This window comes from Ruditapes philippinarum, unplaced genomic scaffold, assembly GCF_026571515.1.
Source record: "Ruditapes philippinarum isolate M1 unplaced genomic scaffold, ASM2657151v2 ctg1235_1_1_1_1, whole genome shotgun sequence".
Lineage (NCBI taxonomy): Eukaryota > Metazoa > Mollusca > Bivalvia > Venerida > Veneridae > Ruditapes > Ruditapes philippinarum.
Window position 1 is genome coordinate 119,377 of NW_026855406.1, and position 72,089 is coordinate 191,465.

The 72,089-nt window shown below is 32.5% G+C and overlaps 1 protein-coding gene across 1 annotated transcript; it reads left to right on the forward strand.

Annotated features, from left to right (window-relative positions):
* Window positions 1-4,577: 4,577 nt before the first annotated feature.
* On the forward strand, window positions 4,578-35,613 carry LOC132743178 (T-complex protein 1 subunit alpha-like). The gene is made up of 12 exons (XM_060731706.1): window positions 4,578-4,735; window positions 5,390-5,475; window positions 6,995-7,123; window positions 9,160-9,257; window positions 9,894-10,004; window positions 20,723-20,904; window positions 22,368-22,494; window positions 24,618-24,793; window positions 25,564-25,687; window positions 33,094-33,286; window positions 33,850-34,013; window positions 34,753-35,613. Exons 1-12 carry the CDS (start codon window positions 4,663-4,665, stop codon window positions 34,955-34,957), a joined length of 1,668 nt encoding a protein of 555 aa, XP_060587689.1. The 5' UTR covers window positions 4,578-4,662; the 3' UTR covers window positions 34,958-35,613.
* Window positions 35,614-72,089: the final 36,476 nt, after the last annotated feature.

A 72,089-nucleotide genomic window follows, 5' to 3' on the forward strand; every position in this document is an offset into this window, starting at 1 on the left:
AAATCAAATTGGTATAATGTGGATAAAAATTTCTAAGTATCTTTTTAATTTTGATGAAGATATTTTGTTATGTAATACTTATGTTCTACCTAGTTGCTCTCCTTTGCTAAGTTCTTTTGATATTGATATGTTTGATCAATTAGAGTCTGATATTGAGACATATAATTCACTTGGTAAAATATTTTTGCTAGGCGATCTAAATGCAAGAACCTCAACATTATCTGATGTTTTGGAAACTGATAATTATTTACTTAATCAAATTGATCGGACAGACTTAGACATAAATTTAGTAGACCGTGAAAATGTTGACCACGTGATAGATGCATATGGACGTCGTCTGCTTGATATGTGTAAAACAACTAGTCTTCGCATTTGTAACGGTCGCTTACATAACGATATTCACGGGGACTTTACATTCCATTCGCACAATGGATCAAGTACAGTCGATTATTTGTTACTCAAGAGTGAAAATTTTCATATTGTTAATAACTTTCAAGTCAATGTTATGACAGAGTTTTCCGATCACTGTAGTATTTCATTTCAAATCTTTTTATGAAACCAAAATGAGTCGATAGAAAACACATATATAGTGGGACGCGTCTAAAATTGAAGATTTTAAATTGAGACTGAATCAAGATGAGAATGTCATTAGACAATTAGAATCAAGTGTAGAGAACTTAGAAAATAATGTTAATATTGTTTTATCAAATTTTATTACATTAATTCATACTTCTGCAAAAGATGTTTTTAGTAAAAAGAGAATAGTAAAAAACAATTCATTTCAAAAGAAGCAAGATTGGTTTAATAACGTCTGCTATAGTGCACGTAAGGCTTTTAATAACGCGAGGAATAACTATCTTAAACGTAAAACGAATGAAAACAAAATGTCTTTTCTATCAGCCAAAATTAATTATTGTAAGGTCAAAAAGACGGAAAAGAGAAAGTTTCAAAGTTTGCAAAAACATAAAATTTCGGAGATGGCAAGAAATAATCCAAAGAAATTTTGGTCGAATGTTAAACGACAATATAAAAAACCCAATAGTAAAGCACAAAGTTTATCTGTAGACGACCTTTATAGTCATTTTAAAGAACTATTTGGCTCAAATCAAAATAACTTGCTAAATGAAAACGTAAATACAAATAATTTCGACCAGTTTCTAGACAAAGAGATAACTTATGATGAACTAAAAAATGCTACGTTTTCTCAAAATAATAACAAAAGTGCAGGCCTTGATGAAATTATTGCTGAAATATATAAACATTCGTTTGAAGTAACATCTCCATTCACACTTAAATTATTTAATCGTTTATTTTGTACTGGAGAATATCCAACAACATGGGGAGAGGGTATCATTTCACCAATATTCAAGGGAGGTAATATTGAGGACCCAAAAAATTATAGGGGAGTAACTCTCATTAATGTGATGGCTAAAATATACTCGCAAGTTTTGATGAATAGACTTACAAGTTGGACACAGGAAAAAACTTTAATATTAAACAACCAATTTGGGTTCCAAAAAGGAAAATCCACTACTGATTGTATATTTTTATTTCACTCTATTATTGCAAAAACCTTAAATTCTAAGCAAAAACTTTATAGTGTCTTTATAGACTTCGAAAAATGTTTTGATCGTATAGATAGAAATTTCTTATGGAAAAAATTATTAAGTTATCAAGTTAGTTCAAAATTTGTTACAGCTCTAGAGTCAATGTATAATATCGTTAAACAATGTGTTAGATATAATGGTAAAATGTCGGAATTTTTCAACTCGTTTATAGGATTGAAACAGGGAGACCCGAGCTCAAGCCTGATGTTTCTACTGTTCGTTAATGATATATTACAAAATATTGATACTAATTTAGAAGGAATATTTACAATAAATGAACTTAAGTTTTTCCTCTTGATGTTCGCTGATGACGCGGCATTATTTGCGCACTCACCCGAAACACTGCAGTCTATGCTAAATGACCTTAACCGGTACTGTCGTACGTGGGGACTAACAATCAATACGAACAAAACGAAAGTTATGGTATTTGAGCGTGGTCGACATACTCAGTGTAATATATTTCTTAATAATACACAGCAAGAATTAGTCCCATCATTTAAGTATTTAGGAACGCATCTCTTCAAAAATGGATCGTGGTATAGAACACAAATTAGAATTACATTCATCATTTGCGCTCCATAACCAATTTATAGTTTTTAATCAAATTGAATTACCTTTGAAAGAAAAATTTCGTCTGTTCGACAGTTTAGTAGGTTCTATATTAAATTATAATGCATCAGTCTGGGGGTATCATGATGGCAACCACATTGAACAAATACATTGTAAATTCCTTCGAAAATTGTTATGTGTAAAACGATCGACAAATCTATACGGCTTGTATGGTGAACTTGGGCGATATCCCATGAAAACAGCACAGAAATTGATAATTATCAAATATTGGATACAAGTTTTGAAATCAAACAACCCATTAATTATAAATACATACGAAATGTTGAAAAACGACACAAACAATGGTAACTCATACAACGGTCTTAATTGGGCACCTCATATTAAAATTTTGCTTGAAAAAATAGGATTAGGAAATTTGTGGCTTTCTCAGAATTCCAATGATATCAGTTATGTTATTATTAAGCAGCGAATATTAGATATCTTTAAGCAATCGTGGTATACTACAATTAACAATTCTAATAGGTTATCGCACTATTGTTTATTCAAACACGAATTTGAAACAGAGAAGTACCTGCAGTTAAACATGGACACTAAATATAAAACTACAATTACAAAGTTTAGATTATATACAAATAATTTAGCCATTGAAACTGGACGATATAACAATACTGACCGACAACAACGATACTGTACTCAATGTAATATGAATATGATTGAAGATCCTTATCATTTTTTACTTGTTTGTCCTAAATACAGACAGTTACGAATCAAAACTTTCACCCCGTATTTTTACAGATGGCAATCTATTCAAAAGTTCACTACTTTAATGTCAACAGATTCTATAAGATCAATTTACAAATTAGGTCGATTTTTATATTTGGCTTTCAGAGAAAGACAATGATACCATTAAGAAACTAGACTTAAAAATGTTTGTTAAATCTAAATTGTTAAACTTTTGTTCTTCTGGTAAAGTTTGTATGCACCACTATACATGTTTATATTTGTATGGCTATAAATATTGTTTGTATTTAATGCCAATAAAATATTCTGTTCTATTCATAAACACACCAATTAAAAATAATTCATTTAAAAATTCAAACAGCTTTGATGCTAGTGATAATTGTTATTAATGTGCTATGGTTGTTGATTGATTACAATACATGTCTTTAATCATTTCAGTTATTGTCTCAAATTACCATGCATTCAATTCGGCGATTTTAACAACTTTACCGGTAAGTGTCTTTATTGACAAAACTTATCAGGGTGAAATATTTGCCATAGAAAAAAACAACACATTTTTATTTCTAAATTCAATTTTTTTAAAGAGTATATTCATTAGTAATATACATTTGTATACAATGTATTTGAACATAGGCTAGTATAATGATGATTGGCTGATAATTGATCATGAAAAATGTATGATACAATATAAGTATGATTCATATTAATTTCTAATTTGTATAATATCATTTAAATAAATATACATCTATATTATAATTTTGACTTTTTAATACTTTTATTAAATTTTTATGCTTGTATCACTCGTGAGAAAAAACTATTAGCAACGGCACTGTTGAAAAAGAGTTCAAGCTTATATACCTACCAGGGGTGTTGGGACAAGAAGCAGAGTAACAGTGATAGGAAATGGCAATAATTCGTATGAAAAACCCTCATGTGCCTCATACAGTTACATGTTTACTGTTTCATATGTTTATGGTACATTGAAGATAAATGTAAAAATTGTTATACTCAGACAATATCATATGTTTTGTTCTTTTTTCTTTGTATTCCATGGTATGTCATTAGGTATACCCATCCACACAATTGGTTTTATACATTTTCCTATCATTGTGTTTTGAACCAAAATATACCCAAATACTGTACAGTACAGTACCATTAAAGCTATATCAAATTTTCTAAAAAAATAATACGATGGACACTTGTTTGAAATTTCAACAAAATTATACCCTAAAAATATGTATGAAATTTCAACAAAAATATACCCTAAAAATTTAAATGCAGACAACAAATATTATCATATCTTTATTTTAATTTGCAAGTATATTCAGTAATGAACCTAGATAAGCAAATGTCACATGTTTATTTTCTTACAACATCTGAACTGCCAATTTTAATAGAATAAATGAAAGTTATAGCTGACTAAGTCATATTATTTTATTAATATTAACTCTTTTTCACATTATAATCTGTGTTTTATATAAACAAAAATTGGATGTATTTGAGTATTTCGTGCCGCCGTTATTTCACTGAATGGTTATGATGTCACTTTAATGTTTCAGTCTTTTTTTAAGCATGTTATGGGTTCGATATATCTGAATATTACTTGTACGAGTTTCTACTCGATTTTGGAATTAATCAAGAATTTCACTATATTCGAAAATCGAGCAGGTTAGTTAAGAATAAAGAATATTGTTCCATCGAGGTATTTCAGAATTTAATCGATTACCTCATTTCATGTACAAACATGGCGGACACGAGCTCTCTACTCACCGTTGGTGGTGACAGAACAACAGGCCAGTCTGTTCGAACACAAAATGGTATGTTTAAATTTTAGATCCTAACCGTTCAATATTTTTCTATTTTATCTTTTAAAGCTTTATTTCCTTCAATTTCCGTTGGTTTTTGTTCAATTATCAGATGCGGCTCTAAACACATGGTCGAGAAGCTTCCACTGCTGTTACTGGGTGGGTGGGGAGTGGTAAACAAATACTTTTAGTACCAGGGGTGCAAAGATAGGCTTGAACCCGTGTTATGATATATTACGATATAGGCGACGTATATTGCAGTATATTTTCGATACACTGATAATGAGAAACTGTAGTCCATTTTTTGTTAGGTTTTAATAAAAAAGCCCAAATTTTACTATGAAAAAATCAAATGCATAGAGGCTATATCCTGGATTAGACCCCGGGTTCTAAACCAGGAGTATATATAAGGTTCATTCCGTTTTCTTTAGTGTATTATATGCAAGTTTTACTCCTGAAAAATACATAGGGGTCTAAACCAGGAGATTGCCGCTTATTCCATCATGAAAAAAGACAACAGCTCTGATCTTTAATTTCATTTGCTTGTCGTGTTCAGCTACAGGTATAACTTCTTAAAGCACCCTTTTCTTATTGAAATTTGTATGATATAATTATATTCTTTGTATGATATATATAAGAATTAGATTTATGTATTTTTGGTTTCAGTCATGGCAGCATCCTCCATTGCCAACATTGTTAAAAGTAGTCTTGGACCAGTTGGGCTTGACAAGATGCTGGTGGATGATGTTGGGGTAAATATAAAAAGACTTATTTGATGGCCACTAAAATGATATTTATAAGGCCATCCACTTAAATCTGTTTTGCAGATGCTATTTTTTAATGTAATGTCAAGAAAGGCATTTTTAGCTCGACTATTCGATAAGAATAAGTAGAGCTATTGCAGTCACCCGAGCGTCGGCGTCGGCGTAACCACTTATGTTAAAGTTTTTGTAATAGTTCAAATATTTTCAAAGTCCATTGACATATGGCTTTGAAACTTTGCACACTTGTTCACCATCATGAGCCCAACCTGTAGACAGGAGGAGATAACTCTATCAAGCATTTTGACAGAATTATGCCCCTTTTTCGACTTAGAATTTACGTTAAAGTTTTTGTAATAGTTCAAATATTTTCAAAGTTCCATTTGACATATGGCTTTGAAACTTTGCACACTTGTTCACCATCATGACCCCAACCTGTAGACAGGAGGAGGTAACTCTATCAAGCATTTTGACAGAATTATGCCCCTTTTTCGACTTAGAATTTACGTTAAAGTTTTTTGTAATAGTTCAAAATATTTTCAAAGTCCATTGACATATGGCTTTGAAACTTTGCCACACTTGTTCACCATCATGAGCCCAACCTGTAGACAGGAGGAGGTAACTCTATCAAGCATTTTGACAGAATTATGCCCCTTTTTTCGACTTAGAATTTACGTTAAAGTTTTTGTAATAGTTCAAATATTTTCAAAGTCCATTGACATATGGCTTTGAAACTTTGCACACTTGTTCACCATCATGACCCCAACCTGTAGACAGGAGGAGGTAACTCTATCAAGCATTTTGACAGAATTATGCCCCTTTTTCGACTTAGAATTTACGTTAAAGTTTTTGTAATAGTTCAAATATTTTCAAAGTCCATTGACATATGGCTTTGAAACTTTGCACACTTGTTCACCATCATGACCCCAACCTGTAAACAGGAGGAGGTAACTGTATCAAGCATTTTTTTTACTATCAAGCACTAAGAATAGTCGAGCGTTGCTGTCCTACCGACAGCTCTTGTTTCTATGCTGATAAGAATAAGAATAATGCTGGTATCCAGGGCCCAAACACCATTTTTGGGGAAGGGACCTCAGCCTTTTCTTGGGAAAAATATGCGTGATTTTGGCATACTTTGGCAAAAGAGGTCTCAAATCAAATTTAACACAAACTTTTAACAAGTTCTTCAAAATAGAAAAGCAAAAAGCATTGAGAATTACTAATAATGCAGTAAAAGACCTTAATTCAACACCATCATTTAATTTTGTTCTAAATTTTATGGGAAATTTCAAAAGACTGGAAAATTTTGAGGATCAAACTGGGGAAAAAAGAGGCTAGTTTAGTTGGGGAAGCAGCCTATATTCGGCCTCTACAAAGAAGGGTTTTTTGGCCCTGGTATCATATATCATCACTAAGTTTTGATTAAGTGCAACAGTATGACTTAAAACCGACACCATTGAAAATGAAGAAAATGAGTATTAGAAATGAAATTACGGTTACCAATTTGCAGGATGTGACTATAACAAATGATGGTGCAACAATATTGAAGTTGCTTGAAGTAGAACATCCAGCAGCCAAAGTGTTGGTAGAGCTTGCTGATTTACAGGACCAAGAGGTTGGAGATGGTACAACATCAGTTGTAAGTTCTTGCATTATATATGGCTTACCATTAATTTAAAGTTTCAAGCTAGTCCAAGTTAGTATTGTAGGGCAGTGTTTCTGCCAGAGCGCGTTTTTGCGTTTTTGGCGCACTATTTTCAGCCATGACGCAATGAAATTTAGTTAGTGCGTATTTTGTGACGCAAGAATTTCACCGTCGCTGATTTCAACACAAGTCAGATATACAGACTATAAACCGTCAATTCAGTATAAAAATGTACGGAATGTTTACCGTGGGTTCCACTATAATTTTAATGAGAAATGAAATTTACCGGGTCCGTGGTCCGGCATTTAGCCAATTTCAACTAGTTAATAAACGCTTGCATTTATACGTTACTGCATATATTGAAAGCGCCCAGACAAAATTATTTATTTTGTTGTCGTCATATTCTGCGAACGAATAACTGTCTGCTGGAAAATGCAGTCTGCGTATATGTTAGTGTTCATCTGTGCTGTTCTACAGAAATTAGAAACTTCGAAGGGAGCGATAGCGACAGGAGAATGTTTTCTAATTTCTGTAAAACAGCTAAGGATGAACACTAACATATTTAGTGTCAAGCTTTATTTGGCCCTTGATTACGTCACTAGGCGGTACTATGAAGCACTATGAAAAAATAGAAGGCGACTATGAACGAATTTCAATATAGTATCGACTTTCTTTCTTCTATGAAAATTAACACACATAATTTTTAAGAAATACAGCGTTATTATTGGATGACAAATAATCCAAAATAGCAGAGATTGACCAATTTCTTCACGAAAAATATACAAAATATTGTAAATAAAACTTATAAAGTGTTACCTGTTTTTTTTTTTTTACATTTTTGTTAAATTTATTGGCATGACCCTTATGAATTTGAAATGACCCCTAAAATATCATACAGGGGGTCATAAAAAACCCTCAGAAAATCAGAGCTGGCAGAAACACTGGTAGGGTAAGTCAAAGTTTGGCTTGCTTTTGTGACACTCGTGAATGCTGCAGTACAAAGCCTGGTAAAAAAGACTTGTCCAAGAATGCTTCGAGTTTGACATTAACTTTTTCAACCGCTAGACATTTAGCCCCAGTAGTTCAGAAATTTTACTCAACCTGACTTGTTTTTAACTTACAGACTGAACAGCATGGCAAGAGCTCGTTACACAGTTTGCCAACAACCAATAAGATACTTGCCACCCTTGATTTATTCATAAATTAATAAAATTAGATTTTCAGTTTAGCAGACTTGTCTGCAAATCAATTGATTATACATGTAAACTGTTTAAGGCCTGATTGTGCAAAGTGAAGATGAAAGTAATTTTCTGATGAATTTTCTTACTAGATCAATCAGACCAGTTACATAATTATGGATTTAAAAAACCAAGACCATCCAGTGATTTTTGGTCATATGTTAATGTCTAAATCTGTTGCTGTTGAAAATTTAAATATTATCATTATACAAAATTCACTACTCTCTCACAGATAGAGTTCAGTGTTCACACAGATACAGATAGAGTTCACACAGATATAGACCTTTTTCCAGACTTTCCGAAAGTTAAAAAAAGTGTCAGACATTTGGTCTGACAAACCATGAAAATCTGTCAGACGGAATGAAATTAATCAAAATCAAAGGAAAACTTGTATTTGTATACTATTTCTAAGACACGGTTTTAATTTTTACGCTGTAAAAATTCTCAGTCTGTACAGTGCATTTTCACCTCCTCCCTGTCGTAAACGATTCACGGTCCTGCTTCCATTTTTCATTAAATTTTGTCTCTTGCCCAGTATTTTCATCCTTTTATTGATGTTCTGCGCGCTCCTCCGGCATAGATTTTTTTTCCCCAGGTTTGGCACCTTTAGCGACACCATTTTGTATACATGCAACTTTGATAAAAGCTGGACAGTCAGACCGAACCGGAATAAAAAATCGTCAGACCTAATCAAAATTTATCAGACATGTTCGTCGGACCGATGTATTTCGGGAAGTCTGTTTTTCCCATTATGTGGGAAAACAAACTTATGATATTTTTTGTTTGTTTAAGGTAATTATTGCTGCTGAACTTCTGAAGAATGCAGATGAACTTGTGAAGCAAAAAATACACCCTACATCTATAATAAGTGGCTACAGACTTGCTTGCAAGTAAGAAATTTACACATTTATAATGTACATATTTATGTTGTTTAAATGTTGATTGTGATTGTATTTTATGTTGTTTTGTATATACTGAGGCCCGCATGGAAGATCGGGAACTGAATGTGTTAGTCTCATTAAAATAAAGTTGTTACTTACTTACTAACCTGAAGCCTGCTAGCAGCAACGAATTCTGTCAAAAGCAACTAGTGCAGACCAAGATCAGCCAACACATTTGTACTGTCCCATCATGGTCGGCACTGTTTGCTACTCAGTAATTGTATTGAAATTATTCCTTAACACGATGGATTTGTGCAGATTTAAAGTTAAACAAGTATATTTCAGCTATTGAGTGTGATAAGGGTTTAATGGTTGTTAAAAAAAATAACTTTTAGCTTTCATTTCAAAATTGATTATCTATCTGTTTTCTCTTAAAATGATAAAAATTAAAAAAAAAATGATGAAAAATTTAAATGTACAAATTAAACAAACAAAATAATATTTAAAGAACAAGTCGGAAGGTAATTTCATTGTAAATGATGGGAACTTGTATTGTATTAAAGTTTGAATATTGCTGATGTTTAAATTTGAATATTACACAATTTAATCACTGTTGTTTTACCTGGTTATGTTCTTTTTTTCCAGGGAAGCATGTAAATATATTCAGGAGCATTTGACATGTAATGTTGATGACCTTGGGAAGGAGAGTATTATTAACGCAGCCAAGACGAGTATGTCAAGTAAAATCATAGGACCGTATCCTTTCGAATAGTGCATATAAATATTTCTAATTTTTTAAAAAAAATATTAATTGATAAATGACTACTTTTAAAGCCTCTTGACAAGGGATTAAACGATGATCGAGTATAATCAAGAATTGAACGTTTATAGAACCGATTAGCGATGATCGAATACAAAGTTCAATAATCAATCATCGGTTATTTATCTTCTTGCTGTTACTAAAGTGACTCACTGTATTATAACAACACTTTAAATCAAAGCCAGCTTTGGTTTACCCAATAATTTTCATTAAAATGAAAGAGAAAGCATACTGGTGTCCATGAGGTTAATAGTTGACAGTGAGGCATTCTAGTTTACAGACATACTATGCTTCAAATTTAAATTAGAAAATTGCTACACAGTCTATTTGTAAATATGAAATAAACATGTTTTGACTTCATACAAAAAGAAGATATGTATAAAATTATTCTACACACTAAACTAAAGATGGTTACAATATAAATATATAGTGTCATTTAAAAAAACCTGGCAGTTTTGTTAAGAAATGACCAACTTCTCTTGTTCCATACATAGCTTATTCATTCCTTTTTTGGAATTGAGACATAATAATTTCGTAAGATATAATGAATTTATTTGATCAAAATATTTTACTCAAGGATGAACATAAGCAATGAGTAAACTAGTTTATTTCAGTTGATTAAGTGGTAGTTACACAAAATATAGAATATTAATGGAATTCTTATAAATATTAAAGCATGATATGTGCATTGTACATATTTACTTTGTTATCATAAATGTTTCGATTATATAATCGATGATTGATCGAAAAAGGTTGTTCGATTATTTTCGATGATAGATTATGATTTTTGTCCGATTAAGAAACCCTACTCTTGACCATGGACAAATAGTTATTTTGCCGCCTTTAAAAATATCTTTGTTTTCCAGCCAAGTTTGGGTAGGGTAGGTAGTTGGGTAAAATATTTATTAATTTATTAAATAAATTATGTATATCTAAGGTTTATATTTTGTGTGTTCGCGTGTGTGTAGCTGCAATTTTTGTGGGTTGGTAAAGATGGAAAATACAAAGATATATTGGCAGCGTGTTGCTGGACTTTCTTATTTCATGTTGTTTAGATCCCACCATAATTTTCCTACACAAGTGCCGTAAAATAATTGCACATTTGAGGGAGGGGGAGGTGGGGTTGTCTTGAGTTTCGATTTATCCGTCATAGTAGGAGTATTGCATGACTTTCAGAAAATTAGGGAGATAAAAAAATTATCACTGAGTCTTAATGATGATTGTAGCAGAATGAGACCATGTATTTTATGATTAAGTTTATATTGACACATTGCAACTTTAAAAACAACTATCATTTGTATCATGAAATTTCCAACATTCAATAGCCTTGTCTTTGTGAGCGTGCAATTTTCTCCACTATCAAAGTATATACACTTTTCGGGAATATAAGTATGGAAAAAAATTGCAAGATATCAATACTAATTTTATGATCTTATTGACCAAGATTGTCATGAAGCATGTTCGTCCGAAACAACGTATAACTATAAGAAAAATATCATATTTAAATGCTATTGCAACACAGGATAAAGATATCTAGGTATGTAGTTTATATTGATTATCTAAAATAAGCTTGAATAACATGTGATACTAACAATAGCCGCTCATTGTCAACTTGCCTAAAGGTGCTTTACTTAATCTTTTGGTATAAAAATATCACTGGGGGGAAATCGATAATTTAATCAATCCATCAATGTTGAAAAGATGTTTTCATGTATGTATAAAAACAAACAGTCCTTGGAATATATTAAATCAGTTGACTAAAGACAAGGCTATATTCCTTGTGATTTTGAGCGCCTTACAATCCGTAGGTTAAAGAGGATCTCTAAAAATAAAGGTGGGTAGAGATTGACTTTGCAGACGTTGTCAGGAGAGCGAGTTCCTTCTGTATAAGAGTTACAGTGCTCTCGTCTTAAGTGATGGGCTAATGCATTATTGGAGAAATTCTGCCACGTATGAATAGTATCATTAAAGAACCCTGGACCTTAGCATATCTTGTCCGAAGGCTCTTATTTGTATCACCAAGTATTAAATAATCGGTTTCTGATCAAAATTATACCCTAAAGATCAACATTTAAGGCTCATGGAAACGTTCCAAAACTTTGGTCTGTTTCAGATTTGTCCTGTTTAGCAACACTTGCCTCTATATCTAGTCCTGTCAAGTCTTCAAATCTATCCAATTCAGAGGATGTTGTCTTTTTTTACTAATTACAGGAGTGATTTTGTCATTCATGGCATCTGTTAGATTCGTTACCCCTAATTGATTTTTGGGGACAACAGGGTCAAAGGTCAAGGATCACATTGGACCTTGTTACCACGACTAAAAACGGTTTCCGATCAAAGGAACATATAAATGAGCCTAGCGATGAGTTGTCAATCTTGGTAATTAGTGGTGAATGAGTCTAAGGATCAATTAGATAGACCCTTCTATATTGATTTTGGGGTGTAGTGAAGGATCAAGGCAAATATTGTACTTTATTATTACAGGTTTCTATTGGACGCACATTACCTGCGAGCCTCTTAGAGACTGCAAATAATAAGGTAACCAATAAGGACCCTTAATTATCTGCTAATATCCTTGTGTACACGGGAACTGCAAATGTTATAAATTTACTGTGTCGCTTTAGAAGTGTTTGTCAGTTTTGGTATCTCTTATCCCGCTTTCTTTTAAAGGATATGATTGAAGTTATGATAGAGACACGGGGTTCTAATGATTGAATACAACCAAGGAGTTAGCTTTCGTTCAGAATATTACATACAGTTAACTCACGGAATACGAGACTAACTGGGCACCACTAACAATTAGTCGACCTTTAAAAAGACGTCCACAGAGTTTCTATGCATGCTATGAAATAAATCTACACATACATTGTGGCTGCTTCAAATAAAATATTAAACACAGTAGTTTTAAATGAAGAGTGGTAATAGTACTCTTACCCGTGCCTCTGTGGCAAAACAGCAGAAGACCCGGGTATATTTAAATAGAGCTAAACTATATGCGATTCTCAGACCATAAAATAGTGATCCAATTTATGGACTTCGAAAAAATGGATGTTATGAACTTCCCAAAAAATAAGTACATTGGTCCGTCACAAAGGTCTAAAAGTCACTACACGTGAACGACAATTAAAACAATTTGACGAGGCAATGTTTATTAAAGATCTGACTTGTATCTGCCAAGTTTTACAATTCATTCTAGGCCAAATGAAAGAAAGGAAAAAAAAGTAACAATAAATGGAGATTATTTCATTCGCGAAACTGTAAATTTCATAGAGACTGAACAAAGCAAGTATAATAATATTTAAAAAATGGTTATATTAATGTTTTTATTTTGTTTAACAGTCAATAAAAAATGCATACTTGATATAAGGTTTGAAGCAATGTATACTAAATGTAAAGAGAATAAACCTAGACAATATATATGAGGAGTACTATACTTACTTGAAGTTATATAAAATAGAAATATACGGACCCTCATATTTTTCTCTGGGATCAACACACAGATACATATTTTATGAGCACGAGTCCATGGGTACACTAACTATAAATATAAATAAATTCTCTAAGTAGAAACCCTGTTCTTAAGGTAAAAACGGTTTCAGATCTAATACAAATACTAAGATACTCCTTAGGTTGCTAGGAAATTAGCAAACTTGGTATGGCTGATGTGGTCATGAGTCAGTCTAAGATGTACCTCCTATTGATTTTGCGGGGTCATATAGGTCAAGGTCACATTGGAGACTTGTATGTGTTATAAAACGGTTGTCTCGGTCAATATATCTGAAAGACTCTATATGGTCCCTGAGGGAACTTCAAACTTGGTAATGGTGATTTTTCTGGTCATTGACCAGGCAGGAGTGACGTATTTTATTTTGGGGTCAAGGGGTCAATAGGTCAAGGTTCACATTGACATTGTTAGGTAAGATTAACTGTTGCTGAATGAGAGTTAACTTAAACAATGCTAGTACCAGTAGAGAATACTATACAACTATGTATGATTGAATAATGTTCTGATTTCACAGCAGAGTTACCTCTCTACTTGATCGTTTTTAGAGCATCGTTCAATGTGCGAGTCAAAGCGTTAATGTCCTGACCAGTAATATCTTGTATTGAGAGCACCTTCTTCATAAATTGTTTATGAATCACTTGGTCAGATTTTATTCAGTGGACTATAATCAACATCGCTCTAATTCTAACAAGTACAATTCGGCGCTGCTGAATCCTAGTGGGCGAAATTGCGCAAGATAATTATCACAAACATAATCTTGGTTAATATTCTAATAAATTGGATTCTGAACCAAAAACTGAAATATAATGTTCTCATTAAAAGAAATGATTACCATCTTTAGTAGAGTTCTAGGAACAGTTGTGATTGAGTCTGTGGTCAACGAAGGTCAATCATCAGAGAATTCGGCCATAGAGAATATTTTACATGAGTATCTTATATATGGCCATGATAAAACAATACACATTTGGTAGTCTCATTGCCAAAACACACATCATAAATTTTGTTATGGTCACTCACTCCTGCCCCATGTAATGGCCGCGGTATAATAGAGTGAATCACACCTTCAGTTGGCAGAAGGGTTGATGATGATGCGACCTGTAATCCAACCTATCGTAATTCCGTCAGTATCTGAATTTCACTCTCATCTATCAGTTTCACGATACAATTATATCTAAGTAAAACGTTTAGCACATGATTCAGACTATTCAAATTATAACAATATACATGAATATACATGAGAAACACAACAGGTTCAAACGTTTCGGGAATTTCGAGCATTGGGTTCTAGATGATTTTTGAGGAGAGTTTTATCCCTTTTACACTTTGAATAAATATAATATGAAATTATTCAAGCTTCCGTTTCATCTAATCCCCAACGAGTACAGATCACACAACACAAATCAAATTCTGACATATGATAAACTGGAGAAAAATATCAGGTCAAGCTTTGAATTTGGTCATGTGATGATTTGGCAGAGAAAGTTTAAGACCACGACCTTAGCTGTGCGAAGTAATATGAAATTTTCAGTTCCGTCATTATCTCCCCAAGGTACAACACATCAAATCAAAATTTGACAAATGGAATGCAGTGAAAGTAGAGAGAAAATACAGGTCAAGTTTGAATTTGGTCATGTTCGATGATTTTTGGCAAGAGTGGGATGCCCCTTTTACTTTGAAAATAATATGAAATTTTCAGTTTTCCTGTTCATTATCTCCCCTAACGGTACAACACATTCAACTCAAATTTGACATATGGATATGTCATGAGAAAATACAGGTCAAAGTTTGAATTTGGTCATGGTTCGAAAAAATGATTTCGTGGGCAGAGTTATTTGCTCCTTTTTACTATTTGTAAAATAATATGAAAAAATTTTCAGTTGTCTGTTTATTATCTCTCCCTAACGGTACAACACATTTAACTAGAGAGTTCCACACATATGGATATGTTTTTGAATGCCCAGGCAAGTTCAAAATTGAGTGCATAGGTTCAATCGAATCTAATTTGGACAGAGTATATGACCATCCTTTCACTTTCTGAGAAAAATAATACAAAGTTTAACAAGTTTCTGTTCTGTACTCATAATCCATACAATTCAGTGATAACATATTACCACAACCATATTGACATATTGGATGATGGAGTCAAAAGAATCGGGGCATGAGATCCAAGTTGGAATTGGTCATGGTTAGATGATTTCTTTGGCAGAAGCTGGTAATGTACACCTTATTACACACTTGAAAATAATAAATATAGTATTATAATATAGTAAAAAAAAACATCTTAAGGCATAAGCAGTATTTAAGTTTGAGAGAGGTATAATGGTTCAATATTTAGACAAAACTTTCTTTCATTTGAATATGGAAAAAAATTGAAACTTTCAGTATAAGCACTCATACTTTTTTTGTGGAAATGTAATGTAGCCATTATTTTTGGCTACAAATATGAAATATGCTATTTTCAAAAGGTTAAGACTGAATAATTTCAGTGCCTTGAACATTGTATGAAAATGGTTGATGTAAACGTTGAAAAGTTTTTAAGGCTTTGAACTTTAAAATTGAAAAACAATAATTTGTGCAAACAAAATTGGAACTAAATATTATAAACATCTGAAATTTTGGCTGCATGCGGGGGCATCCGTGGCATGATGACACATTTCTAGTTTTATTTTTTTAGGTTATTTACAAACTTTAAAGTGTTACATGTTTGTCTACATTTAAACTTATATAATTATAACATATTTACAAGACAATACAATTGAAGTTAAAAAATTTAACTGGGGTTGCTATCATTATACTGCAGAATAATCATTTTAATTGTGCAAAATCATAGACCTTAAAATTAGAGTTGGTACCGCCAGAAAGAAAATACCACGGTATACCACGTTTTTTCCCTAAAAACCACGGTATATAAACGCGGTAATAAACCACGGATTTTCAAATTGTACGCTATAGCGTTAATTTTTATCTCTAAAATATAAGTGTATCAAGGTAGGCTTGGTATAGAATTTCAAATATTAAATTCAAGCAGATCTATAAAATACAGATTAATCAAAGCATCATTTAACTTTTTTTCAATCAGGTAACTTAAATTTCGCATGTTGACAATTATAAATTAATTGGGTCATGGATCAGTTCTTGTTGGGTTTTTTTTTATAACATATTGGTCTCTTTCAACATTTAACAACTGTTATATAAATTGCATAGTTAAAATGGAAAAATAAAATGTTTTTATAATAAATAAAATAATAGGTCAAATGCACGTTAGCCAATGTTTCTGTTAATTTTATCAGCTGCTATTGTAAATTTGTTTATTTGCAAGGGCTAAGTATTTAATTAATCTTGTTCAGAAACCAAAACAAACATGTACCCCAAAAGCAAATTAAAATTATCACATAGAAAACAGCTGACCATGTTACTGCTTAATTAATATTCATTAGTTGAATGAACATTACTTTTAATCCAGTTTCTACGCCGTTCTATAATTAGTTAATTGCCATGCGCATGCAGTAAGTGCGTGACGTAAGGAAAACCCTAGCCTGATTGGTCGCTATTTATATTAAATACTATTAAAATAGTAACACCCTAATTTTATGCAAGGAATGCCCTCATGAATTATCAATCTTTTACGATTAGTTTTTTGTATCAAATAAGCGATATTTGGACAAGAAAATGTAAGTCGACAATTCTTGCTTCTTCAACTGAGATCATGCAAGTCGACAATTCTACGGTTACATGCGGTAATCGATAAAGCATTTCAATTTTCGCTAAGAACTATGGGAAGAATGATAACAGTCGGCGAAAGTTGTTGCAAAAAGGTTAACTCAAAGAAACATTTGACATATACAACAGAAAAAGTTTTTAATTTAGTACATTTTACGGATCTGTAATTGCTTTAAATTAGAGCTAAAATGACCGTTTTTCCAGGTCTGTACCGCGGTACGTACGCAGATGTCTCTGGACCGTGGTTTACCGGTATCATTTAAACCGCAGCATCTCTACTAAAAATGGGTGGGCTAAGAATACTTGTCAATTTCCAGTTCATTTATAGCAGTCCTATAATTGTATTTCTTCAATATCTTTGGAATTTTACCATTATTAGTGCCCCAGTTGATCTACATTAATTAATAAAAGAATAGTTCTTTGTATAAATTGAATATATATACAAATAATTCATTCAGTTATTTGTAATAAGAACAATGTGTGTGTTTGAAAAGGGACATGATTCTTGTCAGCATGAATGATTGTCAGTGAAAGAGTTGTATCCCATTGTTATTATAGCACTGAAATATAACTCTTAGTTAACAAAAAAAAAAAGATACCCCCATTCAACTTGCTTTTTGGTGTTTTATTTCACCTTTTAGTATATACACTGGGGAAAAGTAACACATTAAACCTCAAAGTTGAATTGGTTTAATTTATCAATTCATAGATGTTTAAAAGACAATATAAGTAAAGTTTGAGTGTTTTTTATTATAAGATAAAGCATAAAACTATGAAAGATAAATGTTTTATTTCATTATATGTAAGTCTATGTTAGTAAAGTGCATATTAATTTGTTATTTCAGGAAAGCTGAGAAAATAAATCTTTAAAAAGATAATTTATTTTCCCCCAAATTTAAGGAGTGTGCCCCTCCCTGTTTAAATGAGAGAACAAAAAGTCTGTTAATGGCTCAACTAGTAAAAAAAATTGGCTGTATGAAAAAGAAATGATTGTTCAATGTGATAAGTTTTGGGATTGTACTGTAAAAAAATCATGTTTTGTGAAAAAAAGAAAATGTAGCTAAACTGATGTTTATGTGAAAGAGGATCACAATATAATGAAAATGTTTGTTTATATGGTTAGAACTGGTGGCATTTACTGAGGTATCTGTTCTTAAATGTCTCCCAAGTTATTGAGGAAGTAATAATGTCTTGTCAAATACTTCATCTAAATAAAGTATGTTATTGTAATACGAAAGAGTGTAGACAGACAGAGCGTGCCACTGATTCTGTTGATTAATGTTTAAAGAAACATTCCTCACATTCCCTCTGATATAGCTGTTAAAAAAAAACTTTTCACGTATGCCCTTGGAGACCAGAGATAGGAAGTCTATGATATATAGGATTGTCACGACAGTGATATAACCATGATAAATTTACAGAGTGTTTGGTTATGGATGTTAAACATTGTTGTTCTATGTTTGTTTGTTTGTTTGATAGATTGTATATGGCACCTTCTTATGCTGCTGTTTCCAAGAGCAGCACTAAAAGTCTATTGGGAAAACATTATAGCTTGGCACCTTTTAAAGGTCCATTATGCCTCAGATATGTTATCTTTTGTTCTTCTCATAAACTTTATTATATTGGTGTTTTGTTTCAGTTTCGAAAAAAAAGAGCCATTTGCCATATACATGTTGATGAATTTCTTTGCTCCTCTTTGCTTTTGTTGGCAGTTATTGGGAACTAGTATTTTATATAGAAGTCAAAATACTACTATGTTTACATTTTGCTACCATTACAACACATTTCTGCACATTTAACACTATTTTCTTCAGCTGTTAAACATATAACATGCTCTAAAGCCATTATTAAAATGTTATTAAACACATGTTTGACTTTTCTAAAGATTTTAATTTATATGGATTTCCAAGGCATAATGTGCCTTTAATTAAAAGTTTATTGATGGCTCAGCACATCATTATTCATTTAGTGACCTAGAAACATAGAAAATGGTGGAAAACAGATCTGCTGTCAACGAAATGACTGCACATTGCATTGTGCAATCTGTATTTTCACATCATTATTTCTTTAATTTCTATTGGTTTTTGCTAATTTTCATTTGCTGACATTAATAGTTTGGAAGCACCCACTTTATTACAGATATTATTACTAAAGAACTTCTGATGATCCAAAGCATGATTTATGGCAGTGTTTTTTTGTTGTTTTTCCAAATTTCTGGAGTATTTATAAAATCTTTGATGATCAAAAGGAACAAACTTTGACTTGCAAGTTGTATGCATAATTTCCTTTATTACCAAATGGGCAATTTCTTTATTTCTTTTTTTATGTAGTCACTTAAAAAGTAGGGAGCATACTGTACAGTAATTCTTTTTCGATTTTCAAAACAGCCTGTGGCTTTCTGAAGGGGAAAATACAGTACCGTAAATTAGAAAGGGGAAACCTGAAGTCAAATTTCAACAACTGAAAAGGGAATTTACCCACACATTTTTATAAAATTTTCAATTTTAATTCAGTTTAGCATGCATTGTAGAAGAGGCTATCAGGGACTTCTAGCTGACATAAATCAGATGCTGTTAAGTCATGGTTCTGGTGAAGAACTGCACAGGGCATTTCAGGGGAAAATATTAGCATTTTTAGGAGAAATATATTTATTTTGGGCTAGGGTAAACGGCCTTTATTCGGCTGTAAAATACAGGAAAAAAATCACTGCTGTAATGATGTGGTGTGTCTATAAGAAAGTCCTGTTAATATTGTCTGATCAAGATCTTTATCAGGGTATTTTCTCCCTGGTACCAAGGACTGAAATATGGCTCCATCCCCAATCCAATATAACCTATTTTTTCCCATTTTCAAAACAGCAGTCAAAAATTTGAACTGTTTGGACTTCTTAACAAAATTTAATTGTTTTGACTTGTTTCATATAAGGAATGACAGGTTTTATGATTATGCATATATGTTAAAACACTTTATAAGTCATGTATAAGGGAGAAAAATTCTAAAATTTCCCAAAAATGTTGGATTATTTTCCCCAGTTACGGGGCTCATTTCCCAAATGTCCTTATATAACTTTGTAAAGGCATTGTGTGTGGCCATTAGATTACTTGATAGGGGTATTTTTCCCACTTTGTTTGGTACCTGCGCTATTTCCAAAACAAGTGAGGAATATTGCTGATGCATAAATATGTTGTGAAAGACAAATGAAGTGGGGATATGTCTCTTTTGCTTCACAATTACCAAAATGCAAACAATAGGCTCCATTTTGTTAAGTGGTTACTGACATTTTAATATGATGACAGTAAAATGATTTTATAAACTCGACATTTGAAATATTTTTATAGGCCTTCAATTGCAGAAATTCACAGAAAATGCACACACTTCAGAGTTGATTTTCTGCCTTGGAAGAGTTTTATTCCTTAACTTATCTATCAGTCAGTCTGATTTCTTTTCAAACATGGTGGTAGATGCAGCACATGCAATTAGGATGTCAGATGGTAAAGGGGGTTACAGATATCCAGTGAAAGCGGTGAATATACTCAAGGCTCATGGACAGAGTTCTAGTGAGAGTGTTCTCGTTCAAGGATATGCACTCAATTGTACAGTAGCCTCACAAGGTGAGTGTTTTAACCCATTTACCTATTGAATTTGTGTAATGTGTTTGCGGTGCTGTGAATTTAGAGAAGTCCTATAAAAGCTAAAAGGATTTTAATATCAAAATAAAAAAATTGAGATACTGTAAAACACTTATTTTTCGCGAGAACCTTATTTCGCGAATTTGAGGCAAAATGTCCAAAATAATTATTTCGCGTCAACATGAATTCGGGTCTTCCCGAAAAATTTGAAACCGGTAACCGACTGTCAAAAATATGTCAATAACGTTTGATAATTATTTGATATGTGTCAACTGTGTTTGTCATGTATTACTGATTAGCCATTCAAAGGCAAGCAGACGAAAATCAATTAAACGGTACTGCAATTTGCCTAACCTGTAGTAAACGATTATGTTAACCCTCCGGCTTAAACTGTAGTACAATACAATAGGATACAATAAATAGAAATGTTACAAACAACTCGCAGGTGCTAAAGTATTTGTACCAAATACCAAAACAGTTATTCTGAAAATGTATTGAATACACTTGAATAGCTACATGATGTTACTATAGAACTGATTTCGATACTTTCCCACAGATATCTTTCCATGTGTACGCATTTTCGGATAGTGTTCATTTTCGGACAAGTGTATAGACAAAGTGAAATATTCGCGAGAAATATGAATTCGCGTCTTACAAAACTCGAGAATATTAGCGAAAATAAATTTCTCGCGAATAATAAGTGTTTTACAGTACCAATAGGTTTAGAGTCTGATCAGACTGGATGAAGGGCTAATGTGCAGGATAGCCTGGCTCTATATCAAAGACTAAAGTTAATTACTTAAAATTCCAGCAGGTTGTGGGTTATGATTCTATATAGAAGCTCAAACCTACCAAAATACAGAATTGCTTCTAGAGTAAGACTTTAAGCAGACAGAAGGGGCAATAGAACGAAATTTTTAAGGGCACACAATGTTGATTTTAAAACTTGCCTTGTTTATATCAGTTTAATACATAAGTGCTTGGTGGCATAAAACTACTCAAAGTAGATGGGAATCTTTCAGAAATTTTATCCTTTGAAAGTTGTTTAACATTACTACTAGGTAAGATTTCATAGATATATTATTACTTAAAAGTTGTTTTACTTCCGCTAAGTTTAAATTTTCTATCAGTTGTCTTGGTCAGGCATATTGGTCTTTGCCATGGTTACATTGATTGCTGTCAGACTTCACGGTAGTGCAGGCTTACCTGCTGCTATACGGATGGCAAAGGCTAAACATTTACATTCCAGGGTTAGGATTTATGCAAGGGGCTCTTGGTGCCCTTCTTCCCTCCACCAGGTCCAGAAAGTCGTTAACATCTCATCAGTGCCTCAGAAACTCGACATTAAATATGTAATAAGTCATAGAGCAAGTCAACATTGAAAGGAAATTTTGATTTTTACTGTTATTTCAGTGAGAATAAAATGTTTGTCTTAATATTTTCAGCTTCACCGAAAAGGATAAATGGGGCAAAAATAGCGTGTTTAGACTTCAGTTTACAGAAGTCCAAGATGAAGATGGGCGTACAGGTGTTGATAGAAGATCCCAGTCAATTAGAATTAGTTAGACAAAGGTGAGTGAACACAGTAATACAACAGTCAATAATGATAATAAACATGGCGCAACAACCAGAATGTAGTGGGAGAAAATGAGCAGGTTTTTAATCTTGTGACTGGCCTTACACTGCATGGTAATGCTGTGTTGTTTTTTTTTTAGCGCTTAGAAAAAAGGTGGAGATATATCCAATTCAGTGGAAGGGCATTCAGGATTTGTCAGGTGTGTGAACAGTATTTGTGTCTTTCTTGGTTGTAGAAAGTTTATAATGAATGATGGAACCTGGTGCTTGATCATTTTGATCTCGTCTGTTTGAAAAAAAAAATCGAGCTATTGTGATCTCTGCGGCATTGTTGTTGTGTAGTGTAGCACATTATAGTTATCCACATTATACTTTGAATATTTGTGTTTTTCATGACAAGGTGCAGTTGGTAGACAAGGGGTATAATTCTGGAAGCTATTTTTAATGAGTTATGCCTCTTTTTAACTAAGAAATGTTAACAGATCAATGTTAACACCGCATACAGTGCTCTTGTTTATAGTATACTCGGTTCCTATGATATCAAGGGTTCTATGATATCAAGGTATTTAAATTTTCTGAAACTACTAGTAAAAGCAACACATGATGATGCTGATATTTGTAAAACTTGCACACTAGATTCATTTTCATCTGCCAATAAATTTAATTTGGTGAATAATGAATATATTTGTGGCAAAAATAACTATTTTATAAAACCTTCATATTTTACTACCATTTTCCTTAATGGTTTTTACACAGTCAATTAAAATATGTTTTAAATACATATACTGACATATAGTCTGTTCATATAGTTTTAATTTTATAGCAAGTTAACTGTTGGAAGTTTTTCACAACTTTACTTGAAAGTTTTGACCCATCTATCCTTCCATACTTGCTTTTTGTGTCGCCTCTACGGAGTAGTGGCGACATATAGGGATCACTTCTCCATCGTCTGTCTGTCCGTCTGTCCGTCACAAAACTTGTCCGGACTACTCCTCATAAACTACTGGTGCAATTTCATCCAAACTTTACAGGAATGATCAGTACCAAGTCTAGTTGTGCATATTGTCAGGATTTTCCGGTTCAATGATTTTTGTCAGAGTTATGGCCCTTTAATAATTTTTAATTTTAAAGTTTGTCCGGACTACTTCTCTTATACCACTAATGCAATTTCAATGAAACTTTACAGGATTGATCTGTAGCTCAAGTCCTTGCGCATATTGCACGGGTTTTCCGGTTGAATGATTTTTGGCCGAGTTATGGCCCTTTGATAAAAAGGTTTCTTTTTCTGTGTGTTGCCAGATACACAAAAGCTTGTCCGGACTACTCCTCATAAACTACTGGTGCAATTTCATCCAAACTTTACACAAATGATCAGTACCAAGTCTAGTTGTGCATATTGTCAGCATTTTCCGGTTCAATGATTTTTGTTTGAGTTATGGCCCTTTAAAAAGCTTGTCCGGACTACTCCTCATAAACTACTGGTGCAATTTTATCCAAACTTTACAGGAATGATCAGTACAAAGTTGTTAGTCTAGTTGTGCACTGTCCGTCTGTCTGTCCGTCTGTCACAAAATTTGTCCCAACATGAAATTGGCCATCATGAGGCGACACATGTGATTACTGATCGCTCTTGTTTGGGTATTACCTTGATACCCTAGTAACCTCCTCTGAAATTACCCAAAATGGCAGACATTGAAAATATTTTAAAAAATGTCATTTTTATTGGTTCTTTTGAAATAATTTTTTGACAAACAGTTCTGGAAAAGGTTCAATTATAAGATGGAAGTAAAATCTCATTCATTTATGTTATTTATATTTAAATATTTTTCTATAAACGATAAGTACCTTGATATCATAGAACCCCGGGCTACTAAGGGTTTTTATTGTAAACAGATTTTGGATCCATATCATTGGTAAAAATCAGTGTTAGTTTCAGCCTGTAAATTTAAATGTCTCCCGTCCCGCTCAACCTAATTGGTTGTTTTTTGTTGGCATGTCTGTTGCCTCAGATAAAAATGAAAATCCTGAGTAATTAACAAGTGGACCATGCCAAGTGCTAAATTGTTGAGATGCTAATAGTTGACTGGTATATTTTTATACTTGACTGGTATATTTTACAGGGAATCTGATATTACCAAGGAAAGAATAGAGAAGATTTTATCATCAGGGGCAAACGTTATCCTAACAACTGGTGGTATAGATGATTTATGTCTAAAATATTTTGTCGAGGCAGGGGCTATGGCGGTAAGGAGGTGTAAAAAAGTGGATCTGAAGAGAATTGCCAAGGCAACTGGAGGTAAATTTAAACGAAACATGTTATTTTAGATCTCTGTAAACACTTATTAATACTGGATTCAATATTAATAGACTAAATGTATGCTTAGCTTTATAAGGAGAGCATCAGATTAGTATTCCAGGGGTCACAAGTTCAATTCTCAGAAGAGATGAAATATCTCCCTGAAAATAGACCTCTGGAACATCTGTTTACTGGAGGTTTGTCCATCATGGCTGATTCGGAAATTATATTGTTATGAGAATTTGGTTGATTATGAAGAAATTGGTTTCTGGTTAGTTGAGGAAAGCCAAGTTACGACTTTTTATAAAAAAAGAAAAGAGTTGTAAAATTATCATAAACAAAAGCAAACAAAAATAAACTGGTACAGATCCAGGCTACTTTGCTGACCCATACAGTATAGATTTGGATTTTAAACCCTCTGCAGGTATAAACAAAATCAAAACAGTATCAATCCATTATGATAATATAAAAACACCGTTGCTTACCCTATAATGCAGTGGTGTTACTACAGTGAAAATATTTGGTCTTTTGTGAATGAGTATTTGTAGTGAACACTCTTTTATAAAAGCATTAAAATAAAAAAAAATAAAAAAGTGACAACAAAATGACTTGACATTCTTCAAAGCCATTAGAATAGGGTTGTTATTACAACCTAGGAAACAACACCGAAGAAAAGTTGATCAATGAAAATATGATACAAAATATTTAAATAAAAAACATAAGAGTGATATACTTTCCCAAAATATGGAAATGTTTTCTCTTATTTTCAGCTGTTCTGATAACAACCTTAGCCAACCTTGAGGGTGAGGAGACTTTTGAACAGTCATTTTTAGGTCACGCAGATGAGGTCGTTCAGGAAAGAATCTGCGATGACGAACTCATTCTTGTGAAAGGGTATGTAGCTTGCCTTTGCCCTTTTACCAGTATTGATTGTGAATGTTGCTGGTAACATTGTTAAAGTGTGAAAGGTTATTCACATCGCTGAAAAGTTGTCATGATAATTTCAAAATTCAGAAAGAATCTGTTTTTTCTATAGAAGTCTTCATACATGCTCTAAAACCATTAAAAAAGAAAAAAAAAGGGGGGGGGGGGAAGGGGAATCAGAAATTTTTCATAGGACTCTAGGTAAATGAAGCCTTAAACAAAATTTTAATGTCAGTACCTTGAGACACTAACTTTCAGTTTTTAGTATTTTTTAATTTACACAGTAGAGTTGTTTTTTTAAGAGGTAAAAAATTTAATATTGATGTCGTCATTATACGTAAGGGCATCAAGTCATGTCATGTTGCCGTGGTAAAGATGACTCCCAGAACTTTGCCTGTCATATTCACTGATATAATAAGGTTATACAAGTGGGAAATAGCAACAGAAACATTTCCATGTTGGTTAGACCTTGTAGGTCTTATCAATTTCCAGAATGTTTAACATTGTTTTACATGTTTTGCTTAAGACGTTAATATGTAAAATCTAATTTTGCCTTGTTATGTTCAGATTGTTATCTGATAACATGCTACAGCTAAAACTTGGCCATTCTATCCCTTATCCACTGATTATCTCCAGTATTCTTTACTATTTGTAGCTAGCACTTGTATTTGAGAAAATTTCAGCTTTGATAACAATAGGAAAATTGTTGGCAAGGGAGAATGGATTTAAAATCTGATTTGATACACATTTGCAATGTTTTAACAAAAAGCCATTTTTGCCTGAAAATTAAGGTGTTTAGGGGGATCTTTACAAATTTTCGGCTGTGTTGGTGTGATGTAAAACTCAATCAAACAAGCAAATTTTCAGGAATATTATTCATATACATATAGTTGTGACATTTGGAAATGGTCTTTATTTGTCCTAAAAAAATCTAAAATCTTTTGGGTTGGGATAGGAAAAAGGGAAAATGCAACATTTCTATATTTGTAAGGCATTACAGGTTTTGTCCATTTGCTTGAAATTTAATGTTATTTTCCTTTTAAAATTTTAATGCATTTGATAGAATTTAACTTGAATTATTTTGCCTGTCATCACCACTAATACAAGAGGCTTTACAAATGGGATAAAGTAATAAAAGAATCATCATGTTGGTTAGATCTTATAAATTAGTATAAGCTATTTCCAGATACTTTATACTTTATATTTCACAACAGATTTATAAAATATAAAACAAGTCCTCTCCAGTCATATTATCCCAGAACTTTGCCTGTCATATTCACTGATATAATAGGTTATACAAATGGGATATAGAAACAGAAACATTTCCATGTTGGTTAGATCTTGTAGGTCTTATCAATTTCCAGAATGTTTAACATTGTTTTACATGTTTTGTTTTAAATGTTAAGATGTAAAACTTAATTTTTGCCTTATTAGTCCCCTACTGGTCTTTTATTGAATTAGATTCTACACTTCTCAGGTTTTGCTGTAAATGTTGCTTTTATTGGTCCATTATGACCCAGTATGCTTTTATTGTTATTTCTCATGAGTCCCATTACAGTTTCCAAAAAGTAACTCACTGGCCAATTACCTGAATACTCATTTGCTTCTGTCTTTTTTTTGCATTAAGTACAATTATAGTGATTTAGACTTTTATGTGGAAGTTAAAATATTACTTTTTACATTTTGCTACAATTTTGACAATCATTTTAACATTCAACACTTCTTTCTTCAGGTTGTAAGCATCATACATGCCCTAAAACCATTATTTAATTGATTCAAACCCTATTCTTGCCCTTAACACAGAATGAAAATTAACCGGCTTTTGAGGCACAATGTGTCTTTAGGGTAATTACTGTGAACTGTTCCCATGTTTATCCATGGAACTTTATACTTCTCACAAATTGTGAAAGATAATGAGCACACAATTTTTAAGGTAATAACACTTTTATCAATTAAATTCCAGAATTAATGAGAAAAGATAATAATTATACAGCTAGGAGCTTGCAATAACCTTAACAATTTATAGCTTTTATCTTTCATCTGATTTTGATATATGACGGCTATTGAATTTGCACTGAGGTTTGTGATCTATAAAGTGGTTAAGAGGGCTGATTTCTTTTTACTGTGAAGGTTTTAATTCATCTACAGTAAAGTAGTTTATGTAATGGTGAATGCCCCACTTGACTCAAGTTATATACTAAGGAGCATTAGATCTTGTAGAAAATTCCACTATGATGTCACAAACTTTCTATTAGAATTTCCAACCTGAACTGGCTGAGACAGATTTATATGCCACTTTCAATTAGTACATTTCATCAAGGGTCATCTAAACAGAGAATTTTTGTGACAGAAACATTTCTTTCTTGAGGCTGAAGAAGTCTGCTGACTTTGTTCGAAACATGTTTTGATACTTAATTTGTGTTGGTTTTTGATCCAATTGTCCTTTGTTTAGAATTCAAATTCCCGAATTACTACCTCTGTATTTTCTAGTACAAAATGGTTATGCTGTTGGGATAGAGCAATTTGAACATTTTACAGCTTCATTTAAACTTTTTAATTTGAACTGTTTATTCTAGAATGTTCCACATTTACCAGGAACCTGTAGGAACTGAAAGTGATGAACCTCCTATGTCGATAGTATAGAGCCAGGCCAGCCTATACATGCATGTAATCTAAATAGGCTATATACTGCTGACCTCCTCAGTCTTTGTATTTTTAGACTCCCTTAAACTATCAATGGACTGTTCTAAATTCAAAGCAAGCAGGGGAGCGGTGGCTTAGTGGTTAAGGTGTCTACCCCTTAACCGGTGGATCATGGGTTTGAGCCCTAATCAGGTCACAACCATGTTTCTTCATATGACACCAGTACTGGTTAGTTCCAGGAAGTGGACTCAAATGTGATTAATATAATTTGCAAGGACTTGTTTCGCAATCAAGCTTAAATAAATATGTTTAAATCAAAGCAAGGCAAATTTATTAAAACAAAATCAGGTTAAGGTAAGTAAGATAAGTAGAAGATAAGTTTCAGTGTTTCAAGGCATTTGGACGTAAGTTGGTCAGTTCAATGCAACAAATCTCTTACAAGTCAATGATACCTGAATTTCCCAAATTACTACCTCTGTATTATCTAGTACAAAAGGTTATGCTGTTGGGATAAAGCAATTTGAATGTTTGACAGTGTAGTTCAAACTTTTTTGGTGAACTGATCTGTTCTTGTTTTAAAATATTCTACATTAAACTTCACAATAACAGAGGAGAATAAGCCTTAATGGGAGTAAAGCATTTTGATAATGTGAATTTGTTTAAAATGGAAGTTCTCTGTAGTATAATAAATATTTACAGTGATAGTATTTAGTATCAGATATAACAACAGATCACAAAAGAATTTATTTATAAGGATGTTGTTGATGAATGTAAGTTACAAGATCTGCTATTACAACTATTTATATAGCAGATGATAAAATCTTTATAAAAAAATTATTTAGAACTTAAACCGCATTTTTTTTTTTCGAGCAATATTTTATTAGAATACTACAATGATACATTTCTATTATTTTTATAAATATTTGAAATACTTATGGAAAATGTGTCCATTGTAGATCAATCATCTCTTGCTACTTAAGGTTCGAGTCGTGAAAGTGTGTTTGATTCTGTCATGTCAGAAAGCTATATCCAATTAGCTTACGCATTGTCTGTGGTTTTACGAAGGTGCCTGTTTTTGCTTGAAATAATGCACAAAGGGGCACCTGAGTTTGTCTTCCACCAGTAAAGCTGGAAAGTCGCCATACGACCTATACTTTGTTGTTGTGACGTAAAACCCAACAAAAAATATTATAATTTAAATGTTTTAAAAAAGTTTTTCTGGAAGTCAGTGTTTGCTAGAAGCTATTCTGTTTTAAAAATTGGTTTACTTGTACATTGGTATGATGTCAGATGAAGGGGAAAAATCTTTGCTAGCAGAATTAGATATCCCAGAACTTTGCCTGTCATATTCACTGATATAATAGGTTATACAAATGGGATATAGCAACAGAAACATTTCCATGTTGGTTAGACCTTGTAGGTCTTGTCAATTTCCAGAATGTTTTACAAATACATCTTTAAAAAACAATAATTTTCTCATACTTGTTAATTTATTTTCTTGTCTGTTAAATATGGCAAAAGACATTGACTTTATATACATTTAAAAAAGAAAGAAACAATTTTTAATGTCTTCACAAGAATATGAGTAGGTCCACATAGTCTATGGAGTCAATGAGAATTCTTCTAATGTCCTCTTATATATATATTTAAGCAGCATGCCTCTAGATTCATGCTAATTGTAAAAAAAAAAAATGTATTTGAAAGTAAAATATTGTTAAGTGGAACACAGAGAGTAAGTTACCAAATTAAGAGAGATGAAAATAATTCAAAATATGCAAGTATAGTCCTTACTGCATTAGTCAGACAATAAAGACAGAAAAATCAGTCATTAATTGCACATAGCATGTAAATTATTATTGGAATTTCGAATCTTTTTACTTTTCTTTGAAGTCTTAGTACACTGGAGCCGTGATATAGCGCTCATGTTGGGGTCCATGATCTCAAGACAGCGTTGTAACGAGTAACTTTTTATAACGCTCATTGTGTAATTATAGCGAAAATAACGCATTACCCCACCCACCGCCAAAACATATAACGCTTGTTAGTGAAAATGATTGTTTACTTTAATATTACTTACCTTCCAATGGATATCAGTCCAAGCTTTTTAACCAGGTTTTCAATTTTGAAAATCCTGGTTATTAGATTGGGTTATGGCGGGCGGATGGGCGGCTGGGCGGATGGGCGGGCGGGCGTCAAACGAAATTGTGTCCGCTCTGTAACTCTTCAACCCTTTGAAGAATTTTGATGAAACTTCAGACAAATGTTTACCACATCAAGATGACGTGCAGAACGCATGTTCCGCATGGCTGGGTCCAAGGTCAAGGTCACAGTGACATTAACATTGAAAATCCTGTCCGCTCTGTAACTCTTCAACCCTTTGAAGAATTTTGATGAAACTTCAGACAAATGTTTACCACATCAAGATGACGTGCAGAACGCATGTTCCGCATGGCTGGCTCCAAGGTCAAGGTCACAGTGACATTAACATTGAAATTCCTGTTTACATGATTTTAACTTGATTTGGCAGTCAAAGGTCATATCATCTTTGGAGGTAATTTAAAAAAGATATGATATATTATTTCATGTCTACTTTGTAACTTGTTTTTCATTATACAGAATTATCAATATAATTATAGTGAACAAATTCTTCTGTGCTGAACTCGTCCTACATTTCTCAACGGATTTTGTTCAAACTTTCACAGAAGCTTTGTCATCAAGCACCCTGGCACATATTGTCGGGGTTTTGTGATTGGATAGTTTTTGACCTAATTATGGCCCTTTGTTTTTTTCCTTATACATAATATTATAGTGAACACTTCTTCAGTGGCAATTCCTCCTACATTATTCATGTTTTACATTGCACATAGTTACATTGTTTGTTGCTTGTATTTGTATTTCAAATACAACATATTTATCTACAATGGTGATAATTGAAAACCTGGTTTCATGGCATTGCCATGTTTCTTGTTTATATATTATTATTAATTATTTTGTAAAGCATTACTGAATATCTTTAATATAAACATGAAATTTACGAATTAAAAATATAAACCACGAATGTACAATTGTTTATAAATTTCCAGTAAAACAGCGGTGTTAACGTGTGTTATGTGTGGTCATGAAAATTGATACCTAGTGGATGGGACTAAATTAATCGTCTTTCCTGCTGTCTCTTGTGAAAAAATCAGTCATCCTCAACAACTTTTTTGCCGATAGATCCAAAGTGCATGCTTTTTAAAATTAATTGTACGCTTGGGTGATTTACTCAACTCTTCGGTGTTTGCATGTTTTAGCTAACAGTTTGATACCTGACTGATCAACTGTTCAAAATGAACAAAAGAGCGGATTAACGCTTACCTGTGTATGACTTCACACCTTCTTATCATGAGTGACGTAATTATGACTGTTTATTGCACTCGACTGACACATTGAACAAGCGTTATAGTGGATAAGGTGCGGTATTGATATACGTGGAAAAAAAATTATAATCGGCGAAAAATACGATTTTTTTTTTTGGGAGCCAAGGCATATGAGCGTTCTACTGAGATTAGCGCTATACCGAAGAGCGCTGTTACGCGGCTCCAGTGTACATTAGTACATTTTCTTCAAGCTTAATTTTCTTGAAATATTTTGACTCGTGACATCTTGAGGGGTGCAGCTTTTATGTCAATTTATAGTAACTACTTTCCCAAATTACTACCTCGGTATTTGATAGTACAAGAGGTTATGCTATTGGGATAGACAAACTTGAACATTTAACTAGTTGGTCAACACTGTGTTGCATTTAACTAGGAATTTCAAAAATGCTCTACATTTGCAACAGAAGCAACTTAACCTTTACCATGCTAAATATCTTAAATGGACTTGTCCATTTTATAATATGGACAAATCCATTTATTTGAATAGGGATTTTTAATAACATCTATAAAAGTTAGTGTTATGGTGATAAATATCCCAGAACTCTGCCTGTCATATCCACTGATATAATAAGGTTATACAAATGGGATATAGCAACAGAAACATTTCCATGTTGGTTAGACCTTGTAGGTCTTATCAATTTCCAGAATGTTTGACACACAATTTAAGAAAAAAGATAAACAAAAATCACTTTTAGCATTAGACTTTATTTTCAGTATCAAATGCATTTTTAGCTCACCATTTTCATTGTCACGACCCACTTCAAAGTATATTAACAAGTCTTCTTCCTGTCATTGAAAGAAAAGTTCAAGTTAAAATATAAAGGCTCCCAAGTTAGGTACAGTGATTGGATGTTACAAATGCTAGTAATTGCAAGTCTGGATACACATTGAAATGTATAGGTACACAATTACAGGGCACAGTAACTTTGTTTATCTAGTGTGCATTTGTTGTCTGGCATTTGTTAACCATTTTGTTTAATTTCTCATTTATGGTCATTTTCTGTAATTGTAACACTAACAGATAACTGTGAATTTGTCCTGGCCTATTCTATTCACTGAAATGTCTAAACAGATCTTTTTCAATCCTAATAATTATCCCAGAACTTTGCCTGTCATATTCACTGATATAATAAGGTTATACAAATGGGATATAACAAACAGAAATGTTTCCATGTTGGTTGGACCTTGTAGGTCTTATCAATTTCCAGAATGTTGTACATTAAAAATATTTTTTCATAAAGCATGCCACCCGAAAACTACTTACTATATAATAATGTTTGTACAAGTTTTCAATCTGTGATGTTCTATTTATAGAACAAAGGCAAGATCGGCGGCCAGTATCATCCTCCGTGGAGCGAACGATTTCTACTGTGATGAGATGGAACGATCAGTACATGACGCTCTTTGTGTAGTGAGGCGTGTCCTAGAATCAAAGACTGTTGTGCCAGGGGGTGGGGCTGTAGAGGCTGCATTGTCAATATACCTGGAAAATTATGCTACATCACTGGTAAGTGAGATTTTCGGGGGATATTTATTGAGATGTTTATAATGTTAAGAATCCAGGCCATGTATTCCTTCATATATATTATCGTCACCCTAGTGCAATTACTGATAAACCCCTATTAAATTTAACAGGACTTAAGCTGTTACTGCACTGAGGTTAAAGTATAGAACATGGTTAACAACACAGAATTAAAAAAAGGATACACTTGTTTTGAAAGAATAATTATGCTGTAAAATTGGATATTTTTGTAAGGCCAAAATTTGAAAAATGAAATGAACAAATTTGTACTTTCATGAATTTGTACATTCTGAAAAATTATATGCTTAGATACTTGCCGAATGTTTTTCATGTATATTTTCAATTTGTGAAACAAATGAAATTTAATCCTTTGCAAAATCTATGATAACTTAGCAAATTTTCATTAAATGATGCATTTTAGAACATATTTAAGCAGGAATACTTTTGAATACATGCATTCCTTTCACTATATATATTTCATTTACATACATCTATCTGTTGAGGACTTTTTATCTGACATTTATGTAATATTTTTTAAACTATTACAGGGTTCAAGAGAACAGCTGGCTATTGCAGAGTTTGCCAGGTCACTATTGGTTATACCTAAACAATTGGCTGTAAATGCGGCACAGGACTCAACTGATTTAGTGGCCAAACTAAGAGCCTACCACAATATGTCTCAAGTTAAACCAGAACAGAGAGAGCTCCGAATGTAAGTTATAATGCTTATACAAAATGAAATATTGTTCAGTGGTACCTACATATTTCGTATTTTGCCTCCCAGGTAATGAAGGCTTTAGTAGCATTTCATTTTAGGAGATATGTTAATTATCTGTTACTCAGAAATCATGTGGGATAGGTAGGTGATCAGTTGTGGAGAAATTGGTAATGTCTGATTAGGAAGCCAGTTAGGTAGACAAACAAACAAAAACAAAACTTTGTTAAAGTTACAATAAATGTGGGAAAGTCTGCATGTTCTTAAATTTAATAATTAACATTTTTTCTTTAATGTTCCCATACAAGAAATGAAGAATTTTGAAGCTCAACAGAGTAAAGATATCAGGCATTTAACAAATTAACAACATATCAATGAAAACTTGTATGTTCATTCAATTTGCCTTTGTCATGTTATAATAAAAAGAAGTAAAGATTAAGTATAGCAATGCAATAATTTTCCAATTTTAAAGGATATAGGCGGGTAGTTTTCTAACCATCGTTCCTGGAGAGTTACACCAGTACTAGACTACCTTCCTCCTTGCTAAACTACCAAAGCATCTCCCGGGGATCGAACCCACGCCAGAGAGGTAGTCATCGACTCTAACTCTCGACCACGGAGGCGGTCTTGGGATAAAAGATTTCAATGTAAAAGATCATATTGATTGCTCAATCTTAAAATATTTTATTTAATTTTTTATATATATAATGTATATATATTTTCTTTATCAATATAGGGTTGGTCTTGACTTGTACAAGGGAGTTGTCAGAGATAACAAGAAAGCTGGAGTTCTGGAGCCGGCCATCTCAAAGATCAAATCTCTAAAGTTTGCGACAGAGGCGGCCATTACCATCCTCCGTATTGATGACATGATTAAACTGGCCCAGGAACAGAAGCAAGGCAGTGCTTATCAGCAAGCGCTAAGATCTGGACAATTATAAATTAAAACTTTTGACAAAAATTATATACCCTCGGTACAAAATTTATTGTAATAAAGTTCTCAATGAACAAATTAAACTTAAGAGGTGAACTTTATGGATAAATATTTGAAAAGATGAAATATGTATGTTAGGAAAGATATTGGTAAAGTGCAAAACTATTTATAAAATGATCAGGGGAAGGAATTACACTTGAGGAATATCTAAGTTTTTCTAAATTTATGATATTTACCAAATTTTTACTTTGGCAATATTTACGTTTCCATTCTGATATACAAGCAATCGAGTTTGAGGTAAAACAAATTTCATCAAAAATTTTATGAGTCTGGGGAATCGTATAATTCAAGTCACAAATGTAGAATGTCTAGCAATGGATTGAATTTTATCACATCCTAAGTATTTGATGTCAAGAGTGCTCTGGTAACTTATTTATAATAGTTCCTTCTCTATCATGATTTGTTGGAAAGATCTTGATGAAATAATTTGTACAATTATATATTTAACATTCTTAAATGTGCTAAGATGCTTGAATACAGTGATGTGTTCACATATTTTTGTCATGATTAATTTATTTATGAATCCATCCCGTCATTTTTCTTGTCTAATTGTGATGCTTTTTTTCTTTTTTTGTATGAGCTAATAAAATTTTTTTTATAGTACTTTGGTTGTTTGTTGAAAATTTAATAATGTTGTCGTGTTATTGGAGTTTAAAGTCACTGATTTCTAATCCCTTGCCCTCCATAAATTTGTTGCTAATCTCCTGGGAACAATGAACATTTATATTTCATTACAAGAAAAATTTAAAGTGCGTTTAAATCCAGGAGAATGGGGGTTATTTTAACTAAAAAAAGGGAACTTTTAAAACAAAAGCAACACGGGTGTAAAAGCCTTATTTTTAAAAATTAAGGTCACCCAAGTAATTGTGAAATGCTTTAAATCTACAGAAACAAAGGCAGAAAATACCAAACTAAATTATTTACATCATTGATCTACCAGCAAACAGAAATGTAAATACAAAAACCCAAACCATGGACAGCAGTAATAAATATTTATAGATCGGCAAATTACTAATATCACAATTATCATTTGTAATTGTAAATTTTGTATAATGACATTTTTGACAGAAGATTCTTTCAAATTCACAAGATTCAAGCATCATGATACAGAAAAAACTGGAATTTTATTTACTGAACTTGACAAATACCTTTTCCTGTACAATGGTTGTAATTCAAATGGGAAAACTGAAAATTGTTGGCAGTATGTGTACTAGCGTGAAAACGAATGAATGTGCGCATTAATTTGAAACAATGTCAATTTGCTGGATGAAATTAGATTTAAAATTGATATGTTTTGTTCCCCAAGATGGAAAATCCAATAGATCACAGAACTCTATGACACCTTTGTAACATAACTCGCTGTTATTCAGTATCGCTTCAACACCTGCATTTATAGGAAGTTCAAAACGATAAAAATCATCAAGCTTGTTATTACACATGGATTATTCGCCGTATGAATTATACATCAGCGGGTGTTTCTAAATCCGCATTGCACTACTTTCATTAACGCGTGATGCAGGGCGTTGAACTAACCACGATCGTCCATGTACAGTCTTAATAAGATAAGCTTGCAGTAATTACAAATTTTCCATGTTGGGGGACTCTCAGGATTTTCTCTCGTGACAATTTTTATATATACAAATTTTTAGATGTACAAGTAAAATAGAAACTAAGATGATAACATTTCTCTTTACCGTGATATACGATCGAATGTTCAAACTAAGTTCATGAATTAAAATACCCAGAAAAAACATTCAGAGTTTTTTTTAAAACATGGGTAATTTGCCAACTAAGATTGGTAATACTTTGATAAAATAAATTTACTATTGCTTAATTAATATAAACAGACAAAAGCATAATCATTTTGAAATCTATGTAATCGAATTCTGTTTGGAATTTGACGACACATTGTCAGACCACAAAAATCTTAAATTAATAAAAGATTACAAATGATGACGAAGTATGCTAGCTGGCCGATATTATAATAGTAAATATCAATTGCAGAGAGAATGAAAGCACTGCGCACGTGCAATAATGTACTTTGTAAAGTCCCATTAAGTATCAAAACTACTATTTCAAAAGCTTTTTGTGTTCGGTATTCTGTTACAATTTCCAAAAGGTTAAGCATTGGTCATGACTGAGCCATGCTTGGCTTCTTTAGGGTTTCTTTTGGCAAAAAGTACAATTAAAATTATTTAGTATTTTGTTACCTTTATGGCAAAAAAATCACTTTCAGCGCTATTTCGTAAGGTGGTAAGCATCTTAACGGATCTAAATCTATTATTATAGCCGTTCCTGGACGGCGATATATACAATTGACAAGATTTGAACAGTTCTACATGTACACCGCCTGCCTTTAGCCAATCAAAGCGAATAATTCAGTATCACATGATAATAAAATGGACCTCAAAAATCTTCAATGAGGGATGCTTAAATGGACTTGCCCAACCGCGAGGTTTTGTCGAGTTACTTATTCGTGCAACTGAAAAAATACCATTATCAATCATACAATGTACGAACTCAGTACTAGTCTTTAGCAAATTGCCATATTTTTTGCTATATGTCATTTCTGATTAGAGAATGTAGTTTTAAAAAGAGTATATTTTGTTTACTTTCCAAAACTATGAGTGTTGTTATTGCATCATAATCGCATATAGCAGTTATAGTCCGTAGACAGAATCGCAAACTTATTTTGTTTTCCAAAATGAGAAACGGTCTCACACCAGATAAGTTATCGTCCTTCGTTCCACCATCAGTTGGAGAAACGTCTAGGTACAATTTTCGAAATTTTTCTGACATGCAAACAATAACATGCAAACAAGAACTTCCCTTTACCATAATGCATTTCTGCCATCTACTTTGAGAGATTGGAACTTACTATCAACAGAAGTACAAAACTCAATATCTTTGTCCTTTAAAACGCAACTTATTGGTTATATAAAAAAATGCACAAATACTATTACATATGTGAATGGCAAGTCATGCACACACGGCTCCGAACAGAATGGAGCTCTTTAAACAAGCACTTATTCAGAAAAAATATGCCCCCCTCACCAAATTGTCAATGTGGACTCCTAACAACCACTTCTTCTTTGAGTGTCACTTCTATAATTATATCAGACTATATGATGCTGCTTCTAACATTTGTACTATAACAAGTCATACCTTTCTAAACGGAGACCAGAATCTTAACTATGACATTAATTCTAAAATTGTTCAAGCAGTTCATGTACTAGTATATATACGTGAAATTAACCGATTTCTAAAATAATTTACCAACTTGATCTATCCGAATGAATCTTCTTTACCTTCTTTCTAATTCTATTCAATAATTTATATTCTTTAAAAAGAGATCTTTTGAACAATAGCTAAAGTCTTTGATTTGTTTCGTTCCAAACATGTTAAAAGTTAACTTCATTGTTTCAAACAATATTGCAAACACTGTCATAATTTAACTGCATTGTACAAATATGTAGAAGACCTTTATAAGCTTTATAGTTTTCGGCTCTAATCCTTTTTCATGCGTGTATCTACTTATCGTAAATGTATTAACAACATTGTTTGAAAAACTAGCAGTCGAAGGAGTATGTATAACGTAAATTCCATTTATAGCATATTCACAGACATCAATTTTAATGTGCTGCAAGTAACTGTTGTTAATTACGCAAGAAGCTAATTCTTTTTGCCGATTGATGCACGTACTTATTAAATTAAGTAGCGCATGAAGTCTAACTTATTGTACTACAAGTCAAGTTATTGTTATATTTTACTCATGGGCAATACTGAGTATCTACCTAGCATAATCTAACTGAATGCGTCAAAATATTTTGACAGAGTAAATCAAGTATTTTTTGTTGGCTTTATGTGTTGACCACATACAATAAAGTATTAGACAAGAAAGGAAATATTATTTCTATATTCATGGCTGAACGGCGATTCCAAGCATTTTTGGAAATGCTAATACTTGTAACAACATTACAAAGCACACGTTTTTCCTTACAACAGAAAGAAAAAAATCACCTCTGACCGCTTGTTTTGGAAGAGTATTTAGATGAGTCTTTAACTCTCTGTGTTTCTTATCTTAACTACATAATGGATTTCAGGTAGTTCTGTATCATTAGAGAGATAACTTTATCACAGTTACTAACAGCTTTTGGGAATTATATTTTAATCAGGAAATGGTAATGACATACCGTTTGAAATAATCTTATTTGGGATTCAGTTAGCTTCTCATAATTTTCAAATATTATTGATGATCCAGTCGAGTATTTTCCTCTCTATAATTTATAAGAGACAATTGAATTATAAATCATTTTGATTTTAAACACGATAGCAAATATATGGTTTTGAAAAAGGATAAATATTGATATAGTATTACCAAACATACATTTATACACTCGCACCTCATATGCAAATACAGTACATTTGTTGAATCAGCTTATAATCATCCTGTGGTAGAAATAGAAAAAAAAATATTTAGCTTAATATAATACGTTGAAACAGTCAGTATACACTAGCAATCGTAGAATTAAATGAGCCGCGTCACGACAAAACCAACATAATGGGTTTGCGACCAGCATGGATCCAGACCAGCTTGCGCATCCGCGCAGTCTGATCAGGATCCATGCTGTTCGCTATCAGTTTCTCTACTTGTAATAGAGTTGTTAAGCGAACAGCATGGATCCTGATCAGACTGCGCGGATGCGCAGGCTGGTCTGGATCCATGCTGGTCGCAAACCCATTATGTTGGTTTTGTCGTGACGCGGCTCAAATGTATAAGGTAACATTCATTAAATCTTGGCTGAAACATTGTTATAATAATTTATATCTATTGAGAAACTTAATTGAAAAAATAGAATTGTTCTGATCTGAAGTCAAAATTATTTTAAAAATGAATATCATTTTAAATGAAAGGTAGGTAAAATGCAAGTAAAATTTCAGCTTAGTAGTATTTTGTTTTACTGTATATTTGATTTAAAATTATTGTAGTTAAAATGTGTCCTTCCTAGAATATTGAAATATTCTTTTACGTTTTACAATGTAATTGCATTAGCTTTACGAATTCGAAAATCTTCCCTGATGGAAAAATAATGACATTCGAAGTGCTGAAATCAATAAGTATGATGTTATTTATAAAGCTGAAACATATTTCAATGGCAAAAAGATGTTTTTAAAAATGTAGACAGTAAATCTACTTGTTATAAAGTATCTCCAGAAGCAAAGAAAGGACGCTGCTGCAGAATTATAGCAATGATGTTATAACATACTAGTAAAACTTAAAATGAAAAAAAAAAAAAAATGAAAAAAAAAAAAAAACAACAACAACAAAAAAACAACAAAAAACAAACAAACAAACAAAAACGAATTGGTGTCCCACTAGCAAGCCAAATATTATTTTTTCACAATTTCTATCGTTTGATTAGAAAATATTATTGAAAACAATAAGAAATTACCTTAAAAGGTATTTTTCATTAGTCAAGGTATTTTCCTATACATTTATCTCCATAGTTAAATTTAAATAGGATGAAATAGTTTAACGACGTTGATAGAACGTCATACTACTCATAATGGGCATTACAATAGGCAAAAAAAGGATGATATAACATAAAGGAAAGTATCCCATATATACCAGTCTCGGTGGTGAGCTTACTTTTCACCGACAAGGTTTGTGTGCCATGGGACCTATTCACAAAAGACTGAAACTGAATGTTTCGTTTCTTTGATTTATCCAAAATGTCGTAATTTTTTTTGGAAATTACCCCAAAACAGCGTGAAAATATATTGAGTCGATGAAAATCACATACAGTTTAGATTATGTCTGTTTATGAGATAACAAAATGTGCAGTATATCTTACACAGTCACCCTAGCACCGGCTAGAGAAATATTAAATCCTCAACAATTATAGAGTATTGGATAAGTCGTCAATAAATGGAAATTCTAACTGGGATGGTGAAGCATTACCATTTAAAATGAAGAGTTTTTGTTTTTTAACATTATCTTCAGACAAAACCTTTTAAGCCAAATCCTTGGAGTAGATGTTTTAATTCATATTGACTATTTATACAGACGTTTTTGAAGACATAAGTTCAGATACATTCCGCGTACTTCTAAGATATCGGAATTCGTATGATCACCTGCGATGCAAGAATTAAGAGGAATCAACGTTTAACGTAAAATTCATGTGACTAGATAATGCGGCTTTTAGTTTTTTTTCTTTTCAAAGTGCCTTTTTAAAAGTCATAAATGATACTAAAATATTAAAACGTAATGAGTTCTAGTTACACATGACTTTTGACACTTTTACATAATTATATTTTATCACAATTAAACACTTTGATTGTGATGTAATAATATATTAAATTACATGTACTTAACACACGTTTTATCAGTTATTTCATATCATATACGAACGCACGAAAGACCGGTAGGGCCATTTCATCTCCATGAATTCCCGATTTCGTCTTCACGAATTCACAATGTAAACTTCGTTAATTCCAGTTTTCAACATACGAATTCACGATTTCAACTTATTTCAACTTCACGAATTCAACTTCCTGAATTCACGATTTCAACTTCATAAATTCACGATTTCAACTTCTCGAATGGACGAGTTCAACTTTATGAATTCACGATTTCAACTTCACGAATTCAACTTCGTGAATTCACGATTTCAACTTCACGAATTCACGATTTCAACTTCATGAATTTACTATTGTTCTATGTTGAAACTGCAAATTAATATGAGTAAAACAAAGGTGATCGAACCAAACACGATAACCTTTGTTTTACTCGTTTCAACTTAGAACAATAGTTAACAAAAGTCATTGAGCATATTTTGAAACGAGACATAATTACTGTATCGTCTGCATAAAGAAGAACAATTTCTTTAGATATGTTTCTTGGCGATATGGGTTTGATTGAGTTTGTGACCGGGTTTTTTTTCTTCTAAGTAAGACTCTTAATCGTGCAAATGTATAGAAAAAAAGTATTTTATTCCGCAGACCGACCCTCCATATGTGGCCAAAGACCACTCTAACTACCCCTCTCACTACCTCTTCAACTATGAAAAGTTTTTTTAACACTTACAGGATGACATACAGGAAACATACCGTTTGATTCTTAAACTGTTCAAAGAGAATCGATTTGTAATCATATTCTAGGATATCATTCTTAAAAAGCAATTAAGGTATGTGTTTGATCTTAAAATAACAGATAAATATAGTATCCATTAAGAACGCTTAAAACGACAAAATTGAAATATTGCAGGCTCTGTTTGATTGAGCCAAAGTGATATATCCGTTCTAAAACGTTTCTATTTTAATAAGCTTTCTTTTTTAGCTAGTAAGTAAATGTATACAAAAATTTCTAAAAAGAAAGTTTCCAACACTTGACCTTTTTCCACTTATACATACCAGGCCAATCGGAAGTACTGTATAGTCTGACCAAATTCTAAACTATTTGCTGACCATCTTAACTTAATGGATTTGTCCAGCGTTGAACTTGGAACGGTCCATTTGAAGTTAAAAGGCTTACAAAATCAAAATACCAAACGCATTGATGGTGGAAAAGACTAAAATTATCTTCAATTCCAGTAGCTAAAGGACCATGTAGCTAGGAGACCCCGTTAAAGAGTCATATAAAAGTATAGCTTAAAATGTTTTAACCATTTGAGCCGCGTCACAACAAAACCAACATAATGTGTTTGCGACCAGCATGGATCCAGACCAGCCTGCGCATCCGCGCAGTCTCATCAGGATCCATGCTGTTCGCTATCAGTTTCTCTACTTGTTATAGGGTTTGTAAGCGAACAGCATGGATCCTGATCAGATGCGCAGGCTGGTCTGGATCCATGCTGGTCGCAAACCCACTATGTTCGTTTTGTCGTGACACGGCTCATTTGACAAGCAAGCAACAATATCTGCCGCTGAATCATCCACATCATGCTTCACCTTCATTCTAAATATTTAAAAAAAGGACAGGTAAAATTATATAATCATCAGGGAATACAAAAAAGTGACTGAGAAAATCAAAGTTTTAATAGAACGGTCTTTTATCGTTTCCTTATGTTCTAGAAAAAGTACCTATTTACTTATTGCTTTTTTAAACAAAACATTAACTCAAAAAGCTATTCAAGGACGTTTCTTATTTCCTAAATTTGGTTTAAGCAAATTAAGAAAAAGATTATTGCTTTTGTAAGAGAAGTCTTCGAAAGAATTGGGACGGGGTTAATTGCTTCATAGTTAAAGGGCCCTTCTTAAAACAATGATAAATTAAATTAAATCATTTTCGTCTCGCAATTTTCGGAAAGAAAGTTATACATTTTAAGAGAACAATATGTTTCTTAAATCTGTTTTTTATATTTATCTAATAAATCACACTACCATTTTGAAATAAATACTTTGATAACATTATCTCCTAGTCTTTCCTTTTTTGCCACTTTTCAACAAGAGGATAAACAGTGTTAGACATATTCAATGTAATGTTAAAGAGTAAGTTTATTCTACTCAGTTGCAAACTTTTACAGAAAAGGGACGAAGAGCGCAATTATTATTTTTTATCTTACCTTATTTATTCACTAAAAGTTGTCATTTTGATAGAATGAATATATTTAACACATAACATGTTGAAGTAACATGATCTATTCACTCAATGTTTGCAAATACATATGCATAAATAAAGATGCATGAAAAATATAAGACAGTATTAACAGTAAAATGTAAAGCATTAAAAAGAGCCTTTTCATCTTGTAATTGTTCTTCTGTGTTTTCTTCGTATAAAAGATCAGCATTTATATAAACGATGATTCCAAGTTCCAAACGCCTAGATGTTTCTGAGTTCTGACGACTGATATCTGATTACCGTTCACTGCAAGAGGAGGATGGATAATATTAGAAACCTGTGATGAATTAAACAATGGCTAAGTTTTTAAGGTTGAAAGTAACTAGTCATTTACTCAAAAATTCAGTATTGATTTTTACAAACATCCAATGTCTACTAAAACGTATAAATTGTGTTTAAGCTTTAATCGTCTTATATTAATATTAATTTTTAGTCGTGTTATATCAACATTAAGCTTTCTTTATGCATCAATATATACATACGCATATTTCTAAACCAAAAGCTTGAATATAATAAACTTGCTTATTTACTATTTTAAACAGCAGATGCCAAGCTCAATCTGCATTATAAGTATAGGGCAAGTCTGCACTACTAGTATGGGGCAATAGTCATTCTGTTCTACTAGTATAGGACCAGGCCAGTGTGCACTACTAGTATAGGGCCAGGCCAGTGTGCACTACTAGTATAAGGCAATGCCAGTTTACACTAGTTGTATAGGGCCAGGCCAATGTGCACTACTAGTATAAGGCAGGGCCAGTTAACACTAGTAGTATAGGGCCAGGCCTGTGTGCACTACTAGTATAAGGCAATGCCATTGTACACTAGTAGTATAGGGCCAGGCCAGTCTGCACTACTAGTATAAGGCAGGGCCAGTTTACACTACTAGTATAGGGCCAGGACAGTGGGCACTACTAGTATAAGGCAATGCCAGTTTACGCTAGTAGTATAGGGCCAAGTCAGTCTGCAATAGTATTATAGGGCCAGGCTAGTCTGTACAACTAGAACAAGGCCAGGTCAGACTGTACTAATAGTAAAGAGCCAGGCCAGTCTGCACTTCAAGTACAGGACATGGCCAGTCTGCCCTACTAGTTTAGGCCGAGGACAGTTTGCACTCATAATAAAGTGCCAGACCGGTTCGCACTATTACATGTATTAGTTTAGAGCAGGCCAATCTGCACTACTAATATAGGGCAAGACCAGTCTGCACTACAAGTATAGGACCAGGCCAGTTTGCATTTCTAATATAGGACCAGGCAAGTCTACTTGCACTACTAGTATAGGGTCTGACCAATCTGCTCTTCCAATTTAGGGCCATACCAGTCTACACTACTAGAACAGGGTCAGGCCAGCTTGTACTACTAGTATAGGGCCAGGCCAGTCTGCACTTATAGTATAGGGCCAAGCCAGTCTGCACTACTAGTATAGGGCCAGGCCAGTCTGCACTACTAGTATAGGTCCAAGCCTTGCGTGCACTACTAGTATAGGACCAGGCCAGTGTGTAAGACTAGTATAGGGCCAGGCAAATCTGCATTTCTAGTCTAGTACCAGGTTAATTTTCACAACTAGGAAAGAACAAGTCAGCGTGCACTTATAGTATAGTGCCAGGTCCGTCTTTACTACTAGTAAAGGAACAGCCAGTCTGACCTACTAGTATAGATCCAGGTCAGTCTGCACTTCTAGTACATGGCCAGGTCAGTCTGAACTACTTGTAAAGTACCAGATCAGTCTGACCTACTATTATAGGGTCAGACGAGTCTGCACTACTAGTATATGGCCAGGCCAGTCTGCACTTCTAGTTTAGGGCTAGGTAAGTCTGCACTACTAGTATTGGGCCAGGCTAGTTCGTGCTTCTAGTATAGGGTCAAGAAAGTCTGCACTTCTTGTATATGGAAGGGCCAGTATTTACTTTAAAGTAATCTGATCTTTTCATTTTGATTTCTGATAAATGACAATACATTTTGGAATAAAATAATCAGGTGGTTACTTGTAAATAATTAAAGCTTAGTTCGTGAAAGTTTATACTTACTGTATTTTGACACCTATCATTCTATTTCACACATATCTTTTTTGTCCGTTAAACGGTTTACAACCTTAACCTGCTGAACTGAATTAACCTAATGGATATGTACAGCTTTGAACATGGAATGTTGCTTAAACTGTTTAAGGGATTAAAAATCTCCACGAAGCCTGTTTATATTTGCGATTGTTTTAACATTTGCTTTAAACGACCATAGTTGTTGTTAAAATCATTCTTTCTCTGGATTCCGACCATAGACGGGACAAAACATCGAGCATTTTGTAATGGAGTTGAAGAAAAAAAAAACACGATAGAAACATGAATTTTTCAGCCCAGGACTTTTATTTCCCACTTTTTCCTTCTCTTGACCAATCTGACTATTCATGTATGGAGCCGAACAATCAGTCAAATCAAGCAACTTATTTCTTATAAGGGAACCATCTGCTGTACAAAAGGATTTTTCTATTAAATCTTGGTGGTAATGCATTAGAAATACACTTTGAATAATCTAAATTAATAAACTTTTATTAGCCGCAGTTTCCTTTATTTCCATATGATAGCACTTAATTCGGAATGACTTAAGTCAATGAGAAAATATGAAACACAAGATCAACAAGGAAGGGCGGCATCCAATGAATGCATTCCCCAAGTTACTAAAGATGAAAATTAAAGAAGGATTATGGTATAGGGGAATGTGCACTTCTAGAGAGTATAAACCGATAAATGGTGCACCAAACCTTAGTCTTAGCTTTTTGGAGAGACAGTGTACAAAATGAAGCCACATCAAGAGAGTTCTAACAGTTGTTATGGGTACAAAAGGTGAAATAAGTAGAACGACGAAGAAAGGCAGAGACAATTCAATCCTACTTGAATTTAAGATCTAAATCAGTGAAATTGTGAGCACAATTTTTTTCCGTTACGGTTCAGTGATTATTACAATTTGTGAATGTTGTTTCAGTGAGATATTAACACGATTTCCACGCGAAGAAGTGCATTTCGCCGGCATGTTTGGCTTTGCTGCACAAAATGGCCATGAGAGGTATAAAAAGAAAAATCTAGTCCGGCTTTCACAGGTCAAACTCCTGGTGGGATTTCAATAAAACTTCACTTAAGTACATGTATTCAGTATCTTCTCTAGTTGTACAAATCGCCATCACGCCCGCTTCGCTGCTGGTGGGATTTTAATGAAACTACACAAGAGTGATCAGTACTATCTTAGCAGTTTGACCTGTGAAAGCCAGACACATCTTTTTTTATAGCTTGGGCGGCCATATTGTGCAGTGAAGTAGAACTTGTCGGCAATATGCGCAACTAGGGATGGTATTGATCATTTCTGTGAAGTTTCATTGAAATCCTGCCAGCAGTTTGACCTGTGTGGGCCGGACAACGTCTTTCTTTTAATAGCTCTTGCGGCCATATTTTGCAGTGAAGTAGAACGTACCGGCCATATGCACATCTAAAGCTAGTGGGATTTCATTGAAACTTCACAGGAGTGGTCTGTGCCCTCCCTAGTTGTGCATGTGGCCGGCACGTTCCTCTTTGTTGCACAAAATGGCCACCAGAGCTATAAATAATTAAAAAAATCTTGTCCGTCTTTCACAGGTCAAACAGCTGGCGGGGATTTCAATGAAACTCAGAATAGTGATCAGTGCCATGCCTAGTTGTGCATATCGCCGGCATGTTCCACTTTGCCGCAAAAAAATGGCCGTCAGAGCTATAGATAGAAACATCTTGTCCGGTTTTCAAAGGTCACAATGCTGGTGCACATGTGATTTGGACCAAAATTAACACGAGTGAGCAGTACTATACATTGTTGCGGGAGACATATTTTTCTGTGGCAAAAAACCCTTCTAGTTCCAAATATCTTTGTAAGTTATCATGTTTGTGATCATATCTTATTATACACTGTTAACATCAAATATACAATTATGACTTTATAAGGAGTTTTAAATTTAAATGAATTTCACTATGCAATATAATGATAACGCCAATATTTTGTTATTTAAGCTGAATTCAAAATCGATATGAAATATGATAACTATGCTGTCTATTCTACGTTTTCGTCAAATACGACGTGATTTTCACGTTTAAGTAAATTTCTTCTGCAGATTGATTAGATGCCTTATTAATTAGCTATTGAAGAGGGTAGACAGAAATATTGAAAGAAACCAACGCCTCTGTACAAAATGCAATATGAAACAAATTGAAACTGAATATCACTTCTTATTAGTATGTCCATATTATAACGACTTAAGGAAAACATGTTTACCTAGATATTATTGCTCATGGCCTAATTTAAATAAATTCATATCAATAATGAAATGTACGAACAAAAATGTAATTGTTAACTTAGCAAAATTTGTTTATTCAGCAATGCAACCAAGAAATGAATCTACTTAATACATTTGTTTGAAACAATGTACGCTGATAAATAATTATGTATATGTATAATTTATAATGTACGTACCTTACTTTTCTGTACTTTGTATTGTACCGCCAAAGTGTTACTTGGCGATGAATATGTATATGTTTTTGCCAATAAATTATTTGACTTTGACTTGACTTAAAACCTACGCATGCCATATTAACCCGAAAATTACCAGGAACAAGAAACGGAATTATAAAATACGGGGTCGCTGATCTATTTTCTTTAGTTCTTTTGTTCTAGACAAAGAACAGGAAATTGGTACTTATTTATTTCTTGTATTTTCTGAAAAACAAAACACTGATGGGTTGAACTAATTAGGGAGTCATTATGGTTTTCCTTTATTCGATCTAAGGTTAATGATCGTTGTTAAAAGAGTCTTTAAAAGAGATTCGTTACATTGTTTATCAGCTTAAATTCACATTAGAGGGGCCGTTTTATAAACAAAGACATTCTGTTTTCAAATGTATGTAACCTATTTGTGGAGCCTATTTTGGAGAGTAAGAACATAATAGAGGATAGTTTTTTTTCGTTTTTAACTAAAACAAAATACGATGAAACATGCACTCTAAATTTACAAAACATTTTTATTGCTTACCAATTGTAAACTGAGTAAGTAAGAAGTTGAAAGTTAAAACGAGTTTTTATTGTACAGAATAGCACAACACAAATAAAAAGACGGTAGGGTCCGTTTTGAAGAGACACAATGGTCATACATATATGACTCATAGTGTACAAATTACAAATTATGTACAAATAGGGCGATATCACTATGAAACGAATTCATTCATAAAAAATAAAGTAACTTTATAAACATCACTTATTATAAGGGTTATGCCTATATCGAACAGATCTCCTTTAAAAAGATTTTTTTCCACCGGTAGGTGTTAAACTATTTGTTGCAATTTATAAGATTGATATTGAGTCTTCACAGTCGTGACATAGGTTATGTGTGTGTTTGATCATGCGTGCGTGCGTGTGTGTGTGCGTGCTTGCGTGTGTGTTTTATTGTATGTATGTGTGTTTGCGTGTCAAGATCATTGTGAATTTAAACCGTCATATATAATCAATCACTACATTAGATGCCTTAAAACCCACGCATGCCATATTAACCCGAAAATTACCAGAAACAAGAAACGGAATTATAAAATACGGGGTGGCTGATCTTTTTTCTTAAGTTCTTCTGTCCTACACAAAGAACAGGAAATGAGTACTTATTTATTTATTGTATTTTCTCAAAAACAAAACACTGTTGGGTTGAACTAATTAGGGAGTCATTATGGTTTTCCTTTATTCGATCTAAGGTTAATGATCGTTGTTAAAAGAGTCTTTAAAAGAGATTCGTTACATTGTTTATCAGCTTAAATTCACATTGTTCTATAAACAAAGACATTCTGTTTTCAAATGTATGTAACCTATTTGTGGAGCCTATTTTGGAGAGTTAGAACATAATAGAGGATAGTTTTTTTTCGTTTTTAACTAAAACAAAATACGATGCAAAATGCACTCTTAATTTACAAAACATTTTTATTGCTTACCAATTGTAAACTGAGTAAGTAAGAAGTTGAAAGTGAAAACGAGTTTTCATTGTACAGAATAGCACAACACAAATAAAAAGGCGGTAGGGTCCGTTTTGAAGAGACACAATGGTCATACAAATATGACTCATAGTGTACAAATTACAAATTATGTACAAATAGGGCGATATCACTATGAACCGAATTCATTCATAAAAAATATAACGAATTTATTAACATCATTCATTATCAAATAAAAAGACGAATTCACTTTGCACAGATGCTGTTCATTATCAGAAGTAACGATTTTAAAATATCACTCATAATGCACAAATAAAACAAGTTCATTATGCATTCAGAATGTGTTCATAATCAGATGCAAGGACTTTAAAATATGACCCATTAAATTTAAATGGTGTGAGTTCTTATGAAGAGAATTCATTCAGATGAAACTTATTTAAAATATCACTAATCAAACGTTGAATAGGACGAATTCATTATGAACTCTTCTTCTTCTTCCGGGTAATGTGCTGGGCCCCTCTGGAGCATCGTCGCGCGATTGTGACTATTTACATGAGTGAAGGGAACATCAAGTGCAGCTAAAAACAGGTTAAAAACACCATGCTCCAGAGTTACTCGTGCAGCGCACCCATCCTCGTCTTGAAGACCTCTAGGGACGGGGCTGTCATCACAACTTCTGGTAGGCTGTTCCAAAGTCGGATCCCAGAAGGAAAGAACGAATACTTGTATGAGTTGACACTGGTAAAGGGTTGTAGGTACCTGTCGGCATGGCCTCGGGTGTGTACTCCAGCAGGGATCAGTATGTGATGGGCTCGGATATCCACCAGGCTGTTAATGACTCTGTACATCATCACTGCTTTGGTTTGCTGACGGCGGGCTTCTAGAGTGTCCAAGCTTAGAGCTTCCATCATTGCAGTAACGCTGCTGGTGTAACGATAATCACCTGTGCAGAACCTGGCTGCTCTTCGTTGGCAGTTCTCGAGCTTACTGATGTTGGCCTTGGTGTGTGGGTCCCATACTGACGAAGCATACTCGAGTTGAGGTCTAACCAGTGTTTTGTAAACTGAAATGATTCATAATCAGATGCAACGAATTCAAAATATAACTCATTAAAGGAACTCCACTGAGGTTAATAAGCTTAAAAACATAAAAAATTAAATTTTTCACATAGATCAACACGAGCTATTTAAACAGAAAAATAGATAAAATATAACTAAGAAATATACAGAAAATACATTGAAAATCGTATGTTTGTGCTATTCTCTGTCCGATTCGAGTGAAAAGCGTTTAAACGTATATTTCATTATATTTCATACAAACAATTAAGAAAAAAATGAAGAAAGTTTAAAGTGAAAAAGTAATACGCGGGTTTGTTCTTGTTATCAATTATGATGTCACATAATAATCATATTTATACATACTTTAAAAGGACTCCACTGAGGTTTAAAAGCCTATAATCATTAGATTTGAATTTCTTTCATGAATGAGCTAGGGCACTTTAAACAGAAATATATGCAAAGAAAGTTAAGAAATATAATTTGAAAAAAAAATGAAAATCGTATTTGTTATGCTTTTCTTAACCCGAATTGAGTGAAAAGTGTTTAAACGCTTTTTATTTTGGGTCATTCTTTTACAATATGAATAATTATTCTGGAAAAACGTAGCGTGCGGTTGATCTGAAATTTTTAACAAAATTAGTGGTCTAAACCTACATCAAATGGTACATTTATCTGGAAAAAAATATTTTCAGTCCCATCATGTCAAAAAAACCTCAGTGGAGTCCCTTTGGCGAATTTCAAAAAGAAATGTATGCTTTATCCTAGAGTATACAAATCCTTATTACTTTACAATCGACCCTTCATGTCTAAGATATTCCTTTTGAAATATACATTATAAAAGCTACTTTATAGAGCGCGCTTGACATTTGCTATCAGAAATCATGGAACTCAAGTATTATGCTGTTTTTGTTTTAATTGTAGTATTGCCAAAACTATTGTTTTGCTTCAGACCACGAATAAACACCGGAATTTTTAAAGTCGTGAAGAAACACCCCAACGTTAGATCATGCGCCGAGAAGATTCTTCAAGAGGTAAATTTAATTCACCTTTATTCTGTATCAATTATGATTTGTTGTTTAAACTGAAAATTGAATGTTTGCATTTTGGTCTATGAAAATGATAGTTTGTTTTTACTTTTCACAGTCGAAACATTTGGGCGCACACTTTGGTGGACATAGCCAGTTTGATAACTTCAGAATCTCACCTATTCGATGGTTGTAACTGATATGAAATTAGCAACATTCATAATATTTTATTCTTTTCTCTCTACATACTGAGTTATCTGAGTTTGTCATATAATTACTTCAGTTCAAATCTATAAAAGTCATCTAAGTACTTAAGGATAAAATCATCAATAAAAGTGATGTTTTAAACTTAATTAATTTCATTACAATAGTAGCGATAGCGATACTAGTCGATACTTTAATAAATACGGTACTCTCATTGGCTGTCTGTAAAAATTATTAATAAAAATACCTCGTTGGTTCTAAATAAGCTTTCTTACTGGTAACACCGTTAAAAGAGAAGGAAATGTTCGGTTTTATAATAGTTATGTGCTGGGACAAAAAATAGTAACACTGTCAATACCGATTTAATACGTAGAGTTGTCAGCTTAGTGTTATATATGCGAGATTGTCTTGCTGTCTGTAGCGTGAGTAATTTCCTAGGGCATTGTAGGGCGAGGGAGATATGTAACGAAATGCAACTTTTTCCTGTTCCCGTCATGAAAATAATTTTGTGTTGCATCCACCATAGACGGTGTCAGCCTTGGAACTGTGAAGTTCCGGCTAGTGACCGTAGATTTGAGCTTTTAATCTATAAGGCGAAATGGATTCATTTATCTCCATATATCACCAAGTTTAACTTTATTTTATAAAAAATTAATATTCTAAATAATACTAGTAAAGATAAACCAGATCGTGCAAGTGCTCAATCCGACCAAGAGCTGTGTTACCGTTCGTAAGTGCTAAAATTATGCAAAATGAACTCATACCGAAACATGAGAAGGACGAATTGTTATGTTTCCCTCAAATAATATGATTATAAATGAATATTTATTTATTTTGTTACGAAAAACGTAAACGTAAAACAAATCATCTACTTCATATTAAACAATAACAATGGCAATAATATTTACGCTGATACGAGTATAAAGTACAGATTATCGTATGCTTACAAACACAAAAGTTACGAAACACCTGTTCGTTGTTCTCTATTAGGTCCGTGCGCTTCAAAACATATTGGGAAAAAAATCAGATTTCAGATTTATAAAAGCTATAGGATTAATCATGTAAAGCAATTGTTAAGCAAAGTATGGCTTATAATGAAAATGGCCCCTCATCGAAAATTGACTACTTCAAAAATCAAAATCCAAGATGGCTGCTTTTTAAAGACAAAGAAGGAAAAAAGCTCGTTTAGAGTGCTGTCCTCCACTACTATTATGAAATGGGATATGTACCAAATTGGACAGAAAAATGATTTGTTATTATTATCCCTCACTTTTTCTTAATGTTAATTTCCCGTAGAACCCTGGGAGTTATTCTTACTAATAATGCAAGTGTACCGAGTTGCTAAGAAAAATCTGTATTGTTACATTGTTATAAAATCTGGTCACGTGGTTAATTTTTTAATATTAAGGGGGCAGGGGACATATTCGAATGATGGCCCCGGTCAAATTTTTTAATAACTCAGACATTGTGTTTTGAAGGTACTGATAACTTCTGATATTTCTCTGTCATTGTAATTCTTTCTTGTTTGTGTGTAGGAAATGAGATATATTTTTGGGTTTTTACCCGAAACTAAGCATTTTGGTAGCTTTGTATGTATTTCTGACTCTCCGAATGGAGGTGAAAAAGTTAAAAATCAAGCTTTGACAGTTGGCGCCAAACAAGTAAGAAATTTCAGATAAATTTTGTGAAAAATCTAAACGTATGACAGACACTTTATTTGTCATTTCTGAAAATGCCATAGCTTGCACTGCGTGTTACTGATATTTTTAAAGGAATCGGGCGGATTCTGGAGTATGCTGCACCTTCATGAAGATTGCCTATATTGGTACATTTTAGGTGTGATTTTGGCTGGGTGGGGGTAAATATAAATTGCTGTCAGTCATTTTTTGAAGGAGCAATGCATGCAAACTATTATTTTCTTCAATGTATGTCATATATCATTGAATAATGCTGTGCAACTGGTTATCTGCCTGTGAAACAGATTTTGAAATATTTGGAATTGTGTTTCTGGTCACACTGAAATACAAAATTTTTCATTTTTAGGTCCCCTGCCCCCTTAAGATAAAATAAAATGGCCGCCATTTTTATTTTCGAAGTCACCACGATAGGGCATTCATTACCAGAGTAGCTATGACAATGCAAATTTAGTTGTTTGCACCCTGGAGTGTTTTTCGAGTATAAATTATCTTTTTGTAGAAAAGTAAAAAAGTAGACATCCATCGGAAGTAATTGCAATGTGAATAATAATGTGTCAAACTGGAACATGCAGACGATTAAAGCATGCGACAAAGAATTATTTAAAAAAATCAATCAGTGAAAATTTACAGATATGGTTGACAGACATAGGATATCATCGTTATTTTGCAAATTCACTTTGTCAAAAACCATGCGAATATTTTTGATACAGAAGGATCACATTTCACGGATCAAAACCGTATAAATGAGTTTGTGTTTTGTATTCTAAATAAAACACAACTTAGTTAATGATAATGACTGGTATATATCATCACTTGCTTAAGAATAAAACCAAAATAACTTCTCAAGTAGGTCTACACTTAAAACTTGTAAGGTAAGAACAATTTAGAAATATTTAATTGTTTCAATTGAAATTACGGTAACCGTGAGGATAGAAATAGAGATAAATCGGATGAATATGACTGTATTTTCGAAGCAATCAATATTAAATACAAAACAATACTGATGACTCTTAATTGTAACGAAAGTGATTTTCTTACATTAACTTGTATATCGACAAACACATTAATGTATCCAATTGTCAATTATTAATAGTTGATGTACAGATTATCCTTTTAAACAGGTTTACGATTGTTTATATCATTATAATGTAGATAACCTTTTTTGAAACCTTATCAAATATATATTTTTTTTCGCAACAGGACGAATATTCCGGTGGAAGAGTGCACGAGTTAACAGGAGTCTGCGAGGGTCTAAATAGTTCGGTGAGCAACAAGAAGACATATGATAAGGGTTATGCCTATATCGAACAGATCTCATTTAAAAAAGATTTTTTTCCTCCGGTAGGTGTTAAACTTTTTGTTGCAATTTATAACATTGATATTGAGTCTTCACAGTCGTGAGGTTGTGCGTGTGTTTGATCATGCGTGCGTGCATGCATGTGTTTGTATGTATGTATGTATGTATGTATGTATGTATGTGTGTTTGCGCGTCAAGTTCATTGTGAATTTAAACCGTCATATATCATCAATCATTACATTGCTTTGGTTTAAAAGATAAAAAATCAATATTACATTCAAGGTAAAATAAAGCACAAGTTTTACATATTGTAGCAATTAAATATCATAATATCAACTACAAAATGCGAACTATAAATAATTCACAAACACTTAATATTTTCAAATTAAAAAAATGAAGTTTTTCTTGTAATTTTTTCATTTATTCAATCACTTTTTCAATATTTCATCTTTTCCATTAATATTATTTATAAAGTGTTATCACTAATCAGTGTATAGGAAATATTTTATTAAAATATGACATTCCTCTTCTAATTAAAGCGGTCTTCATCTATTTTTAAAAGGTTAAATGTGTTATGTTTAGTCAAATCATTATATATTATTGTCAAATCAATAGAATCAAGGTGAAAAATGGAATTTGCCTTCGTTAAAATACATAAGAAATAAGGGGAGGGCCCCCGATAATGTTGTTATAACTATTGGCCCAACCCTTTTGTATATTTACATTAATGTATTTATGTGTAATTGTGAAAATTTATGTTTGTATGTATATATATACAATAAAATATGTTTAAACTATAAGAAATAAGGAAACCCCTCGATACCTGAAAACCACCGTTCCGATTTTTTTATATGTCAAATAAAGTGAACGGTTCATTTCCCGATCTTCTGTATTTAGAAACGAACGTCACTTTCGCGTTGTTAAAGAAGGCTTCAACTTAAGAGTGTTTCAAAGGTTAAGTTACTGGAATGCTTAGTTTGAAACAACACAAAATTATTTTTCTAATAGAAAATCAAAGCTGAAGGAAGGCTGCTTAAAACATTAATACGAGTATATGCCTTTCATAATAAGGAATTGCTAAAGGTTTGTGTGTGTGTGTGTGTTTGTGTGTGCGCGTGTGCGTGGGTGTGCGTATATATGTACAATATAGAAAGATATATATCGATATTATAGGTACGGGATACGTTTCCCATCGAAATTCCAGATTTGATGTATGGTTTGATGAGAGGTAAAGTCCTGTCATTCGAGACAACCATCGAGTCCTTTGAGAATCCGTAAGATTTTATGTACAAATTTTATTATGTAACATAACATTAAGTTGCTTTCTCTTTAGTTGCACATTTCGTATACAATATTCGTTAAAGAATGTGTTCACTTAGTTAACAATGCTTACAATCTTATTATTCGTTGTCTAGTAATAAATAAAAAAATAATAACGATATATTGTGATTTCATGCGTAATTTTTCCTAAAAGTGTTAAAATCCCAAGATTTGTGACAATATATGACAGGGATCCAAAGACGAATATCCAAAAAAAACAAAGATCAAAAATTATAATTCTTACGTATAGAAACATGTAAAGGGACTCCACTGAGGTGTTTTGACTTGATAGACAGAACATTTCTTTTCCAGAAAATGTACCATTTGATGTACGTTTAGAACACAAATCTTTGTGCAAAATTTCAAATCATTCTCGCATTTCTTTTTTTCAGAATTATTATTCAAATTGTAAAAAAATGACCTATACTGAAAAGCATTTAAACGCATTTTAACTCACTTCAGGCTAAGAAAATCATAAAAATTCGATTTTCAATTTATTTCAAAGTTTATGTCTTAACTATCTTTGCATATATTTCTGTTTGAAGTTTCCCAGCTCATTTATGTAAGAAATTTAAATGTTATATTTTTAGGCTTTTAAACCTCAGTGGAGTCCCTTTATTAACGGTATATGTGTCTAGTTCAAATCTCCAAATGTTTCTCGAGTCGCCATTACTTTATTCACAATACAATTTCTTTATCTCAAGCCCTGGAAAATGTTTTATATCATTCATACATTGAAGTATCATAAAAATATTTCATTTTACTGGCAGAAAAGCAAGGTAATATCCGTTACACAGCAAACGAACGATTGTTCATTTAATTCATGACGGCATATTTATAATTTTCTCAACGTATTAAGAAAAAAAATTATATCATGTGTTTTTATCAATTTTTAGAATGAAGATAGCATTTGTTGGCAATTTGGTTATGAGAAGAACTTATCCTGACTTTTCCTCTAGCAGTTATGTAACGATGATGTAAATACATGTATATTTATTTCATTGTTTATAAACAATCATGACTTAGAAAATAATAATAACAAAGAACAAGTATAAGTGTTTAATAAATCGCCGTTCTGTCAGTTATTCGTTGTTTTTTTTAAATAGTCTCATTCTTGCCATAATTCTTTCCTTTGAGAGAAATATTCTGAATATCATTTACCAGAAAGGAACCTTCACATTAGGAAGATAGTATTTGAATTATATATAGAAGAAGTCTGACAAAAACATGGCAGTTGGTTAATTCAATACATATACAAGTAATGATCAAAATTATTCTTGAATACTTTTTTTTTATACGATACATGTATTTCTATGCCGTGTTGAATAATTGTGTTCATTATTGATCAATACTTTCATTGCAAGGGAGATCGTGTACGACGATGGAAGCGAAGTTCTTGGAAACATCGACACTAATAAATGCGCCGTGAACAATGTTGTCAGAGGAGAGAAAACACGTTTTTCTTTTAAATTCGAAACAATTGTCAGCATGAAGGTATTTTTTAAAGAATGATATTTTTTATTCAAAATAATACTATCATTTTCAAATTTTACTATTTATTTGACAACTGAATCCTTTCATCTACTTGCTAGGTAATATAAAAGTGAAAAATTACTGATACCTGTATTTTAGGAAAATGTCAGTATCATCTCATATTTATTATAATTGCTCTTTTTTAACAGACTTTCTTGAAGGAACTCCACTGAGGTTTATAAGACAAACTATAAATTTTATGTATTACATACACCAATAAGGGTGCTTAAAACAGAAATAAATTCAAAATAAATTAAGAAATATACTCAAAAATAAATCAAAACTAGTATTTTGTGCTATCCTTAGCACAATTTGAGTGACAAGTGTTGGATCGCTTTTGAATTTTGGATCAATTTTCGCAATAAGAATAAAAATTCCGGAAAAACAGATTGAGCAAAAGATCTGAACGTTAGCACAGAACATTAATCTCCAAAAAATATCTATAACAAAACACCGTGACCATTTACTATGGAGTTTTGTTATGAATCAATATTTTACTTATATACACTCAAGCACGGCTATAACTTTAATGTAATAATTTTTACCATGCTGTCAACTAAATTTACACAATATTTATTGTAAACGTACTATCAGAACAGAATATAACAAAACAGAAGAGAACGTTATCTTTATCATGCAGTTCCATTTTCAGTACAAAAATGTCTGCTAATCAGTTTATTTTCTTTCTCTTACAGGTAATCATCGGCAATTCGAACTTTTGCAAGCTTGACATAACGCAAGGCAATCTTGGCAACATTAATTACTTGTCAGTTTCAAAAACAGTGCATTCAATTTATTTCGGTTAACGTAACTTTATTTGATTAATACATACGTAAATGAATAAGGCCTCGATGAAAAGTATATTTTCATGCTGATACTTTTACCCGAAAAACAAGTATTTTTAATCCTAAAACACATATGAATTGACATTTAGAATCAATGTAAAAAAAACCTGAACAAACATTTACTTTACAATTTTCTTGATAAAGCTTTAATTTAATGTGTTTCAAATAGAAAACAATGCAAATAGGTAAAATAATGAAGTAGATGTATTTAACTTCTAATAAATACTCCCCTATCTTTTTGATCTCATGAAACGCACCCAACTTAGCAATCAGTCACAATTCTTATATGTTCAATACAGAGTTATAGCCATTGATATAGATGTAAAAATGTATGTGGGAAAAACATTCCGCAAGTTTAATCCCCCGACCCATTTTTACTTTTTATAGGTTGTTAAAAGAAATTACATTTTGATCAAATTTTAACTTACACAATGTGTGCATGTACAAGATATATGAATTTTTCAACATAATTCCTTTCTATGTATAAAAAGTCTTTCTATGCATAAAAAGTTATACTTTTCGTCTGTGCTCTTTTGGAGCTATTTTAGTTTTAAGTAAATTCTATGTTTTGTTAACTTTTGGCCCCAGGGGACTGCTGTTTAGATTTATCATTACTATCTGAATTATTTGTTTTGTTTTTCGTTTTCAAAATAGGAACCACGTTTAAGCTCCGATTTTTAGCTTTTAGTTTACATTATACATTTATTTGTAATGATCAGTTCAACATATATAACATACAGGTCTGGAAATTGTATGATTATCCATCAATGGTCAAGATGTGGTAAAATACATGCATTTTAAAACATTTTACGTACAAGTATAGATATGAATAATTTTATACAAGATAATAAGTGTAACAGTTAGTTGCATTTTTTAAGAACATTATCAATAATGCTCTGCCAAGACAAGCTGTTATTTATTGTAATACCCAATAATTTTCTTCAGAACTACAAACAATTAGCTATGGTTTTTAAGAAATACAAGGATAACTTTCATAAAAATAATTTTGTTTGTGTTTTGAGGGAATAAGCATGACCTAAGTTTTGTTTGCATTGATAGACATGCGATTCAAATAAACCATTTGTTGGCACTTAAAAGGTCATGAGAAAGTGAGTGAACTACTCTGTTAATCGATACATCAGATGTTGAAAGGGTGGTGTCATCAGAAAAAATATCAGTTTCTGTTTTTTTTTTCATAGACAAAGGCAGGTCATTAATATACATGTAGATAAAAACAGTTAAGGACCTACAACTCAGACCTGAGGAACTCCAGTAATGATTGAACTTGAATTTGAGTATAATCCTGATATGTAAGTTTGTTGGGCTCTGCAATCTCAATAGGGGGAAACCAAGAGTCAATGTTATGTATTCTAAGCTTTTTAATAATTATGGAGTGATCCAAAAAGTCAAAAGCTTAAGAGAGATCAAGAAAAATTGAACAAACTATCTCATTCATGTCAATTGCTGTAATCAAATCATCTATAATTATAATCAATGCAGATTGACATGAACGATTTTACCTGATTCCAGAATGACGTTGGTATAGAAGTTGATTTTCTTCAAGGTATTGCTTTAAATGTGAACTGGCATGATGTTAAAGAATAAGTGATATCAAGGGAAGTATGGAAATCGGCCCATTAAAGCAAAAAGGTACCATGCGACATTTTGCTAAAAATGACTTTTTAACATTTTTCATTTGGTTTTAATGTTATCTTTAATTTCTAGAAATATCTATGTAGTATCATGTTTATTTACAGACATTTTTGGTTATGTAAAAAGGAACAATGTCAATATTTTCTCAAAGGTACCATATGTATACAAGTTTGAGCAAAAACGTATCAAGTGTCACATAGTAACTTTTTGCATTGAATGACTATATAAGTTTTGAGCACTTATTTTAATGCAAAAAGGAACCATGTGTCACATGGTCCCTTTCAGCACACAAATAATTTACGACCCTTAATATTATTTTATATATTAAATTGTTTGCTTGGTACCTTTTAGCTTTTTAATGAATAATCTAGATGTTGATAAGGACATCAAATAAAACACAATATCCCAGAGTATTGTTTCTGTATGAAATTGAGGAATGATAACAGTGTGTAGATAATGATTGTGTATAAATGACTTCTACACAAAAACGTGGACACAAAAAGAAAAGTAATTGACTATACAATGTACTTTTGCCACCAAGATACATGAGTTATATGGAAAGAGAAGCATGCCAGGGAAGCGTACATCTGCAATAAACTAGATTATGATACAGTTGAATTGGTGAAACAGCACAAAGGGTAATTTCCTAAAATGGAATCTCATTATACAAGAAAAAAACTGAAAGAAACAATACATATCTCATGACTATGACTTAAACATTAAAAGATGTGGAAACTGTAAATTATTGAATGTGAAAAGAATGAAATAAAACCTGTTAAGCAATATACGTATAGGAGGGCAGTAGGCACACTAGATGGCACGAAAAAGGAACGATATATTGAGCATCAAGAACAGAAAGAAAATTCACAAGAAGGAAAGGTTAAAAAGAAGGTGACACATGCGTTTATGTTGCATTTTTGATCTCAAGGCCGTTGTAACAACCCCTTGCTTATTAGTGAGCGAGCTTTTCTATTCAAGAAAACTAAAACTCTATTGCTACACAATTTGACAGACGAAAATGTTGTATGTTATGTATAAGATAAAACCATCTGCAAAGAGAGGCATCTGAAATAGCGTCCTGCTAAATAAAAAACCCTTTACCAGAGTGGTAATGTCAAATAAGTAATAGATTTTCAGCTTCAAAGGGGGGACTAAACAGAAATTGATTCGTAGCTGCGTCTCTTCTTTTATACATTATTATCACAAGTTCCGAGTTTAAGATTGATCATCACACATTTCTTGTATCGGGTCACTCACCGATGGAGTGATCACCACTTGACTCTTGAAGGGCCAAATAAATTAATTCCTGTATAATTATGTATCATTCAGTTGTGTCCTCTTATATCACTGGCCAGAAAATCACAGTGACTGTCGTACTTTGATGTGCCAATGAAATATAACCATGTTTTTGATTTAAAATACTTCATAAAAAAATATGTCCGAGACTTAAAACATCCATTGACAGACAATGAGTGAACTGGCTACAGGTGAAATGGATACAGATACCAAAGGAAAGCCCAGAGTCATTTTTTGTAAATTACAGCTTCAATGCTGAAGATTTTATGGAAATAGAAGTTCAGAATACAGAATCTAGACAGAAAGAAAGCATCAGTTGACAAATGGTGAAAAAGATGTGAAGTTATGATACCAAACCGCCAGTTTCTATTCAAAAGAAAAATGACTTGGTTACTTTGTGTGCTAAGATATTTACCCCAAAAGAGTTCCATAATTATAAAGCCACTTAACCAAAGGAAATAAAAGGGTTATGTCACGATGGCATCAGATGAGAATGATTCTGATTTTGACTAACAATGTAAGAGATTTTGACAAAGGCATTGAGATTGATCACAGAGGAAGACTTTCAAAACATGCAGTGTGATAGTTGTATTAGACTTTTACTGAAAAAACAAGAATTTCATATTTTCATTTGCATCATTGTAGAATAAATCTGTAACCAAAGATGTTTTTGTTAATATTGTTGGGACAAAAAGGTGCCAACTGCCATATGGTACCTTTTTTGATATATTCGACAGCAAATGTTAAAAATCATACAATGCAAAAAGGGACCAAGCATATGGTAACTTTTTGCATTTGTCGGTCAAAATATTTATGAGTGCAAAAAGGAACCTTTTCCTTTAATTGAATAATTATCACTAATTAGTAATATATAAGGTTTCCAACTTTTTGAGCATAGTCATTCAAATATTATCAATGAATCTTCTTTGCCATGTTGTAAAAACCTGATTTGATATGGAAATTCAAATCTTTAAACGCGATTTTCTCGAAAACATTAACATGTCACTTGGTACCTTTTTGCTTTAATGGGGCGATTTGATTAATATCCTTTAAACTTCATTGTGAAAAGGCTAAAAAAGGCATGGGCCATGTTATGGAGAAAGCTGTTGTTTTTGTTTTGTAACTCATAACTTAATTGAACTGTACTTTTTCTCAAATAGCAGGTTTAGCAATAACTGTACATCTGTCTTATGCATGATGACAAAAAACCGCTTTTAAGAATGCTAAAAGTGGGATGTTGCTTTTGAAGAGAGTCTAAAGTGGTCCATGAAAGATATACATGTTGTTCAGTTTATATGTAATCATAGTAAAGGTTTAATGATTTGCATAATGTATCAAAATTGTACAGAACACACGTCAAGATTTACATCCAACCATCATTTATGATTGTTTAACTGGAAATCTGTGGTCAATATGTGTTCCAATAACTAACAAAAAAAACCAAGTTGGTTCTTAATCACCATTACCAACCTGTATCACTATGCTCAAAACACACGCGTTAATCCTTGAGCCACTCCATTGTCACCGTGGGAATTTATTTTTATATAGAAAAGTGATAATAATTTTACATAATTAAATTTAAATTAACTGTACATACTAAAGTGAAAAGGGACACACATGTTTAAAACATACATGTGTATTGTGATGGCATTTCAAATTTACCATGATATATTTATTTTTGTCATTTATAAATTCATGTTCAAGGTGATTTAAACAAACATTTTGAAAGAACTTCAATAGTTTGCTCTCGAAAGAATGTTTGCTTCTTACAAATAAATTCATATCTAGTTATAAAAGATAATAAAGCCAAATACATAAATTGACTAAGAAAAAAGATTAAATTAAATTATTCTAATTTTGATATTTATCCATGTAAAAATCTTTTAAAATCTAGAACTTGGCTAATTTTCATTCAAAACTGATCAAAGAACTATACGCAATAAAATACTACATAATACATTTTGAAAGATTTTATTATTATTGGCATTTCTTTCCGTATTATTTAATACATGTTTAGTTTCGATTACAACCAAACCAAGCAAAGCAAACTATGGCCTGAAAGTGTCTTTTTAAAGAGAAAAGAGTCATAACTTTTATAAACCATTAGGTGACATTAATTGACATTCAGTCAATTGAAACCAGGCTATTTATATGAATTCAATTATCTAAATACCCTTAAAAGATGACTTTACACGAAACAATCTGCACATTTTAATCAACTTTGGCGAAATTGTGTAGGCTAAGATGCCAATTTAAGCTAAGAGACGCACGCACTAACAAAAGAAGATCATAAAACATCACCAAATCAAAAGTGGACATAAAAACTCATTTTAAAATAACAAGAATTGATATGTTTAATTGAAAAATCTTATAGGACAATAATACATACAAGCTGTCTCAAATCTATCTAACATTTTACATTTCATTAAACATCTAACCATAAGTTAATGAGAAAAAGTAACAGCTTGATCTAATGGAAACATTTCCAGTACTCGCAAAAACATTTCTGAATAGCCATACTTTGGTACAGAAAATTTAGACACTAATCTATATGTTAAAGGAAAGGATAAGTCTATTGTTCAATAGACTTCTGGTAGATGGTACAAGTTATCGGAATTGCCGTTTGAAATCTCGCTGTTTCTTTGACGCCGTACACTATGCTGATTCGCACTGACATCACCCAATCATGTTGTATAACACGTATGAAAGAACATCTTACTCAATCTACATGTAACCGATCGTCATTCTGCAATTTCTAAGAATTTAATATATCACGAGAGATTTCGTCAAATCACAGTAAAACTGCATTTGAGCCTTCCAGAAAAACTGTTCATTCCTTTAATTTGCATTCAATAATTTGGTCAGTATTAATATTACGCGTGCCTGTTCATCATTTGCACAATGAATACATATCCATGTTTTGATGTATCATAGCCGTCAATATGGATCAGAAAGTGTTGCCAACGGAAGCTTTGCCGAAGTAGAAAAACTATCAATGCATCTCTGTGTCCGCTGGTGTAAACGCTCAACATACTCAGGTCAAATCATTCATAGTAAAACAAATAATATACGCCAGCCCTGAAATATACACATAAAGATCAGTTAGTATTCTTTCAAACTGTCAATGGAATGCTTACACTGGTTTATGTAAGTCTGGTAACAGTACGTAAATCGTGCCGTGTCCGGGCCTTAAATCTGTGTATGCAGTAGGTTGAAAGAATTAACCAAATTCATCACAGGTTGGGAAAATATAAGTATAAGTAATTCTTTGGGGCACTTTACCTTTTTTCTTTTTCTTTTTTCCCATATTAGAAACCCTAAATTAAATTTATCTATCTTACTTTGGTGATAAAATAAAACTGCTTACTTTTGTTGAAAAAATCGCCGAAATTCTTTTTTTTTCCAGTCCTTCCTGACTCATTTACTATAGCTCTAAATGAAACCACCACGATTCTATATCGTATTATTGTCTTGTAAGTCGTTAACTAGGCATTTTTCTGTGCACAGAAACCATGTAAACAAGGCAGCATTGTTCCAATATGTTGCCTTTATGAAATTCTGTATGTGGTACATAGACTTCTGTTATAAGACATGACACTATAATCATTTCATGTCATCTTATTATTTGTTGTCATAAACTTTATATCGATATCATTCAAGTTCACATATTAAAATGTACTAGCGCTTCAGACTCAACAGTTTCCAAAGATTCAGATATTTTGCCAATTGACAAAAAAGAAGAAGAAAAAACAAAAGCAGAAAAATAAAAAAAAATATGATTATATTTGATATGATTATATGGAAACCTCTAGTACGAGATCTTCTAGGTAATTAATCCGTAGAAAAAATGTTAGACACGATAAATTAAAAATTGTCAAATGCAATTACAAAAAGTGACATTTCTTCAATAAGACAGGTTGCCATAGACACTGTAAATGAAATGAAGGCGCAGTTTCTCAGCTCACTCGTAAAGCGTCTGGAAATACTCGAGGGTGTGTCCATGATCAAGCTTCTGAAACAGATCAACTTTAAAAAAGATTTGAAAAACTTACAGAAGGAATTAAATGAAATAAAGGACAAAATTCAGTGTATTCGTGACAGGGTCAGCCGAGAAACTGAACCAAACTAGAAGGTTTTAAATGACCTAGAGCAGTACAGCCGCAGAAACAACATTATAATATATGGTGTTACTGGCGATTCAGAAAAACAATCCTCTCAGAAAACAATATCTTGCCTCAGAAAAGATGATTTTTATGATATTTAAATAACGGTTTTTGAGCATGTCACATACCTATAACATGGAGAAAGAAGTCCAGTAAATAAATGATTAATCATAAAGTAACAAAATTTAAACAAAGTAATATTCCATACAAAATACTTAATCAAAATAACTTTACTTACTGCTTTAAACAGAAGCAAATGATAGTCTAGGTAATTGGAAATAGTTACTTTTTTAAAACAATATCAGGACACTATTTTCAAAGCTTTTGAAGAATAGAAATAAAAGCGATTCTGGGGCATTATGTGTCATTAAAAACGCCCTTGAATCAATTAAAACTGATGCATTTAAAAAATGTTTATAGAAAACATTACTTTTACAATTGCAGTGATCGAAATGAAACTCAATCAAGATAGAAAAATTTTATGCAGAACATTTACCTTTTGACCATTCTTGTCAACTTACACGTCTATTTATAACAGATTTATCTTAACTGTTTTGAAACTAGATGATGCCTGGTTGAACCTGTTTTGGACAGCCATTTGCAGAAGATAAATTATCTTTGAATATTATCAAGTTAATGCAAAGTTACAAATGGCAGGTTATTTATTTCTAACAAAGACAAATATTTTGTTTATTATTTTTAGACTGACATTTATCTTTAATGTGTCTTCAAACTTAGCTTTTATAATGACATAATGAATATTTTGTTTCAAGTGTTATGGTGATCTTTGACAGACTTTTGTTCGGAAAGTAATGCTAATAAACGATTTATTCAGAGAATATGTGCGCAGCATTCAACAACGTGATATAGAAAGCATCCTAAACCTAGAAAATTAAGAAAATCTAGTTTATTTATTCCTGGTATAATCGCAAATGGTGTACTTAATGAAACCTATTTCTGCTAATATTCTTGTCTGGTTTGCATTTTTGAAACTGTCCATTACCCATGTTGGGATATCAGTGTAAACAAATTAATATAAGACTCAGGAACACTAAAGATCCTGGTCAGACTGAACAGATTTACAGTTGGAACTGTATGACAACTTTCTTGCTTAAATTTTGAATTGATTAGAGTGTACTCAAATAGAAAGAAAAACAATAAATGTTCCGTAATCGAGCTGAATAGGTTATCACATGAAATAACCTAAAGACTCAGGAGGAAAAAAACAAGTTGCTCTCTGTATGCAACTTGAAACCACTCGGCCAGTCGACACTGTACTAATGATTAACACACAGCTTTCATTCAAGTATAATTTCATACACTGAAGATGCAAAACAATACTGATATTTCAGAGACTTTTGTCTGTATTCATTTGTTTTGCATTTCTTAACAAATATTTATTTAAATGAATTATGTTATCAAAGTAAGAAGAATCTATATATTCTTTTCTGACTGAAGTATGATTTATTTTAACTGTGCTTTAACTTGTTTAAGTATGGAAATAATATACTGCAATCAAATACAATCATATATCAAATAAACTTCATTATGCTTCTTCCTTATGTAGAGATTAAATCAAACCGTCTGCAATTCTCTTGTAATGTTGTTGTAATTAATAATTCCGAGGGATCACTTTTTCCAGATTCTGAAGCTAAGAGGCTAAAAGTGCATCTAAAATTTATGATGGATACACGATTGACTGCGCTGAAGATAATAAAATAAAAATGTCGTATGTTAAGATTGTACAAAGGTTACCTCAAGCTTCGAAGATTTGTTGTCTTTGTTCTTAACATTGAATACTCTCATATTGTTTATCTAAAACATCAAAAATACAATGCATGATTAAATACATATCAAAAGTACAGTTTATATATAGATGAAACAGAATTGTGGTCACACTTTAACTACTGTTGATATATCCATTTCTGTCCGTTGTTCTTCGATTGTTTTAATTCCGATATTTTCTAAATGCCTTATTCTAGGGTTAGGCCTCTGACAGCTTCAGAAGGCATTTTGAGTAGTCAAGTTGTACTAACGTACTTACGCTTTAGATTAGCGTTAGTTTTAATCTACGTCCTTTTTGCGTATATGCGTTTAACTAAAGTCTTGCGAACGTACGAATTTCGTAAATTTTACTTAAAGTTACGCATTAAGTTGACTGACTTAAAATCAACATTAATATGACCAACTAATTGCTTGGATGAACGTGTAGTCGAAGAATGAGGATACTTATCAGGGTCAGACGTGAATAGATATTTTAATAGAGAAATAGATACGTGAGAGGTAAAGACATGGAGAATATAATTGTGAATTCACGAGCTTATTAAGAATAGCAAAGAGCCTTTAAATAAAAAAAGCATCTTATAAGCTCGAAGACGAATGTTATATTAACAAGCATACTATATCATCTCAAATACATATATATATATATAAGCAAAAACGCTATTTAAATTTGCCGTAGCTTTCGGCCTTGCGGCCTTCTTCAGCAGCATTTATTTCACATACAAATATATCAAACAAAACAATGGAAGTGACGTAACGTCAATGAACGACGCCCGCCGTGGCGTTGGTTGCCGTCTGCCGCGTTATTCTTTTGTTTTAACTCCATACGGTCTATAGGTTCTTAATTTATTTTTCCACAACTTTTCTATTGTTTTTCTGTATTGGTCATTCCCGTATAGCTTTTCCAGCCCCATTATCGAAAAATCTTTAACTGTGTGGTCATTCGTGTAAAAATGCGCTGCTAACACATCGTTGTACTTGGTTCGTATTCTGGATAAATTTAGAAGGTGTCTTTGGTACAACGTATCCCCTGTTTCTCCAACATAAATATAACGTTCGCAACGCTTACAATAAACTGCATACACAACATTCGTAGATTTGCACGTGATCTGATTTCGAACCTTATACGAGGCCCCGTTCACACCAATGAATGTGTCTGCTTCAATAACGTACGGACAAATCGCACACTTTTTGAATCTGCAAGGAGCACAGGAATTCAGCTGTTGAAAAAATAGTTTATTGTGTTTCTTATGAACGAGAATGTCTTGTAGATTATTATCTCTTCTAAATGCCGCAATTGGTGGATTCGGGAATATTTCCTTCATTCTATCTGACGTGTGTAATTCAGGTAGGTGTTTTCGTACTATTTGTCCTACATTCGGGAGCGCTCTGGAAAATGTCAGTACCAAGGGGATTCTTTCAGTGTTTTCTTTATCTTCATTATACTGTAATAGGTCACTTCTTTTCTTACTATCTACTTTATTTAATTCTGTTTCAATATGTCGATCTTCATAGCCTCGTTTCTGTAACTGAGTTTTAATATTTTCTCTATGTTGTTTGTAAGTCGATTCAATAGTACATATTCGCTTAGCACGGAGGGCAAGTCCATATGGTATTGATATTTTTGTCGATTCCGGATGAGAAGAATTTTTATGCAAGTACAGGTGTTTATCTGTGGGTTTAGTGTATAGGTCTGTTATTAAAATGCCATTCTGAATCTTCGTCATTACGTCGAGAAACTCAAGTTTTTCAGCTGAATATCTTAATTCTAATTTTATTCTTGGATGAAGGTTATTCCCAAGCTCATGGAATGTTTTTAACGACTCGATACCGTGAGTCCAAAGGCCCCAAACGTCATCAACATACCGGAAATACTCAAGCGGAAGTTTATCTGTTATCGTCATCAGCTGTGATTCCCATGATCCAAGATATGTAGATGCGTAATTCATCCCTAATCGTGAGCCAATCGCTGTTCCTTCTGTCTGCGTAAATTTTCTTCCATCAAATGAAATAGTGTTATTTTCAAGGACAGTGTCCATCATATTAAGAACATCTTCTGTGGGTATGTCAGGGTTGGCACGTTGATTTAATGCACGTGCAACCGCATCTCGTGCCTCTCTGCCGTGGGACACTTGGGTACAGAGCTTTCACGTCTAAACAGAAAAGAATTGATCCTGCCGGAAGTGGTTCTTTAATATTCTCTAATTTTCTTAAAGAATCAGTGTTGTCTTTAATATATGAAGGAAGTGATGTCACATTGGCGCGTAGCTCCATTTCTACTATTTCTGCCATTTTCTCCGTAGGATGATTTTTCCCATTTACTATTGTTCTCAATGGCACCCTGTTTGTATATATATATATATATATATATATATATATATATATATATATATAATATATAATATATATATATATTATATATATATATATATATATATATATTATATATATATATATATATATATATATCTACATATATCCTCTGAGTAAACTGTTAAATTACTTATCTTTAATGTATGTAAGCACCGAATCTATAAAAACGTATGTGTAACATATTCTTACGCTTATAAATTGAGTTTAACATTTGTGTATAATTTGTACAACAATATTTTAAATTTTATGAGTTTTTCCGGCATATTCAAACAATATGTTGTACATATGATATATTGTGCATGTAATATAACAAGAAAACGATGGAAAAATGAACTTTTTTCGGTTAATAGCCACGAATAAAAAAGAACAAAAAATAAAACAACAACAACAAAAACTCAAAGAAAACAAAAATTTTTTATACTGTGACAGGACGTGCCAGACGTAAGACAAAATGTTAAAAATGCAGCTTATAAAGTTTTGGAAGCTAGAACTACATAAATATCATAAAACCATTTCTTAAGAATGTGTTAAGAAATAGAAGTATGTATTCATTTTAGCAAAACAATATGGCCATGAGATTCTTATGTGCTGGGAAAATATATTGAAATATCTTTATTTAACATATAAATAAGACAATACAAATGAAACGTTTTGAAAAAAAAGAGAGACCAACTAATTATCATATTATTATTATAATAAGTGAACAAATCATCATCTGAAAATCAAAATTTTTTGGGGATTTTTATCATAGTTATTCTATAATTTATGTACATTTTACGTCTCATTCTGATTTTTTTAGAGATATTAAATGTTGGTATATAACAAAATTCATTTATGTGTCATAATTTCAGTTATAATATCTATTAAATCAATGCCTGGACGTTTCCCAATTTTATAACGATGTAGTAAAAACGCACTGTCCCCCTCATAAGGGGTATATCACTGTTAACTAATATAATATACATTGTCTGGATTTTATACTGTTTCTTTGCTTAAAAGTTAAATTTGAAAAAATATTTTATCTAAAGATTTTACGGTTTTTTCCCATTTCATTTTGATAATGGTTAAATACCGATCCTTGATAGAGCAATATTTCCGTTACGATGTACACAATCTCAGTTTATTTCCATTTAATACACTCTGCACCAAAAATTGTAGAATAATCCGCGCAATATTTTAATTCTGCTCGCGCTATTTTGAAAATGGGGCTTATATGAAGATGTCTTTATCGATTTATCTAGTTCCCTTTACAATCATTTTTATCGTTCGGCATTCCACTCCCTATTACTTCAACTATTTGAATGAAAAATCACAAACAAACAGTATCTCTCCTTTAGTACATTCAGTGAAATTACAATAGATCAGAGTAATATTAATCTATACGTGAATGAGTTTGAAAATAAAATAAAGAACGCTTTGGACACTCATGCACCTGAAAAAGAGATAACAAAATTAATTAGAGCTCCTAAACCATGGTTCACTCCCGAAATTCTCATCCTTAAAACATCGACTCGGGAAGCTGAAAAAATATGGAGAAAATATCGTCAATCACAACAATATTAATCATTTAAAAAGTCTCGGAAACAGTTTAATGATGAACTCGAAAAAGAGAATACAAAAGTTATAAGTGAAAAAATAACTAATACAAAGGGTGATTCCAAGAAGCTGTTAGTGTCTGAGTTAACAGGAACTAAATCAGAAAACCCAATGCCAACTGGGTACAGTGATAGTGAGCTCTCCGAACACTTTGCCTCATTTTTCATGAATAAAATAGAGAAAATACGTGATGACCTGAAACCATTTGATAAATTCGAGCAAAATACTAGAAACGTTCCATCTCTTCTTGCCTTTGATGAATTTTTTAAAGATAATGTTAAAGAGCTGATAAATGAACTACAGACAAAATCTTGTGAATTGGACATATTACCGACAGCAATATTAAAACTATTCCGTGGAAAACTTCTCCCAATTATAACAAAACTGGTAAACTTTTCACTACAGCAAGGTATATTTCCAAATAAATGGAAAGAGGCTATCGTGAGACCACTTTAATTTGAAGAAAATTGGACTTGAACTTGTATTCTCAAATTATAGACCTGTGAGTAATCTATCGTTTTTATCAAAACTGATTGAAAAAGCAGCTCTGAAAATACTAAATAAACATGCTGATCAGTATGACTTACTATCTACAAACAAATCCGCCTACAGAAATACCACTCCTGTGAATCTGCTC

Excerpts from the sequence above, each read along its gene's own strand:
- LOC132743178 (XM_060731706.1), top strand. The coding sequence starts at position 4,663 with ATGGCGGACACGAGCTCTCTACTCACCGTTGGTGGTGACAGAACAACA. Across the intron at positions 4,736-5,389 it reads GTCTGTTCGAACACAAAATG|TCATGGCAGCATCCTCCATT; the intron begins GTATGTTTAAAT and ends TTTTGGTTTCAG. Across the intron at positions 24,794-25,563 it reads AATTGCCAAGGCAACTGGAG|CTGTTCTGATAACAACCTTA; the intron begins GTAAATTTAAAC and ends TCTTATTTTCAG.